At 45.3% G+C, this 72,089-nt stretch overlaps 2 protein-coding genes and 1 long non-coding RNA gene across 3 annotated transcripts in view; all 3 read right to left on the bottom strand.

The window, feature by feature from the left end:
• Positions 1-1,685: 1,685 nt before the first annotated feature.
• On the bottom strand, positions 1,686-4,912 carry LOC306939732. The gene is made up of 3 exons (XR_013791917.1): positions 4,745-4,912; positions 2,610-2,755; positions 1,686-2,507 (listed from the first exon to the last, which is right to left on the bottom strand). It is a non-coding gene; the product is annotated as an uncharacterized lncRNA (long non-coding RNA).
• An 11,334-nt stretch (positions 4,913-16,246) lies between these two features.
• vcanb (versican b) lies at positions 16,247-65,488 on the bottom strand. Its single transcript, XM_079525337.1, has 14 exons — positions 65,082-65,488; positions 57,170-57,344; positions 56,532-56,659; positions 52,351-52,644; positions 41,176-42,243; positions 36,097-36,305; positions 33,048-34,236; positions 32,292-32,405; positions 31,318-31,431; positions 24,109-24,267; positions 19,755-19,837; positions 19,018-19,162; positions 18,372-18,554; positions 16,247-16,682 (listed from the first exon to the last, which is right to left on the bottom strand). The coding sequence occupies exons 1-14, from the start codon at positions 65,443-65,445 to the stop codon at positions 16,459-16,461; spliced, it is 4,449 nt and encodes a 1,482-aa protein (XP_079381463.1). The 5' UTR covers positions 65,446-65,488; the 3' UTR covers positions 16,247-16,458.
• Positions 65,489-70,635: 5,147 nt separating this feature from the next.
• The window catches only part of LOC306939721 (DNA repair protein XRCC4-like), a 68,516-nt gene continuing 67,062 nt past the window's right edge, over positions 70,636-72,089 (bottom strand). Inside the window, exon 8 of the mRNA XM_079524408.1 lies at positions 70,636-71,991. Coding sequence (XP_079380534.1) covers positions 71,847-71,991 — 145 coding nt within the window. The 3' untranslated portion in view covers positions 70,636-71,846. The remainder of the gene's footprint in view (positions 71,992-72,089) is intronic.

Genomic DNA, 72,089 nt, shown 5'->3' with positions numbered 1-72,089 from the left:
GAAACCCCTATATTAAAAAAAAAAAGCTCAATACTGACAGCAGGTCAGCAAGTGGATTCATGAATGTATCTATATAGACAATATTTTAGGCCAATGAAAAAAAGACTATATACCAAATTTCCCACTCCCGACTTCCGGACTAAGTGGAGAGGGAAGTCTGGAGCTCTCTGGTGGAGCTGTTGCCCCCTGCGACCCGACTACGGATAAGTGGTTGAAGATGGATGGATGAAGTGGAGAGTGAGTTCTCGAGACACAAAACACATTGGGAAGGGTTATGTCAGATTTCATTCAGGCGTAAAATCAGAGTGATCATTCTGAGTGGAATCACAGACCACCTGTGGAGTGGACCCCCACGGGTGTAGGATGCACTACAGTGAAATCAAACCAATTGATGGTGGACAGCTTTACCCTGTACTCCCGAGTCCCAAGCACAACGGCACCTACAACAAACCTACCCATTGTGCCATGGTGATGAAAGACACTAACAGGGGTTCTCAACATTTTTGGCTGAGGACCCCCAGAAATGCTTTGACCATGTCTTGTCTCTTTGCTCCGTTTAAATTAAAATATTTGTTTTGCTTGCAAATGTTTTTTCTTGCTTGCCGTTTGAATTAGTTTTCATTCAAATATATAGTTTTAGCTAAACTAGTTCAGACTAAAGCATGTATATTAAACTAACTGCACATGTAAGGAGAATGAAACCCGCACACTGTATTTGCTTGCTCAATAAAGGAATACTTGTATTAAAGAAGTTAAGATATTTTGGCCAAAGACCTTCTTCAGGCATCTTCTGACAAGTGGAAACACCACACCTACACATACACATACAGAGGGGTCGACAATGACCAATCACACACATAAGGATAGGGTACACCTGGTGGTGATCACATTGAAATAATGTCCTCAATCACATCTATCAATAAAATACATTTTAATTTAAACATCATCAATCAACTCAACATAATTAGAATAAAAACAGCATTAGAAAAGCACCTCGACAATGATAAATTAAAAAGACCCAAAATTACAAAAGGTCACTAACTGCACCTAAAATCTGTCCCCCCCCCCCCTGCATGAGTCACTACTTTGACTATAGACCTTATGACATTCTGTACAGATAAAGAAGGCTTAAGGCTTTCCCCCTGTATGAGTCCCCATGTGTGCCGTCAGCCGACTACTACTAACACAGCCTTTACCACACACTTTACAAATATAGGGTTTTTCCCCTGTATGAGTCCTCATGTGTATCTTCAGCTGACTACCTTCAACACAGCCTTTACCACAAACTTTACAAGTAAAGGGTTTTTCCCCTGTATGAGTCCTCATGTGTATCGTCAGCTGATTACTCTGAGAACATCCTTTACCACAAACTGTACAAATATAGGGCTTTTCCCCTGTATGAGTCCTCATGTGTTTCATCAGCACACTCCTCTGAACACATCCTTTACCACAAACTGTACAAATATAGGGCTTTTCCCCTGTATGAGTCCTCATGTGTGTCGTCAGCCCACTACTCTGAACACATCCTTTACCACACACTTTACAAATATAGGGTTTTTCCCCTGTATGAGTCCTCATGTGTATCGTCAGCTGATTACTCTGAGAACATCCTTTACCACAAACTGTACAAGGATAGGGCTTAGCCCCTGTATGAGTCCTCTTGTGTTCGTTAAGCTGACTACTACTACTACAGCCTAACCCACACTCTGTACAAGAATATGGCCTTTCCCCTGTGTGCATCCTCATGTGAACTTTTAGTGCACCTTGCTGAACACAGCCTTTACCACACACTTTGCAAGTAAAGGGCCTTTCCCCAGTATGAGTCCTCATGTGTTTTTTTAGATCGCCCTCTTGCCTCCAGCATTTACCACAAACTGCACAACCAAAGGGTTTTTCCCCTGTATGAATCATTGTGTGCGTCTTCAGGTGTTTCTTTCGAGTAAACATTTTCCCACACTCTGTGCAACTAAAGCCTTTGTACCCTGTATGTATCATCAAGTGGTGTTTAAGCTGATCACTACTAAAACAGCCTAAGCCACAAACTGTACAAGTAAAGGGTCTTTCCCCGGTATGAATCATTGTGTGCAATGTCAACTGTCTCTTTCGAGTAAACATTTTGCCACACTCTGTACAAGTAAAACTCTTCTTTCTTGTGTGACTCCCCGTGGAGTGAGTCATCATGTGTTGTTTTAGCACAAACTTCCGAATAAAGCATTTGCCACAAACTGTACAAGTAAAGGGTCTTTCCCCGGTATGAATCATTGTGTGCCATGTCAACTGATTCTTTTGATTAAACATTTTGCCACACTCTGTACAAGTAAACATTTTCTTTCCTGTGTGACTCCTCGTGGGGTGAGTTTCTTGGGTCTCCTCCAAATCATCACTGTCCACTGAGAGGGGAGGAGAGAGGAGCTGGTCATCACAATTCAGCTGTGATGTTCCACAGTCCTCAACATCAGCTTGTTGTGCAGTGAAACCATCCTTACACACACGGAGGTGCAGCAAGTCTGAGAAGAGAGGGGGGGGAGACATTACTTACGTGTGTGTGTATATATATATATATATATATATATCAAAACTGTCACCACTGTAAATAAAACCGTACATACCTAGCCGGTACAACTTTACAACAGGTTGCATCCGTGCATCAAACTGTCCACATCCCTCGTCCATCTCTCGCTGTTCCTCTGACAACGTTGAATATCTTTTGGAGGCCTTCTCCCTTGATACTGTAGACCCCTCTCCCTGTGGTGGTCTGTGGAAATCACCAGTAGAATATGATAATATGATATAGTACTTTATTGTCAGTTCACACTGAAATTTGTCTTGCGACCCAGCAGCCATGTATGCAAAACACAAAACGATATTACATACATAAAGACATGAAGACAAGAGCATTGTCCACCACTTAGATTACCCCATGGCTACTAGTACAACTCCTGATTAAGCCTCAAAGTTGACTGGTGGACAAAGGACCTCTTTAGTCTGACCTTATTGTATGCTGGGACACCATATCTCCTTCCTGAAGGTAGCAACCTATATTCTCCATACAACACATGGCTAGTGTTTATCATACGTGGATGTATAAAGTTTCTGAAGTGGTTGTCCAACAATCTTTGAACAAATGTTCAGTTGTTGCAGCAGTTGTGACTTTAGGGCTGCAGACAAACATCCATACCAGGTGGTACTACAGTACTAACAGAAGTGAAGAACAAAAGAAGAATCCGTCTACTAGCACCGAAAGATCTTAGACGTCGTAGAAAGTAGATTCTTTGCTTTGTTTTCTTACACACCGATTCAATCTGATCTTTCCATGACAACAAATGGTCTATTACTACTCCTAGGTATTTGTACGAACATACCTGGTTGATCGGTTCAACATGAATAGTAATGGGGGATCTGTGTATCTCTGGTGGTGTACCAAAAACAAGCTCTTCTGTCTTTTGTGTTCGCTCCATTCAACCACCTTATTTACTTTGTGTTGGTGCAGTCCAGGATCACTGGAACTATCTAGCTTGTTGCAATGCTAATGCTTTGTCACTGCTTGTCCATTCCTTATTTTTTTATTCAAAAGTCAAGATGTGACTGAATTGTGGTTGAATATTTAGTTTAGTTTTATATTAACTGTACAATATGTGAAGACAATATGTGAGGGATAATAAATCTAGAACCTTGGCAGAGTACTTATGAATAGTCTGTGGAAGTGTGAGGCAAGTGGAGTTCTGGTAAGCTCGGCCCTAGCTACCAGAGCAGACAACACGTCGACCCTATTCTGATTCTTGTAGTGGGCGCTGTGCAAATATGCACGTCGCCATTCCATTTCCATAGGCTTATATAGTAGGCTGCTATGATATCACCAATGGACTTCCATCAATATAGCCTAAACTCACCAACATGTTCTTGTCTTGAGATTGCACAATGATACTGGATTCAGACGTTAACTTTAGGGGGTACACAGACAAATGTGTCCGACTGTCCGTATCAAAGACTGTGTCTGTAAAAAATGTTTACACAACATTATAAATGTTCAAATTTTGATTTGTCAAAAATGAGTCACAAATATCCCTTTATTTTTAGTTGTCAATTACTATATTTTCCATTAATTAAACCCAAATTCAATGATTTTAAAAAATTCCATAATTTAGAAAACAAATGTTTTTTCTTTCTTTAACCAGGAAGTAAAGGGAAAGTAGCCTAAGCCTACACAGCCCTACAAGAAGGAAGTCCAAGAAAGCCTATGTGGCTTGTTTCCATTGGGATCGATTGGGTATATTTGTACGTCTCTAAATGTTCTGATGAATTGAAAATGGTGGACCCTGTTGTAAACAATGTGTGTCGTCCACAGTATAAACAGTCTCTTTCATGTGAAATGTACCCACTTCAATCAATCAAACGTGCTAATGGGGGACCATTTAAAAACAAAGGCGGCTTGCTGTGGTAACGTGGTTCGCTAGCTACTAACAGACATCTGCATGCACAGGGAGTGAAGGGCTGCAAATGTTAGGCTATCTTTGTTATTTTCCTTGTTTTTTCGCCCCCGTTTTTCAGAAGCTAGACTGGGCAAGATCTCAGTTGACTGGGCCAATGCCCGAGTGGCCCAAGAATGGACCCTACGCCAGTGTGTGAATGAATCCCAACTGTTAATAACGTTAAAAACGTTATGGAACCTTAGAGTATAACCAGCTGCACTTGGCTAGCTCTTAGCTAAGCTCGTGTTCAATTCAACAAACATCTGTTTACTAACCTGCAGTGTGTGTAGATCAGTGTCCAGCAGTTTGATTTGTTCCTCGGGGAGTTTCTAGTGTCTCGACTCTCAAGTTATCTCTCTCTGGAAGACGTTGCTCGTGAACTCTAGTCTGATCTGCATGCATGCGCTCCAACAAAGCCGTTGGAAACATCAATGATATCTCATCAACTGACAGTCTGAGTCTGATGTCACGAGCACTGTTCTTTTGGCAAATCTAGTGAGCAAATATAAGACTTCCGGTGGACGATCTCTTCAAAATAAGAGTACCCTCTAGAGTATTGAAAAAAAGTTTAATTTGCACATTAAAACTACAAATGAAGCATTTAAATGATGCTATATGATGCTATAAGACACACATTATGTTTCTGTGTAAAAATAAGTAATTAAATAACGTAAAAAAGTTATCTAAATGGATAAATGCTATTCACTGGAGTGCATGGACTTTATAAAGTGGACACTGGACAAAAATCCCTGCTAGTGTGACATACGCACATGTCCGTGGAGACCTCCTCTACAACACCACACTGTCCGCTAAGCAGCAGAGGTGTAAAACAAAAATTGGCACGCCATACAGCGAGGTGAAACATAAAAAGATGTCCCATTTCCAGACTAAAGTCAACTAAAGTGGACACTGGACAAAAATCCCTGCTATGTATCGACTAGTGTGACATACGCACATGTCCGGGGAGACCTCCTCTACAACACCACACTGTCCGCTAAGCAGCAGAGGTGTAAAACAAAAATTGGCACGCCATACAGCGAGGTGAAACATAAAAAAATGTCCCATTTCCAGACTAAAGTCAACTAAAGTGGACACTGGACAAAAATCCCTGCTATGTATCGACTAGTGTGACATACGCACATGTCCGTGGAGACCTCCTCTACAACACCACACTGTCCGCTAAGCAGCAGAGGTGTAAAAAATTAATTGGCACACCATACAGCGAGGTGAAAGGTCAAAAAACATCCCATTTCCAGACTAAAGTCAACTAAAGTGGACACTGGACAAAAATCCCTGCTATGTATCGACTAGTGTGACATACGCACATGTCCGTGGAGACCTCCTCTACAACACCACACTGTCCGCTAAGCAGCAGAGGTGTAAAAAATTAATTGGCACACCATACAGCGAGGTGAAAGGTCAAAAAACATCCCATTTCCAGACTAAAGTCAACTAAAGTGGACACTGGACAAAAATCCCTGCTATGTATCGACTAGTGTGACATACGCACATGTCCGGGGAGACCTCCTCTACAACACCACACTGTCCGCTAAGCAGCAGAGGTGTTTCCAGACTAAAGTCAACTAAAGTGGACACCTGACAAAAATGGAATGGAAATGGGACATTTTCTTATGTTTCACCTCGCTGTATGGCGTGCCAATTTTTGTTTTACACCTCTGCTGCTTAGCGGACAGTGTGGTGTTGTAGAGGAGGTCTCCACGGACATGTGCGTATGTCACACTAGTCGATACATAGCAGGGATTTTTGTCCAGTGTCCACTTTAGTTGACTTTAGTCTGGAAATGGGAATTTTTTTTATGTTTCACCTCGCTGTATGGCGTGCCAATTTTTGTTTTACACCTCTGCTGCTTAGCGGACAGTGTGGTGTTGTAGAGGAGGTCTCCACGGACATGTGCGTATGTCACACTAGTCGATACATAGCAGGGATTTTTGTCCAGTGTCCACTTTAGTTGACTTTAGTCTGGAAATGGGACATTTTTTTATGTTTCACCTCGCTGTATGGCGTGCCAATTTTTGTTTTACACCTCTGCTGCTTAGCGGACAGTGTGGTGTTGTAGAGGAGGTCTCCCCAGACATGTGCGTATGTCACACTAGTCGATACATAGCAGGGATTTTTGTCCAGTGTCCACTTTAGTTGACTTTAGTCTGGAAATGGGACATTTTTTTATGTTTCACCTCGCTGTATGGCGTGCCAATTTTTGTTTTACACCTCTGCTGCTTAGCGGACAGTGTGGTGTTGTAGAGGAGGTCTCCCCGGACATGTGCGTATGTCACACTAGTCGATACATAGCAGGGATTTTTGTCCAGTGTCCACTTTAGTTGACTTTAGTCTGGAAATGGGATGTTTTTTGACCTTTCACCTCGCTGTATGGTGTGCCAATTAATTTTTTACACCTCTGCTGCTTAGCGGACAGTGTGGTGTTGTAGAGGAGGTCTCCACGGACATGTGCGTATGTCACACTAGTCGATACATAGCAGGGATTTTTGTCCAGTGTCCACTTTAGTTGACTTTAGTCTGGAAATGGGACATTTTTTTATGTTTCACCTCGCTGTATGGCGTGCCAATTTTTGTTTTACACCTCTGCTGCTTAGCGGACAGTGTGGTGTTGTAGAGGAGGTCTCCCCGGACATGTGCGTATGTCACACTAGTCGATACATAGCAGGGATTTGTGTCCAGTGTCCACTTTAGTTGACTTTAGTCTGGAAATGGGATAGTTTTTGACCTTTCACCTCGCTGTATGGCGTGCCAATTTTTGTTTTACACCTCTGCTGCTTAGCGGACAGTGTGGTGTTGTAGAGGAGATCTCCACAGACATGTGCGTATGTCACACTAGTCGATACATAGCAGGGATTTTTGTCCAGTGTCCACTTTAGTTGACTTTAGTCTGGAAATGGGATGTTTTTTGACCTTTCACCTCGCTGTATGGTGTGCCAATTAAATTTTTACACCTCTGGTGCTTAGCGGACAGTGTGGTGTTGTAGAGGAGGTCTCCCCGGACATGTGCGTATGTCACACTAGTCGATACATAGCAGGGATTTTTGTCCAGTGTCCACTTTATAAAGTCCATGCACTCCAGTGAATGGACTTGGGCACTCCAGTGCATGGACTTGGGCATTTATCCATTTAGATAACTTTTTTACGTTATTTAATTACTTATTTTTACACAGAAACATAATGTGTGTCTTCACAATAACTGTAATGTAATAACAATACTAATAATGTAATGTAATAATTATTTAATTAATCACGCTTTTATTCTGAAAGCAACCGGATGTCTTAAATTTGCTAGCTCTCTGGCAGGAAGTTCTAGATTTGCCAAAAGAACGGAGCCGATGTCACGTCACACCACGGCCACTTCTCTTTCACCAAAACGGCAAGGCTCCTCCTCTCTCGCCGACGTAGCCTCTGATTGGCCGATTTCAGCATATAGTACAGTCACTGGAAGGGGGTATCATGCACCCCCCGGAATTATACTTCTAATCAGTGTTTTCTTATTGGAAAAAATGTGCTGAAAATGATGAGCTATGATAAAAAGTTGTCAAAATGTCCCACCTACCTCAAAACCCCCTTTTTGGTATATGGCTCTGGCGAAATTGTGTAAAGGCAAATATTAATTCACTAAAATTACATAAATAGACATGGTGGTCTGAAATTGGTCATGGAGTATCTTGACACATAGGGGTAAGTAGCAGAACAGGATTTGGTTGGTTGCTACCATTATATTCTTAAATATGACCCACATCATCCTCAGAAACACCCAAAAATATGGTGTCCGCTTGACTAATAACAACAAAGATGGTTATTTTCCAACACATTATGGTGAGTATCACTGCCTCACTTGTATATAGAAAACTTCTCATATCCCCAAGCTTCAATTTGAGCCCAAGATAACCTTTCTATCTTGTAAATTACTCTTTCTGTCGCCAAAATTCTGAACTATACCTCAAATCGGTGAAAATTGTATATTCAGTCAGTTTCAGCTATACATTTGGAATGAATGATTGAATAACCGAGTTTGAACTGACTCCACATTATGGAATATTTCTTGAATAAGCCATGTTAAAAAGTTGGCAAAGTGTCCAATCTACCATTGTTATGCAAATGAGTTATGAAACAATCGATTTTCACTATATCTCAGCCAATATTGCACTTAAATGAACAAATAAGGTGTCTAGACCTATGTTTTGAGGGTCAACCGGTCAAGGATCTCAGTGAAACTATTCTTAAAATGACCACATGTGCCCGTGGCATGCTGGTGTACAAATCAGTGCTGCCATTACAATAAAGTCACATTTATACCAAGTAAGAGATACCAATATTGCATATAACTTTTACAAATAAGGTATCTAGACAGGTGCTGTGCATTTAAGCAAGCTTTATAATTTAGAATATACTGTAGCATAACATCAAAAACTAAAAACATTCTTAGTATGAACAATAGTATACGGCAGTATACACGCTATAGAATGGCCTGCAATATGCAGTACAAAATTCAAACAGTCACACAATCCTGTAACAGTATTCCATCCTATTACTATACACACTCAAAGGCAAAAATGTAAACAGTGTACAAACAGTGACCACCCTAGCCTGCACCATAAAGAACAAAATGCACAAACGTCACATTAATCAGTCATCGTGTTCATAGAACTCATCAGTCTTCTTTGTCTTCTTGTCCATGGTCTCCAATGACAAGGATTTTCAACCATCTCTGCCCTTCATATGGTTTTGTTTTTACCACAATAGCTTCATCAGCTCGCTTGTATAAGGCGATGGTTCTCTTCAGAGCAGAGTAGCATGGAGGAAGACGAGCCAGGTCAACTTTAGATTTAAGAAGTGAGTTTGTCATTTGCCCCCACCATTGTCCGCAGCAACTTGGCACGGGTGACGTCCACTGGGGCGGCGGTGGCTCAGGGGTAGAGTGGCTGGATGGTAACCGCAAGGTTGCCAGTTCAAACCCGGGCTCCCCCAGAGTTAGTGTCGAAGTATCCTTGAGCAAGACACTGAACCCCTAACAGCTCCCGATGTGCAGGTTGGTGCCTTGCATGGTTTCCGCTGCCATCAGTGTATGAATGTGTGTGTGAATGTGTGTGTCTATGTAAAGCGCCTTGGATAAAGGCGCTTTATAAATGCACCATTTACCATACTGAAGACTCGCAACTCTGTCCATACAGCAGACAGATGAATTGCTCCAACTATACTAATTAAGGATCTGTTCCATATAGTGTAGCACAAGGCACATTTGAAGGACCCCCATAACCCTTACAGGTCCATTTGGTTCCATTTGTACATTCAGAGTTGCACACCCGTAAGGGGCCCTGCATATCAACAGCTCAGTGGCCTTGTGGTCAGAGCGTTTGCCTTGAGACTGGGAGGTCGGGGTTCGATCCCCGGCCGGGTCATACCAAAGACTCCGAAAAATGGAACCCAGTACATCCCTGCTTGTCCCTGCTTGGCACTCAGCATCAAGGGTTGGATTGGGGTAAGTCCCTGATACATACTAGCGTCATGTCCAGGGGGTGTACTTGTACATCAAGCTGCCTCCTACTACAGAAACAGGAGATAGGCTCCTGCCCTATGGGCCTCATGGCTCTGCAAGGCTTACAGGTCCATTTGGTTCCATTCTGTACACACTGTAAAGTTACACACCCGTAAGAGGCCCTGGATATCATCAACAGCTCAGTGGCCTTGTAGTTAGAGCGTCCGCCCTGAGACTGGATGGTCAGGGGTTCGATCCCCAGCTGGGTAATACCAAAGGGTTGGATTGGGGTAAGTCCCTGCGACATACTAGTCATGCCAGGGAGTGTACTTGTTAGGCTCCTGCCCTATGGGCCACATGGCTTGGCTTGAGCTATAGAGCTATTTGAATTGTGAGTCTTCAGTGAAACAGTGGTGGGAGCAGATGACAAACTAATTTCTAAATCTAAAGTTGACCTGGCTCGTCTTCCTCCATGCTACTCTGCTCTGAAGAGAACCATTGTGTCTTATACAAGCGAGCTGATGAAGCTTTTTTGGAAAAACCAAAACCCTATGATGAAGGGCAGGGGGGGTTGAAACTAAAGAGTTTTTTAATCCAGTGTGTCCTGCGGTGCAGTCCTACCAACCTCACTGGTTGATCTCCTTGACACTGTCTGGAGAGCATGGACAAGAAGCCGACGAGATAGAGGAATTGATTTAATCGGCACTGATTTGTACACCAGCATGCCACGGGCACATGTGGTCACTTTAGGAATAGTTTCACTGAGATCCTCGACCCTCAAAACATAGGTCTAGACACCTTATTTGTTCATTTAAGTGCAATATTGGCTGAGATATAGTGAAAATCGATTAATTTGATAATGGAGGCACTCATTTGCATAAAAATGGTAGATGGGACACTTTGCAAACTTTTTAACATAGCTTATTCAAGTAAGAAATATTCCATGTTGTGGAGTGAGTTAAAACTCAGTCATTCATTCATTTATTCCAAATGTATAGCTGATACTGACTGAATATACAATTTTCACCGATTTGAGGTATAGTTCATAATTCTGGCGACAGAAAGAGTAATTTACAAGATAGAAAGGTTATCTTGGGCTCAAATTGAAGCTTGGGGATATGAGAAGTTTTCTATATACAAGTGAGGCAGTGATACTCACCATAATGTGTTGGAAAATAACCATCTTTGTTGTTATTAGTCAAGCGGACACCATATTTTTTGGTGTTTCTGAGGATGATGTGGGTCATATTTAAGAATATAATGGTAGCAACCAACCAAATCCTGTTCTGCTACTTACCCCTATGTGTCAAGATACTCCATGACCAATTTCAGACCACCATGTCTATTTATGTAATTTTAGTGAATTAATATTTGCCTTTACACAATTTCGCCAGAGCCATATACCAAAAAGGGGGTTTTGAGGTAGGTGGGACATTTTGACAACTTTTTATCATAGCTCATCATTTTCAGCACATTTTTTCCAATAAGAAAACACTGATTAGAAGTATAATTCCGGGGGGTGCATGATACCCCCTTCCAGTGACTAGACTAATATACACACACACACACACACACACACACACACACACACACACACACAAGGTGCTGCCACACGGTCAAAAGAGCTGCGCACGTTCTCGGCTGCGCGCTGCTTAAAGCTTGAGTTTTTAGACAGCTGGTGGATGGAAATTAAGCTCCACCTCCGCCGAATACTTGCGCGACGGCCAGATTCCCGGAAACGCTCTCCTCCGCTCAAGTCTTCCGCGGAGGTGGAGCTTCTTTTCCATCCACCAGCTGTCTAAAAACTCAGAATTTAAGCTGCGCGCAGCTTAAGAAGTGCGCAGCTTAAGACCGTTTTGCGCTATGGTGTGGAGACGGTGACAGAGGATCAGTTTGGAACCTCAATATCTACGCGTAGAGGTTCCTAGAGGTTTGTATTGAGTTTGTGCTTGAAATGTACTGTAATTCTGCAAACTGTTAATACATTTTTCAATCAATCAATCAATCCAAACGGAGCTATGGCGGAAATAAACGCACGTGATGCGACAATTATGTCTTCAGTTAATATCACACAATATACACACTACACAATAACTGTTTGTTGTTCTGAATCTGACCTCAATATAGGTCTGCATTTCCCCATGGGGAAATTCAGGTGTCAACTCATATGCACACAACAGCAGTAAGCATGACACGCAGGATATAGATTTTGTCTGGTCTAAATAAATATATAGCCATCAAATAATAATCATCTTTTTCTCTTCCTGTTATACACAGTTACACACATGACTGAGTCAGTCATGTGTGTAACTGTGTATAACAGGATTGTTAAGTAACAGGGCTGACTCCTGTAAGCCCTGTTACTTAACAATCACTGTCTCTACATAGCAACAAAAAATAATATCATATAGGCCTATAGCCTATTTCTTTTTTTCTTTTCTTTTTTTTAACAACAAAATCACCTATTACCCACATAGCCTAATGAAATCCATGTCACAGCAATACCACAAATAGGCCTACTGTTACCAGAGTCCTGTATTTAAAACCTCACTGTAAGTGTAAGTAAAAGTATCGAGTACAAAAGTAAAATATTCTCTATAGTCTAGTCTTTATGCAGAATATCTCAGGGGATGAAAAAATAATAAAGACAAACTATCTAAATGTACATGTCAAATAATTCTAGTGGAATAAAAATCCTGTACCAGCTCAGAGAAAGTAGCCTATACCTCAACATTGAACATGAGTAGTAGTTGAGTGAATGTGGTTAGATAATTTCGGTGATATGACATACACAGAGACGTATAATGGTGGTTGTATTTTTATTGCACAGACAGACAGACAGACAGACAGACAGACAGACAGACAGACAGACAGACAGACAGCTCAAAACAATAACCAGGAACAGTAGGCCTACAGTAAACATAAATAAAGAATTAAACAATGATTATGTATATAAATAAGATCCCATATTGTCCCTTTGAAACACACACAGTAGAGTAGAAACAAACACAGATATGCATACCATACACTTTCATATCACAAATACAGAGTATATAAAAATCTATACAGAACGTCATCAAAGGTACAAAACAGAATGTGTACCGAATCACAGATATTAAAAAGGGGGGGGGGGGGGGGGGGGGGTATCAAAAATTCCCAATTCAGCTGTCACTCCAAAACATCAAGCCTTGACAATGTGTAAAAAAGTTTCGATGCAGCTACTTTTCATGTATCAGAGTAGACTTTTCAAAAAGCACGTGATTCTAACGTTTAATATATAGTTTGTGGCACACCATTGTGTGCTGCTATATGCCATTGTGTGCCACACGCTGAAAACAGAGGATCTACAAGCTGAAATCTGCGTTGTGAGCTTGAGGATCTGCAATTTTCCAACACGCCACGTACGTCAGCGCGCAACTATAAGTTCAAATCAGGCTTGTGAGGCACAGCAAAAATCAACGGCCACCAACAAACAGATGCAGGGTTACTTTGCAAAAACAAATGCTTCGTTAGGCCTATTCAATGTGCGACTGACAATACACATGGTGCAGCGTGTGCTATATTCTGCATGATATATAACAACATGACATCTATACAAATGAAGAAGGCGTTATTGAAAGCATTCCGTTCTAAAAACAATTAAAAAAAAGTTTATTCCATATCACAGCTCATTCATAGTTCTACTGTATACAATATGTTACACTCGTATGGCTTCACATAACATAAATCATAGACTTTATGATTATAGTATCACTAATATAAGTTCAACATACACAACACATTCATAAAAAAGGCCAGTCCAGATAGTTCCTTCACTAAGTTTGAGTAGTAAAATCCACAATTAATTTATAAAACAAGCCAACTCCCTTTACAGTATAATTTTCTATTATGACTTATGATAACATTTTATGAGAAAACAAAACAAAGCAGCATACAAATGGTAGATGGGGCTAATTGAAATATAACGGGACAATCATTTAAAAATGATTCTACTCAACAATATAAACCCCAATGAATGCTGCAATCCCAAACTTGTTTTTTTTGTGAATGTTATTTTAACTAGTCTGTATGGTAGAGTATGTATGTTAATACCAGGAAGCTCTGCTGAATTGGAAGCCGATGGCCGAGATCAGTGGGTTCCCAATAAACCTTTCTGGTTGGAGAAATTACTTCTTCATTTGTTCTTTTTTTATTTATGAAATGTCTTACATTTGTTTGTTTTCAAATGTAGGCTATACAATTATTTAAAATGTTTTTATTTAAAAATATATTTATAATCTTTTGAAATACATATATAGCCTGTTTTAAAATGCAGGGGAATAAAAACTAGATTTTTACTCGAGTCGTGACCCATAAAAATGGGTCTCACTCCCACTAGAGAAGGTGTTGCTGTTTGATAACAATGACTGGACTTTACACTTATTATACCTAAACACGATTTCATTACGTAAACATTGTCATAAATACTTTATGCTTCCAGTCGCTAGTATAAAGTCCTTTTTCAATTATTATGATATGAATTTATTTTATTTTATTTTATTGTGGTCTCCCTGCTCTTCCATTGAGACATTTTGATCCTGTGGTCCAGGCAGGACACCTACTGGTGGACAAGAGGTATTGCATGAAGCTAAAACCATAATACCTCCCCTGCCTTTGACAAGATTTTGTAAAGATTTTTAAAAGCCTACATTCTAGTCTAATTTAGTCTTTAAAAAAAAATCTTTACAAAATCTTGTCAAAACTCTTACTCGTACTGTATGGAGCATTTAAATGGGCATTTTGATCTTTAGTTCAACGGTAGAAATCTTGGTGCTCACATGGGATCAAATACCAGGAAGGTCGGACATAAACTCCTACAGATTTCAGCTTTAATCTACATTTTCAAAAAAGAAAAAGTGTAAAGGTTAATTAAAGGGCAGATTACTGTATGTCATAAAGTATCTATATTTAAATAATATATAATATGATTCACAGAAGGCACTGCAGGGTGGACATACTGCATTCGGATATATTAACCCATTCTGGGCGGGAACCCCTTTTGGTGTTTTAAGCATTATGTTATACTTTAGCTATTGAAAAATAGCAGATCTACAAGTTCATAGCGCGCGGCACCGAGTGCCGCGCTACGAGCTTGTAGATCTGATATTTTTTTGAAAAATCATGAAATTGTGGCGCACATCTTTGAATATATATTCTTTCAGAGCGAATGTTTTTAACTCAAATCTTTGCTTCTGGGGGAGGGGGGGGGGGGGGGGGGACTGAACATGACGCAACGACGTCAACTTCATTATTGGAAGTACGGGAATGTTGATGGAAGTTTGCTGACTCGCTCTCGTGTTTTGTGAACAGCGTAGGGCAAGTTAAGATCATGTAAGGCAAGGTGTTTTGTTTTGTTTTGTTTTGTTATATTTCAAGGAACCTGCAACTTGGTATCCATTATGAACCCCCATAACTCCTGAGAGCATACAAATGAAACCATTAAATCAGGGGTGCCCAGACCTTTTGGACTTGAGAGATACTTTCAAAACGACCAGCTCAACAAGATCTACCCACCGAAAACCAAAACATTATAATACCATTTCTGAACATTTGTGCACAGCAACACTCTTGAAAACAAAGACACTATGGGTTTGAGCTGACAGGCACCTTTTTATGTCAAATCGATCAAGTCAACTTAATTCAAGTGGCAGATCCCAAAAATAGTTTTTATATTTAAATTAAATCGCGATCTACCCTTTGGGCACCCCTGCATTAAATGGACCTGTAAGCAGGGCCGGCTTAATGCAAGGGCTTTAAGGGGGCAAAAAGACGGTAGGGAGAAAGTGAAAAGAAAGTGAAAGAAGACTCAACCGTCGCCGCAAAAAGTGCAGAAATTTAGAAGCAAATTAAGGCCGATGAAGGAACGCTAAAACGGTGAAATGCGCACCGCGGCGCAAAGCGTCTATTTTCCACGCTGCGCAAATACTAACTCGTGAGTCGTGACCGAGGGGGATAGTATAGCCTCTAGCGGCAGTGATGTCAGACTTGGGTTCTCTATAATATTCATTATATTATATTATTTAGTAATAAGTTAGTGCCCAACACACTGTTTGTGAAACAGCCCTTGTGTCCATTGATAGACACAGACAGGTCAACAGTATTCATGTACCATATCTTCACTGTCGGGTGGAAACCTTGTATGTCCAAAACTATCTACAAGCACGCAAAGTGCCGCACCGTGACACGTTGTGAGCTTGTAGATCTGCTATTCTTCCTGCTTTTGTGCGACCAATCTTGTATGATGAAGTAGGGTATTAATACCTCCCACAAAAAAAAAAAAAAAAAACAGAAAATAATGAAATATGGAGATACAAGGTTTCGGTCCGACAGTGACCATAATTATGCGTAATGAGTTTCCAGCCCTTTTTGCAGTCACTTGTCTTAATACATATTGGCTCAATTGTTTTTTAGGCCTGATAATAACACTAATTTAAAAACAAAATAGGTAAATCAGTGTCTCAGCTGATCCTGGTGTTGTTGTTGTTGTTGTTGTTGTGAATGTTGTCTCTTCTCCCTCAGGAGTCTTCTCTGCTCCAGGTGCTGTTGCTTCTTCTGGCTCTGGAGGTGGTTGGTGTGAACGGCGTTGTGGTCGTAGTTCCTCGGCGTGTGCTGGTGCTCGTGGGTTTGGTTCTTATTGTGGTGCCGGTGACTGAATGCCTTATGGTAGGTAGCGGCTGCACAAGACAAACAAGAGAGAGAGAGTGTGAAAAGGACATACACGTTTTTTTTTTTTTTAAGCAACCACATTTATTTTTAAATCCAAAATGACTTAATAGCACAGGCAGACTCTTCACATACTAGAGCATGTCTGAAATAAATGTCAGAGCTGAAATCGACATGTAAATATGAAATAAATGCTTAAACATGTAGCTAGGTGTAATGTTATTAGAGACCACAGAAGTGAACCTTTCAAGCCTGTTTTCTGCAAGACATTACTCTATAAGCCATATCTCTAAAACTGGTGGGTCAAACTGAACAACCAATGTCAATTTGAAGCTATGATTCCCTCCCGCTAAATCAATGACTTAGCCTCGATCAGAAACGGTCACAAAAGATCTAGGCAAGGGGCTGTGTGCTCATACCTCGATCAGAAACGGTCACAAATGATCTAGGCAAGGGGCTGTGTGCTCATACCTCGATCAGAAACGGTCACAAATGATCTAGGCAAGGGGCTGTGTGCTCATACCTCGATCAGAAACGGTCACAAATGATCTAGGCAAGGGGCTGTGTGCTCATACCTCGATCAGAAACGGTCACAAATGGTCTAGGCAAGGGGCTGTGTGCTCATACTTAAAAGGAGAATTCCAGAGTAGCCGTTTTCTTACAGTAATCTGATGGTAATGTATCCATTAATCACTGGTGAGGCAAAAAAAAAAAGTCCTTCTCTAGCGCGCTGTAGCTCCGAGCAGGGTGGAGGGGTCCGTCGGCTGCTCGGAAGCCCATTTGGGCCAAAACTCTGTGAATGCATTTCCAACATTATGAACAACATAATAATGAATTCGGCGGCGGTGGCTCAGGGGTAGAGTGGCTGGATGGCAACCGCAAGGTTGCCAGTTCGAACCCGGGCTCCCCCAGAGTTAGTGTCGAAGTGTCCTTGAGCAAGACACTGAACCCCTAATTGCTCCTGATGTGCTGGTTGGTGCCTTGCATGGTTTCGGCTGCCATTGGTGTATGAATGTGTGTGTGAATGGGTGAATGTAATGCACAATCTATGTAAAGCGCCTTGGATAAAGGCGCTATATAAAATGCACCATTTAATTAATTCAATTAAATTGTCAAGCGATCAAAATTATTGATTTAGAGATAGACCTGGTCGGAGCGCTCGGCATGGAGTTTTCTTTCCTTCCTTTTATTTTCAGTTTTTATGGATATGGATATATTATCGGCAGATTACGGTAAGAAAACAGCTACTCCGGAATCCTCCTTTAATCGATGAATCGGCCGGTTTGGTTTTAGTCAACCCCCAATAATAGTTTGTTAGTCGACAAGTCTTTTTGTATGCCTTTTTAATTGTTTTCTCCATGCACATTTCTAGTAAACTATATGTAAGCCTTTAATTCTGCCAGTCGGATAACTTCAACCTCATCAGCCTGAAAAGGCTGCTCTCTTTATGATTGTGTGCAGCGAACACTATTTTAAACATCTGTCTTTCAAATCAAATGGTGCAACAAATTCATAATAAGACAATTAGTCGACTAAGAATGTATTTAGTCGAGCCGTATATGTGTTGCCATGCCAATGCGTAGATTTGTTTTGCAATGTCTGGGAACAGTGAATACAGTGCAAACTCACTGACTAATAGGCAAAAGAACAATAAAGAAAAGCTATCCTGTCTGACTGGTACTTGACTGGACCGTACTCACGGCTCATGCAGGTGACCTTGGGCGTGTCCCACTGGCCGTCGGCGCGGCAGCGGATGGTGGGCGGGTGTCTCTGGATGAAGCCCTGCTTGCAGTGGTAGCGCACCAGGGAGTTGATCTCGTAGCGAGGCTTCATGGAGCCGAACACGCGGGCGTCCTTCACCACAGGGGGCTGGCTGCAGGACACTGGACACAATAATACAAACATGTTATGTATATATAGAGAGAGAGCAGTGGGTTTTTAACCCTCTGCATTTGAGCCACGGACCACCATTTTGGAGATTTGGCCTCTCAGACCAAAAACGTACAATATTTTGTTGTCATTAGATAAGATATTGTCCACATACAGGAGAGATTACAGGAAAACGTTAAATCAAAATATCAATTCTTATTTCATCTACATTCTCTAATTGTGTAGACTTCTTGTAAATTAAGTAATGGAGAAGTTTAACAATAAGAGAGCGTAACATTTCATTTCACTTTCATTTTACACTCAAGAGTTAAAGATATATAAGGAAGGGTCCATTTGGTTACCAACTCTCCATTGAACCTCCTCAAGGACAGACCACTGGTTGAAAACCACTGATATAGAGAGATCAGTTGCGTGCGTGCGTGCGTGCGTGTGTACGTGTGTGTGCGTGCGTGGTACCTGTGCCCTTCTTGCAGGTGAAGGTCAGATGGTAGTTACAGGGCACGTCGTTCCACTGGCCTCCCTCGTGCCAGATCATCACCACACAGTCCTCTCCTGACTGGAAGAAGCTGTCCGGCTGGTTGGGCCTCCAGTAGTCATATTGCTGCCGTGAGGAGAAACCATTCAGCAGGAATTCTACTTATTTTCTGTTCTCAAATACACATTTTAGTATGTCTAAAAAAACAAGAACAAACAAACTGTTTGCCTGTGTTAAAAATACTGAATACAACTTCAAAACATCAGATTTGTCAAGAATAGCATGGTAAAGTTACAATACGTATATGTTACAATTCATCAATGTATTAATTTGATAGAGATTGCACGTGTAACTGCATGTGGTTTATCAGAGTAGCCAGACGGTGGTGCCATTGAGCCACCTTACAACTCTACAGTGGAGCTCTCTAATTTAGTTAAAAACATAATTATTGACACGTGCACAGCACGCGCACACGCACACGCACGCACACGCACACGCACGCACACACACACACACACACACACACACACACACACACACACACACACACACACACACACACACACACACACACACAATATGTATCACCTATTATGCACTTGTTCACAGATATATGCATGCAATACTACTTGTGGCAAAGAGATTTGGTGTAGACTGAAAAAAAAAGTTCAAGTACAGAGACAGCAGGTCCAGCTTAGTGGTTCAGAGAATGCCTCACCATGACGTTGCCATCAGTCCATCTGAAGTCTCTCTCAAACATCTTGTCGTTTAGACCGATCCACTGGTAGTCGTGACCCAGACCTGGCAACACAACACACAACACGTTTAGACCGATCCACTGGTAGTCGTGACCCAGACCTGGCAACACAACACACAACACGTTTAGACCGATCCACTGGTAGTCGTGACCCAGACCTGGCAACACAACACACAACACGTTACAATTTACAATTTACAATTTAGGCATTTAGCAGACGCTCTTAATCCAGAGCGACTTACATTAAGCAATAACAAAAAGCATGGCATACATCACATGTATAAAAAGTAGTTATCATGAATCATGCGTAAACTAAGAACGTAACAGTGGAGTATCTATGTAAACTATACATACTATACTATATAATATATTATACATGTGTACTATAAAGTGCTATGACTACATAAAGTGCAATTCTAGAGCTGTCTACATAACAAGCTATAAGTCTGTTTAAAATACTATCTAAGTCTACATAATGTGCTATCTAAGGGGCTAGGCTAGGGCAAGTGCTACGGGCCATGGTGGAGTCTGAAGAGGTGGGTTTTCAGACTACGGCGGAAGATTGGGAGTGAGGCTGCAGTTCTGACTGCAATGGGAAGTGCATTCCATAGTTTTGGAGCCAGAAGGGAGAAGAGTTTGGGACGTGTGGAGCGTTGTCCCGGCGTTTTTAGTGAAGGTACCTCCAGCTTCCCTGCGTTGGCTGATCTGAGTGAGCGGGAGGGTTTGTAGGGTACGATCATACTTGTGAGATATGGGGGGGCCATGCCTTTGGTTGCTTTGAATGCCAGCATCAGAGTTTTGTATTCTGTGCGGGCAGCGACCGGGAGCCAATGGAGCGAGCGGAGAAGGGGGGAGACGTGTGAGAATTTTGGTTGGTTGAAGACCAAGCGTGCTGCGGCATTTTGGATCAGTTGGAGGGGCTTAAGTGCACATGCCGGTAGGCCAGTAAGGAGGGAGTTGCAATAGTCAAGTTTTGACAAGACTGTTGTCTGGATTAGGAGCTGGGCTGACTCCTGGGTGAGGAACGGTCTAATTCGTCGTATGTTGTAGAGTGTAAACCTACAGGATCTAGTGACAGCTGTGATGTGTGTTTTGAACGAGAGCTGACTGTCCAGGACAACACCAAGGTTCCTGGCTGTCGGGACAGACTTTACCAGGGCGTTGTCTACGGAGATAGTTAGCTCCCGCATAGGGCAGGACTTAGACCGATCCACTGGTAGTCGTGACCCAGACCTGGCAACACAACACACAACACGTTTAGACCGATCCACTGGTAGTCGTGACCCAGACCTGGCAACACAACACACAACACGTTTAGACCGATCCACTGGTAGTCGTGACCCAGACCTGGCAACACAACACACAACACGTTTAGACTGATCCACTGGTAGTCGTGACCCAGACCTGGCAACACAACACAATACAAACACAACAACCTGTGACTTTATGCAATAACAACACACCGTATCGTGTAAAAAGAGGTTTGTTGAAATCAATTTGTTTGTGAATATAGGCTCTATGCAGAGCAGCCATGCTGGAAAGAAATTGTGTCTCTCCTTTACTTCCTTCACCGGTCTAATCAAAGCCAATACTAATGAAGGCCCTGTTCCATTCAGAATCCCCATAACCAACGTAGTACACGGACATACCATTATAATGTTCTTATTTTGATCATAACACCCACTTTACTGAATGTCAAGTCTCCAGGTTTTCTTCAGAATATGTATGGCAATTATTTAGTATGACTCTATGGCACATTAGGAGTCCAACTTGAACTAGTACTAGTGGTTCTCAAATGTTTTATTTGCAAAGACCCCCTAAACTCTGAGTTACAGACCTGTTATTCAGGGATATCTATTCATGTGTTTTTCTGGTAATATTTTTGTCCACTCATTTTGTATGTCTGTGGCAAAAAGATTATGTTGACAGAAATGTCCACCACAAGCCAACATGCCGATGACCCCTGCCCATAACTCAGTGTACAAATGTAACCAAACTGGAAGCTGGACGGGTCGTCGTGTCTATAGCGCCACGAATCTGTGTCGCAGTGCGGTGTCCAAGTGAGACACACACACACACGCACACGCACACACTTTTCCCACAAGACCAGCTCAGTGGAGTTGTGGTTAGAATGTCCGCCCTGAGACTGGGGACGGGGTTCGATCCCCAGCTGGGTCATACCAAAAAACTCTGAAAAATGTGACCCAGTGCCTCCCTGCTTGGCACTCAGCATCAAGGGTTGGATTGGGGCTAAGTCTTCCTGCGATATACTAGTGTCATGTCCAGGGGGTGTACTTGTACATCAAGCTGCCTCACGCTACAGAAACAGGAGATAGGCTCCTGTCCTATGGGCCTCATCGGCAAGGCTACTCCTGTGTTTCCCGTGCTGGGCAGGTTGTGTTGTTGTTGTTGTTGTCTCTGTGAATGTCGTGTGTCTGCCGTCCGTGTATATTCTCGGGCCAGCGCATCACGGAAAGCGAAACCACGGAGCTGGGGTTGAAAACGCAGAGCTAAAGTCGGTGACGTATCGCGGCCGCGGAACACAGGCGTAAGAGGTGCTTTACGCACGCTCGGCATGCGCCGACATCTAGGACTTGCCGAACTGAACTGCGCACGGAATGTTCGTTCACAACTTGTTACCGGCTCAAATGTATTATGTATGATGATGGGCCCGCGAGGGTCCATTTGGTTCCATTATGCTAAATGGAACAGAGCCTTCATTAGTACAATTGGTAAGACCTGTGAAGGAAGTGAGGAATAGGCCCCATTTCTTTCCAATATTGCCCATTAAGAACTTTCAATATGGTGTCACTATCTTGGGTGAAGGCAAAAACGTTAAAAAACAATTCAACATCTATTCGCCTGCCGTCTCACTATACGGCAGAGTATATAATAGGGCCTATATAGGCCTCTCGTCGCCACACCTTTTCCTCTAAAACCCCCATAAAGTCAAGCTGGCAGGCATGACCACCGAATGAAGTCAAACGTTCTCACTTCAGTGAGGCTCTGACTGAACGCACCGCCTTGGTTTGTTTTGACGCCAACATCATGACGTGGTCGTGTTCTCACCGACCTGCCAAAACGCTGAGGAAAAGGTTTGACTGTGTTCTGCACGCCAGGCTCAACCGACGGCACTATCATGGACAAGTGATTAGATGAGGTTGACGGAGAGGGCATGTATGTGAGCGTGTGACTGTGTGTGTGTGTGTGTGTGTGTGTGTGTGTGTGTGTGTGTGTGTGTGTGTGTGTGTGTGTGTGTGTGTGTGTGTGTGTGTGTGTGTGTGTGTGTGTGTGAGCGTGTGTGTGTGTGTGTGTGAGCGTGTGTGAGCGTGACGTGTGTGTGTGTGTGTGTGTGTGTGTGTGTGTGTGTGTGTGTGTGTGTGTGTGTGTGTGTGTGTGTGTGTGTGTGTGTGTGTGTGTGTGAGAGAGAGAGAGAGAGAGAGAGAGAGAGAGAGAGAGCTGTTGGATCTAAACTGTAGTTTATTTTGAACTTCCCACATCGGCGAACCCTGGATTATAGACCAGGGTCAGTTCTCGACCTTATCTAGAGGTCACGACACCACTTTAAAATCTCGAAAAGCGTTCAGAGGCCCACCCATCTGCACGCGGCCCTCCCATTTGAACCACTTCACTTTCTGTGTCTACTATTTCTTTCTCAGAAAGCCAGCCTGGGGATCCACGGTCAAGGGTTAAGTGCCTTGCTCAGGGACACGTCGACACGTCAGACTGTGGTGCATGGGCGAGCGGAGGGGTGGAACCGGTGACCCTCCTGATTGCCCGGGCCTCCTCTTCCCACCCCGGGCTAAAAATAACTAACTTTGAATGGTGCCGACTTTGAATGTTGACATAACATAATAGCATTTTAGCTAGACCTTTATCTAACCTTCCATTTTCTCTGTACTCAAAGTCGCTTTACAAACAACACTCACTTTATCAAGAGAATAACTCGTTTAAAAAGACTAAAATCTAAGCAAAACAAAAACATTAAAAGTATTCCGCGGCACCCATGTTCCCAAGTAGGGAATGAGACATTACCCCCAGGTGAAGGAGTTTAAGTATCTCGGGGTCTTGTTCACGAGTGAAGGGAGGACGGAGAAGGAGATCAGCCGAATCGGAGCAGTAGGGGGCGGTATTGCAGTCGCTGTATCACACTGTTGTGACGAAAACAGAGCTGAGCCAGAAGGCAAAGCTCTCTGTCTACCCAGCAATCTTCGTTCCTACTTTCGGACCTGCGTCACACACAGGACTCACGCACGGCACCCCAGGCTGCCCCACTTAACACACCCTGACTTAAGTTCCGACTGACGTCACTTACGGTTGACGTACTGCTGCTCCTCCAGGGACAGGATGCTGGCCAGGTGGGCGCCGTGGAGCCGACACTCCCTCTCGGCGGCGTCCCACGTCCGATGGTGGGCGAAGTATTTATAGCAGTGAGACTGGAACTTCTGCCATCCGTAGCCACACACCTCAGTGTCTGGGATGGGGGGAGGGGCGAGAGAGAGAGGGTCCCAGGGAGGGAGCGACAGACATAGAGAGAGGGGGGTGACAGAGAGAGAGAGGGGGGGGAGAGAGAGAGGGGAGACAGGGAGGGAGAGACAGGCAGAGAGAGAGAGGGGGGGGGGGCGAGGGGGGGAGATAGAGGGGAGACAGGGAGGGAGAGACAGGCAGAGAGAGAGAGGGGGGGGGGGGCGAGGGGGGGAGATAGAGGGGAGACAGGGAGGGAGAGACAGGCAGAGAGAGAGAGAGAGAGAGAGAGAGAGAGAGAGAGAGAGAAAGAGAGGCGGGAGATAAAGAGACAGAGGGAGAGTAGATGGAGAAGTGGGAGATATGGAAGGTGGGAGACAGGGACAGAGAGAGAGAGAGTGATAGAGCGAGGGAGAGGGAGGGAGAGACAGATAGTTCATAAGACCAATATCCAGTAACATGTATAAATGTGACGACACAACACATCTAAAGAGAGAGAAGAAGGAACATGATATTTCAAATCATTAATCACACAGAACACGTTATGTGCATTTTGCCAGATGACGTACTGTACCTCTAGTATAAACCCATTGTATGCTGGAGTACAGTGTTGCATTGTTTGTGATAATTAATCGGATCATAAAAGCCAAAGGGGCCCATGCACAGTCAGTCAGTCAGTCAGTCAGATAGAAAGACAGACAGACGGATGGACAGACAGACCCACTGTTACTGTACGTATGAGCTCAGCAACACAGCATGGCTTTAATTAACCTCCACAACCCTTGCTGTCTGCGTCCCAAAATAGCCGATCTACAAGCTCTGCAAGAAGAACAGGGCTTATAGGTCGGCTATTACCGATGGCGCCGTGCCGGCGCGAACAGAGTATACTGTATAATTCTGCAAGGTTTGATAACACAAATCCATGGATTAAAGCAAAAAATAAAGTCTCACGACTGAAACGGTTTGTATGACCAAGTCCTAATATCGTTGGGCATTTGTCTTTGTTACATTCTTGAATGTAACAAGTATTCTGATAGGCTGAGGCCATAGGCCAGGGGTTCCCTTTTTTTGCAACTGAATGGCTGGAAAATGGAAATTAAGATACATAGATGGAGATTAAGAGACATATAGTACACATAGTACATGCTCAAACCTTCCTTAATGATTACATCTGGTTTCACTATTTATTTATGATGTATTTTTGATGTATTATTAAGGCCATTGTAGCGGTCAATTTGTATTGGGGGTGGGGAGGGGCCACGAAAACATGGCCAAAGCATTTCTGGGGGTCCCGTGCAGCCAAAAACCGTTGAGAACCCCTGCCATAATAAGGCCGTGTTAGGAGAGGTTTCTCACGATTGCCCAATAAGAAGTCAGTCAACTATAGATGACTCTGAGGCAGAGATAGTGATTGATTTTTCATTTCTTCTTTCCTGGAAACCTAAAAAATATGAGTCACTCAGGCAACGCACCCCCCCCCCCCCCCCCCCCCCCCAACGCACATGAGGCTAACGATAAGTGATCTGTGAAAGCGTGTGAAAGGAGGCCCCCCTACCAGTGGTAAGTACTTTTACTTAAGTACTGTACTTAAGTACAATTTTGAGGTATTTGTACTAAATCTATTGAAAATAGCAGATCTACAAGCTCACAATGCGTCGCAACGCGAAGCATTGTGAGCTTGTAGATCGGCTCGACTTTTGTACACATTTTGAACTTGTGAAATGGCACATTCTGCACAATGAGTACTTTTACTTTTAGTACTTTAAGTACATTTTGATGCCGATACTTTTGTACTTTTACTCAAGTACATTTTCAATTCCGTACTTGTAACGAAGTAGTTCTAAATTGCAGTATTGGTACTTTTACTTAAGTAAAACAATTGAGTACTTTTTCCACCACTGGCCCCCACACTAGCTCTGTTTCCTAAACCAGTGGTTCCCAAACTTTTACACATCAAGGACCCCCAACTGAACTATTATTAGCCCGTGTTTGACCCCCATTTGAAAAGATATGGCCTCCATGAGAGGAGATGTTTTACAGGTCTAGGAGTGATTACTGTGATTCTCAACCATCTTCATTTCAAGGACCCCCAGTTTGACATTCATTAGGCCTCAGACCCCCATTTAATAGCATTTCTATCTCTGGGACCGCAATTTATATAGTAAAATCCCTGTACACTCTCAGAGTAAAGGTGGTTGCACACTGGACGCGTTTTTCGGAAACCCGATGGAGAAACGCCGCTAAAAATCCCGTGCAGGGACCTTTACTGACCCATAATGGTCCATTTGCTTCCTAACCAGCTATCATTTAGCTGGGGACCCCCTGGAACTCCCTCAAGGACCCCTAGGGGGTCCCCGGACCCCACTTTGAAAACCACTGTCCTAAAAAACAACGATATGTAAAGTTATTATGTTTTAGTAATACTGTTCCTGCTGTAACGTCTACATGCTGCCAACCAGGTGAAGAAATCACAGATTGAGTCTTTAACCTTTGCTTTTATATGAAATATCCGAGACTCTTAATATTTTATGGAAGATGCTTCTGAACATATTGCTAGTTTGAACCACTTCAAATGCTCTAGTCTTAAAATAATAATCAACAATAGACGATCTACTATAAGCTTCATCATAAGCAGCTCCCTTGCATTGTTGTTACAGTAGGTTTCAGGTCAACAATGTGTGGTTTGTATCAGCGTGCAGGGGTTTGAGAATAAGGTGCTTGGATGCCAAGACAATCCGTGATGGAAAGTTGTTGTTTTTTTTTCATCCCCGGAGGGCTTGCAGCTATCATCAAACCTAATAACTCAAGCACGCATACATGGCGCCCACTTTTGGAAGGTCAGCTGAGGACACTGCAAACATGCCCCCATTGATGAATGCATATACCCTTTTTAACCAATTTTGACCTGAGGACAATTCTACAAATGTCTTCTAAATCCTGACAGTTTTCTGAACAACCCATGTTTTTATGTCAGTCGTTCTCAAACATTTTCATGTCAAATTTCAAATTTATATGTATTCATATAAATGCCGCCGACACCCATCTGAAAATATGTTGTTCCAGGGACCCCCCCCCAGAAGCAAAGATTTGAGTTAAAAACTTTGGCTCTGAAAGAATATATATTCAAAGATTTGCACCACATTTTCACGATTTTTCCAAAATAGCAGATCTACAAGCTCGTAGCGCGGCACTCGGTGCCGCGCTACGAGCTTGTAGATCTGCTATTTTTCAATAATGCTTAAAACACCAAAAAGGGGTTCCCGCCGAAAATGGGTTAAGCCAAGGCAGGCTAAACGTCGCCCCCCTGACCCTATATTAAGTGCAGCTTAGATTATATGTGCTTGTCGAGAAAGAAAGCCCAAACCATGATTCTTGTTTCTCTGTCTCTCTTGGGGAACGTTAGTGAGGAGGAGAAGAAGGGAAAAAAAGCCCAGCATTGCATTAACAACACAGCTTCATCTTGAATGATGAAAGAGAAGCTTGGCTTAGTCAAAGAAAGTCAGCATTTAGCTCATTTAGACCTGAGAAGTTACTGATTCTACAAATGTCTTCAAAATCATGACAGTTTTCTGGAAAAAAGACCTAGGTTTCTATATCAGCGGTTCTCAAACTATTTCATGTCAAGGACCCCCAGAATTATATGTAATTGGCCGCCGGACCACCCCCCCCCCCATCTGAAAATATGTTGTTCCAGGGAGCCCCCAGAAGCAAGGTTATGAGTTAGAAAAACGTTTGCTGTGAAAGAATATATATTGAAAGATTCGCGCCACATTTTCACAACTTTTCAAAAATATAATATTTTTTTCCCACAGCTAAAGTTTAAAATGATGGTTAAAGTTGTTATTTAAACGCTAAAGCGACAACGATGCGTTCCCGTCCTAAATGGCTTAGTTGGGGGGTTCTTGTGTAACACACACACAGACACAGCTGCAAAAGCTTTCTCTCACACACACACACACTAAATAATGGGTCTGATTCTCTCTTTCTCCCCACTGGCAAACAGAGAATGGGAGAGTAAGTAGTGCAGCTGTGTGTCTGTCTGTCTGTCTGTGGGATAAATGCACTGTTTGGTTCCCTTTCGTACTACTGTATAATGTAACTGAATGTTGTTGTACTTTGAATGGTATATTAGTTTGCTCAGTTTCACTGTGTGACTGACTGTGTGTCGACGTTGTGTTTGTTCCCGTCCATGATACTGCATGGGTGCAAGAGACTGGCATATGTTACATTCCCCCCACGCACGCACGCACGCACGCATGCACGCACGCACGCACGCACGCACGCACGCACGCACGCACGCACGCACGCACGCACGCACACCCGCACGCACGCACGCACGCACGCACGCACGCACACACGCACGCACGCACGCACGCACGCACGCACGCACGCACGCACACGTGAAAATAGATGCTAAATAACCTCAGGAGTAGATGTTGTTGTTTTTAATTAGTTATTTATGAATTAATCACGTACTGTAGCAGCCCTGTTTATTTTTTTAATCTAAAGAAAATAGCCGATGTACAAGCTCACGATGTGTCACGATGTGACGTGTTGTGAGCTTTTTACCATGTACAAATAAATAAATAAATCAAGATGTAACAATTAAAAACCAAAATGTTGAATGTTGATAGAAGCGTGGTGATATGGACGTGTGCATAGTCATGTGCTGTGGATTAACAAACAATCAACAACACAATGCTTGGATTTTTTACAGCCAGATTCTCTGCGTCCTCCTCTAGGGAGTGACATCATGAATGTGTATGTATGTGTGTGTGTGTGTGTGTGTGTGTGTGTGTGTGTGTGTGTGTGTGTGTGTGTGTGTGTGTGTGTGTGTGTGTGTGTGTGTGTGTGTGTGTGTGTGTGTGTGTGTGTGTGTAATGTATGTACGACGTATGTGTGGTGCCAAGTCATCAGGCTAGTATGACTTGGAAAAAAGGCAATGCTGCACAGATGCGTCATTGTCACATGTAAAATGTGGTTTTAAAAATACACGTTAACTAGTCTATAGCACTATAAAAGAGGGCGTGTGTGTGTGTGTGTGTGTGCGTGTGTGCGTGTGTGCGTGTGTGTGTGTGTGTGTGTGTGTGTGTGTGTGTGTGTGTGTATACCCTACATACTGTCCAACGGGTGTAACCTCACTACTTTATGAGAATTGAGAGCATTGATGGTGTTTTAATGTCATTTGAACACATTCAGCTCATTTTCCTTGCATCAGCGTTCATCAGAATAGCCCACTAGTGCACACGGGAGACTATAGATTTATTTCACCCCTTTTGGTGTTTTAAGCATTGTGTTATACTTTAGCTATTGAAAAATAGCAGATCTACCGAGTGCCGCGCTATGAGCTTGTAGGTCTGCTATTTTTTTTTAAATTGTGAAAATGTGGCGTAAATCTTTGAATATATTCTTTCAGAGCAAACGTTTTTAACGCTTCTGGGGGAGTCCCTGAAACTACATATTTTCAGATGGGGGTGGGTGACCAAATACATATAATTTTTGGGGTCCTTGACATGAAATATTGAGAACCACTGATACAGAAACATGAGGTTTATCAGAAAATTGTCATGATTTAGATTAGAAGACCTCAATGGGTTAAACCCAGCTATATTATCCTTCTTCTACTCAAAACAAATAGCTTCGTCAGCTTGTAGATTGGCTTGTAGCGTTGTAGCTAGTCGAACAATTCTAAAAAACGAAAAGACTAGTTTGAAAACATTCGCCTGTGACATGCTCCAAAATAGGGACGCCGAGTTTAAAACGGTTCGAGAAATACTCAGAGGATCAGTGCCCAGATATACCTGTTCAAACTACATCCTGTCTGACTTCTCAGTTCTCACTTGAGAGCCAAACATGGCGGTGCATGTGCTGACATTTAGTCACCAGAGGATATCTACTTTGTTGTGACTGTTTTAAAACATCTTTTCAACACCTTAGCAGAATGATGACGGACGGTTCCTCTTCCTGCGATGCCTTTCATGTCGTTATTTTTAGGCCTAAACAACGATTTAAAACGATGTTTATTGTTTGACAGCTCTAATAGGTATGTGTGTCTGTCTGACTGAAAGAAACAGCCCAAACATGGTCATTTTCCCCAGCCAAAGAAGACATCCTGCAGGAGTTTTCATACGTTTTTTTCCAAATCACACCAGATCTGCAACTGCATACAAGGACCACGGTGGCATATTGTTTTGTCCTAAGGCTGTTGGTTCCCAAACTTGTTCATGTCAAGGACCCGCAAATTGACACTAGTTAGCCCGCGGACCCCCATTTGAATAGACATGCCAGGGACCTCCATGAGATTTCTACGGCTCTAGCAGTGATTCTCAACCCGCTTCATTTCAAGGACTCTCTTTGACATGCATTAATAGTCTACGGACCCCCCATTTAATGGCATTTCTATCTCTGGGACCCCAATTTATATTGTAAAATCAATGGTAATGTAACTCTCAGAGTTACAGACCCATAAGGGTCCTTTGGTTCCTAACTATCATTTAGCTGGGGACCCCCTGGAACTCCCTCAAGGACCGCTAGGGGTCCCCGGACCCCCCTTTGGGAACCACAGTCCTAAGGAGTATATGATGATATCTAGACCTCACATTAGGTAGTACTGGTTAGGAAATTATGAACCCCAACGGCACTTTTCAGAGTAAAATCTGCCTCATCTGCGTAGCGCCTTTATTATGAAAAATTCCCCTGCAAAAAAAAATGTTAAGCATATTTTATTTGCTTCTGGAGGTCCCCGGCACAAAATCTAATTGATATGGGTTAAATATACATCAAATAAATATCATTTTGGGGGTCCACTCGCTGCTCTAACTGTCCGGCCGCCGGGACGTTTTATGAAATCTTTAGTTATTTAGTTGCTGTTGAACATGAAGCTCACCTTGTTCACAGAGCTCACCTCGTTCACAGAGCTCACCTCGTTCACAGAGCTCACCTCGTTCACAGAGCTCACCTCGTTCACAGAGCTGTTGAACATGAAGCTCACCTCGTTCACAGAGCTCACCTCGTTCACAGAGCTCACCTCGTTCACAGAGCTGTTGAACATGAAGCTCACCTCGTTCACAGAGCTCTCCGGCGTAGCTGGGCAGACAGAGACAGCTGAAGGAGTTCACTCCATCCACGCAGGTTGCTCCGTTATGACAAGGGTTCGACTGGCATTCGTCAATGTCTGTGCGCAAACAAAACAACAAAATGCATTATTCCATAGCATGGTTGCCATCATTATTATTACTCATGCTTTATGTTGTACAGTGGTCGTGTGACGAAAATAGCTGATCTACAAGCTCGACAAGGCGACGCAGAGATATTTTCGGTTGTGACGAATCTGAGTGAATATATTTCTGTGTCTGAACAATTTACAACGTATAATGTAGGCATTTAGCAAACGCTCTTAACCAGAGCGACATACAATAACAAGGTATAAACACATACCATACATCAAATCAGAGAGAGTGTAGTGCCTCTGTAAACTAGGACCACAGCAGGTAAACCAAATAATCTAGCCAATCAGTCTAAACTCTAAACAATATAGAGTCAAATAAAAATAATAAGCTGTAAATTGAAACTATAGTATGCCAGTGGGGTTGTCCCGATCCGATAACATGATCGGAAATCGGGGCAGATCACAGCATTTTCAAGTGATCGCAAACAGAATCTCCGGTGTGCAAGAGACCCGATGTGTACTCGTTTGCCAAAGACTCGGAACTCGACTTGGACAGTCAGACTCAACCGCAAAAGACTCAGGACTTGACTCATGGGCATCTCTTGTTTGTTTTTTTTGTCTGTTTTTTAAGATTAGTTTTTGGCTTTTTGCCTTTATTGATAGTATCAAGTGAAGATACAGGAAAGAGGGAGAGAGAGAAGGGGAGAGACATGCAGCAAAGGTCGTCATGAGCGGGACTCGAACACGCAACGCGCTGTCAGGCCAGAGCCTACATGTGGCATGCACCTGGACCACTAGGCCCGCAAGGCATCTCTTGTGAATGCATGTGTGTGTGTGTGTGTTTGTGTGTGACGAGCGTAGCGTACCTGTATCACAGTAGCGTCCGGTGTAACCAGGTGCACACGCACAGATACTCGTTGCTCCGGTCTTGTAGCAGGTGGCTCCATTCTGACATACGTTGAGCGAGCATGGCAGGAGGTCTGTACCATGGACACAAAAAAAAACATTCAAATCTCTACAGTGTGAGATGTGGTTTACTTCACTGTATTGCAATGCCTATACATTGCTCGACACCCGCAAAGTGTGTTTTACAATAAGAACGATTCAAATACTGAGGGACAGAAGGACAGAAGGCCCGAGCCGAGCGAGCTCCACCGTCAATTGATGAGGTGCAGACCTCCAGGCATTGGTTTTCAACCTATTTCATATCAAGGCCCATTATTTATGGTCATTTGGTTAAGCCATTTTGGGCAGGAACCCCTTTTGGTGTTCTAAGCATTATGTTATACTTTAGCTATTGAAATAGCGGATCTACAAGCTCGTAGCGCGGCACTAGGTCTGCTATTTTTTTTAAATCGTAAAAATGTGGCGCAAATCTTTGAATATATTCTTTCAGAGTGAATGTTTTTAACTCAAATCTTTGCTTCTGGGAGGGTGGTCCCTGGAACAACATATTTTCAGATGGGGGTCAGCAGTCAATTACAGATAATCTTTGGGGTCATTGACATGAAAAAGGTTGAGCACCACTTACACAGAAACAGAGGTCTTTCTGAAAACTGTCAGGATTTAGAAGACATTTTGTAGAATCAGTTCTCAGGTCTAAATGGGTTAAGCCTGTGTACCTCGGACGTTCACAGCCGTGGCCTCCATGGAATGGATCCTGTCGGGGCTGGTGTGTGGTCGCTCTGTGCCCCGAGCCACCGCAGGCACCTGGGGAACCGACTCCACGAAGGGAGGAGGGTCCTCGTAGTCTACAAACTCCTCCTCTGGAAAAGGGGCGTGGGGAGCCGGGCGGTCGAGGGTCAGGTTCCGTAGAGGAACATGCTCAAGGGTGTATGTGGGAGACGGAGTAGAAAGAGTTTGTCGGGGTGCAGAAGAAGCACTCCCGGTAGACTGTGTGGCCTGAAGAAGCGTGGTAGAGTGTGAGGCTGGTTCTTTGCGGTGCGTGGTAGGCATGGTCGTGTATAAAGGGTCTTTGGGAGCAGTGGTGCGCTCCTTGTCGTAAGTGGCAGCGAGTGCAGGACGCGTTGTGTCTTCACGCACGGTGTGTTGTTGTTGTTGGGTTTGGTCCTTGGTCCATATGCTGACGTGCGCAGCGGGCGTGGTGGTGGTGGTGCCATCTCCGGGGGACACGGCTGGTAAAACAGTAACGGCGATTTCCGAGTCACCCGACACCTCCTGTTGCCCGGAGGTCTCTCCTCCTTCCTGGGACGGGTGGTCTCTCCCCGAGCCGTCCACAGCAGGGTCTGTGGGGGAGGGGAGTCCTCCTGGGCCCGGCCGCGCCACGGTGGAAGGGGGCAGAGAACTCGTAAGCACATTGGGGGTCTCCGGCGGATAAACAACGTCCAGTCCGGAAGCCTCGTCCTCGGCCGACGTGGACCCTTCAAAGTCCCCCGTGGTCTCGGCCCGGGGCGGCTCCTCTGCGGGGAAGCGTCCCCCCGTCTCCAGCCTCGGCGTGTCCTCCGTGAAGCCCGGAGCGTCCGTCGCCCCGAGTTCGGTTTCGTCGGTCGCCACCCCGGGCTGGACGTCGTGGTGGTCTACGGACGGAGTGGGCTGGGCATCGGAACCCTCCTCGTCCTCCCCCTCGTGATGGGTTAGGGGGGTTGTGGACTCTGGGACTGTCTCGCTCTCGGTGGGGTCTGTGTGGATTATTATGGCTTCATAGTCAAACGTATAGGGGATCTCCTCTTCTTTTGCATCCTCCTCCTCCTCCTCCTCCACCTCCTCCTCCACCTCTCCTAGCTGGACAGGAGTAGCCGTCTCAAACTGGTCTCCTCTGGCCTCCTCTGGGAGCTCTGGCTCTAGTGTCACCTGCAACAACCAAACACCAAGAAGGAACGCTTACTTTAGTTTAGCATTTCTTTTTTTAACTTTTTAACTTTTATTTTTCAATTTCAGTCTAGTTTTGATCCTTTTTAACTGCATGAACCCTAGTGACGGTGAAGAGATTTGGTGGAGAGCAAGTCTACGGCTTGGAAAAGTGGTAAAAGCGGCTTCAGATTCATAAAGTTCAGAAGAAAGAAAAAAAGTATATATATATATATATATATATATTGTGTAATCTGATTGTTATAGAAATATGATGCTAAAGACAAACATGACAAACGGAGGCATGGAGGAAGCATTCCCATGGAATAAAGCAAAAATAAAATCATGACTGAACTTAAGTCTGAGTTTTCCTGTATACTGTTTAAATAGTCCTGTGAAAAATTGCTGCTATTTGTTTCCAAAAAGCTTTATACCCTGTATAGCATGTATATAACGATGCAATGTGACATAGCTCTGTTTACAAAATGCCTGTACCTCCTCCAACTGTATATACTTTCCCCATTTTCTACTGTTTTTATTATATGTTGACACTTGCTTTGGCAATGTAAACGTATGTTTTCTCATGCCAATAAAGCTCCTTTGAATTGAATTGAATTGACGGAACCATGTTGTTAGGCCACGTTTCAATCTGTGATTTGTGAAAGAGCGCGAAAGGAACACATGATATGAAAAATAATGCTGTTCAACCCATTTAGGCATGACCTCGAAATTAAAAAAAAATCTTCTAAATCCAGTTTTTTGAAATAAATATTTTCACAATTTAAAAAAAATAGCAGACCTACAAGCTCGTAGTGCGCCACTCGGTGGCGTGCTACGAGCTTGTAGATCTGCTATTTTTCAATAGCTAAATTATAACATAATGTTTAAAACACCAAAAGGGGTTCCGGCCCAAAATGGGTTAAGTAATATCATTGTAAACATAGTGTTGCTGATGTTCTACATAGAGCCAGCCAGTTTTCTTTGATGGAATGGCTGAGACCATACAGCCGATCTACAAGCTCACAACACACTGCCTGCAGCGTGCCGTGTTGTGAGCTTGTAGATCTGCTATTCTCGGAGCATGACACGTTTCCATCACAGAATACACGCTGGCTTCTATTGAGTCCAAATTAACTTGAATCCATCATTTCCTATGGATGCCTATTATTATACCTTCAGTGAGACATGATGCGCCGCCCATTCCACAGTGACGCTATATAGCTGTTTGCTGTCTTGACTCTTACATGAGAGAGAGAGTTGTGAGTGTGCGTGAGAGAGCGAGGGTCACATGTGGGAGGGTTTGTCGTACGAAGGTGTGTAAATGATATTACGTATTTTGAAGCGTGATATAATCACTGTAAACCTATTGTAACTATCTTCTATTTTTTATATAGACAGCTATGTGTGTCCCTGGGTCTGTCCCTGGGTCTGTCCGAGCACGAAAATAGCGTTATAGCGTTTGTTCACCACCAAGTGTCACTATTGCAGCCTAACAGCCTAACACACAGACACAGACACACACAGGCCAGGGAGGAGGGCTTTTACAGTACAGTACAGTACAGTACAGTACAGTACAGTACAGTACAGTACCACTCACTTCAGATGGGTCTGACTTTTTTGTATTCTTTGCTAAATGAGCCTCAATGAGCATTATGCTTCTCACGGTCCCCTTTTCCAGCATCTTGGACTCTTCATAATGTCCAATGGACTTGACAACTTGTGCCTTGGACTTGTGATTGTGATTATGTCTTGCCCAAATTGCACTAATTGCACAATGTACGCAAACCGTTTTGTTGTCCAAAAAAAGAGCTGGAAATAAACCGAACTGAACTGAAAAAATGTCCATGAACAAACAAACGGTACCTCGTGTTTTCCATTGATGAAGCTGAGCGAGGGGGGCAGGGTGAAGGGTGCGGGCAGCACGGAGTCAAAGTCTCCTCCGCTGGCGTCGCCGGTCAGTGTGGAGAAGTCCAGGATCTGCAAGCCGCTGATGGAGCCGTCGTTTCCTCCGAGCTGAGGGAACTGACCCGTACCGAGTCCAGGCCCGCTCAGGAGCTTCAGGATCTCATCAACTAGGAAACACACACATAATGAACACTGTGGAAAAAAAGGGTGGGCGGCAGTGGCTCAGGGGTAGAGAGACCCGGATGGGAACCGCAAGGTTCCCAGTTCAAACCCAGGCTCCCCCAGAGTTAGTGCCCCGGCATTGGTGTGTGAATGTGTGGGTGAATGTACTTCGCAATCTCTGTAAAGCGCCTTGGATAAAGGCGCTATATAAATGCACCATTTACCATTTATGTATGAACGAGGATGAAATTAAACATAATATCAGTTCATAGTTCAAAACAGGGTTACAGCTCAAAAAGAGTTTGCAACGTGCTTGACAGACAAAAACAGTGCTTCAAACGCAAATTAAACATAACGAGCATGCAAGACGTTATTTAAAACGGTGTTACAGAAACACAAAAAGCAGACAATATGTGTATAAATATAGTGTATGCTCTAAAAAGAGGTTGATTTAGATGTATCGGTGTGACAGGATCTGATAGAACGTGCCTCAACAAAATGAAATTGCACAAATTAAGCACAGAGCCCTGGGGGACCCCGGTCAACTATAGATACTAGATAGTGTATAAGTGGTTAAACTAGTGAGATAACGCTGATCTTGGACTGGCTTTTGTCTCGTCTCAGCATCTTGACAAATAAGTATATCTTCTATCTATTCTATACCATACCTGGGCAATTGGCGGCCCGGGGGCCACATGTGGCCTCCACCTTAAATCAGGTTAATATCAGAATACTGATAAATTATTGATTTCAGCTGTTACAATTCCAAATATAGCAAAAAAATTGCTGATCTACAAGCTCAAAACACGTCGCAGGCGCGGCGCGTTTTGAGCTTGTAGATCGGCAATTTTTGCTACAACAATAATACGCAATATCGTGGCCCTCTGGAGTGAGTATGGAACTATAGTGGCCCTCTGGAGTGAGTGTGGAACTATAGTGGCCCTCTGGAGTGAGTGTGGAACTATAGTGGCCCTCTGGAGTGAGTGTGGAACTATAGCGGCCCTCTGGAGTGAGTGTGGAACTATAGCGGCCCTCTGGAGTGCGTGTGGAACTATAGTGGCCCTCTGGAGTGAGTGTGGAACTATAGCGGCCCTCTGGTGTGAGTGTGGAACTATAGTGGCCCTCTGGAGTGAGTGTGGAACTATAGTAGCCCTCTGGAGTGAGTGTGGAACTATAGTGGCCCTCTGGAGTGAGTGTGGAACTATAGTGGCCCTCTGGAGTGAGAATGGAACTATAGTGGCCATCTGGAGTGAGTGTGGAACTATAGTGTCCCTCTGGTGTGAGTGTGGAACTATAGTGTCCCTCTGGAGTGAGTGTGGAACTATAGTGGCCCTCTGGAGTGAGTGTTGAACTATAGTGGCCCTCTGGAGTGAGTGTGGAACTATAGTGGCCCTCTGGAGTGAGTGTTGAACTATAGTGGCCCTCTGGAGTGAGTGTGGAACTATAGTGGCCCTCTGGAGTGAGTGTGGAACTATAGTGGCCCTCTGGAGTGAGTGTGGAACTATAGTGGCCCTCTGGAGTGAGTGTGGAGATATAGTGGCCCTCTGGAGTGAGTGTGGAACTATAGTGGCCCTCTGGAGTGAGTGTGGAACTATAGTGGCCCTCTGGAGTGAGTGTGGAACTATAGTGGCCCTCTGGAGTGAGTGTGGAGATATAGTGGCCCTCTGGAGTGAGTGTGGAACTATAGTGGCCCTCTGGAGTGAGTGTGGAACTATAGTGGCCCTCTGGAGTGAGTGTTGAACTATAGTGGCCCTCTGGAGTGAGTGTGGAACTATAGTGGCCCTCTGGAGTGAGTGTGGAACTATAGTGGCCCTCTGGAGTGAGTGTGGAACTATAGTGGCCCTCTGGAGTGAGTGTGGAGATATAGTGGCCCTCTGGAGTGAGTGTGGAACTATAGTGGCCCTCTGGAGTGAGTGTGGAACTATAGTGGCCCTCTGGAGTGAGTGTGGAACTATAGTGGCCCTCTGGAGTGAGTGTGGAGATATAGTGGCCCTCTGGAGTGAGTGTGGAACTATAGTGGCCCTCTGGAGTGAGTGTGGAACTATAGTGGCCCTCTGGAGTGAGTGTGGAGATATAGTGGCCCTCTGGAGTGAGTGTGGAACTATAGTGGCCCTCTGGGAGTGAGTGTGGAACTATAGTGTCCTTCTCCTCCATCGTCAACGTTGCCCACCCCTGATCTATACAACATTGAAGTGATAACGTGCAAAGAGCAACTAGACCACCTGACAGACGGTTTAACCAAATGGTTCAGAAATGTCCACCCAACCCAAGGTCAAAGGGCAAAGGTCAGAACTGACAGTGGGTGTGTCTGGGTCAGTCGTGATGAGGGTGAGTCACGGCTGCAGCTGCAGAGCTAAAACAACGCATGCACGTCTCGTCTCTTCATGACAGTCCCAAGCAGGAGGAGGAGGAATTAATTAACAGACAAAAAAGGAGGTTAAAATAACCGACTACTCTAAATTTAGGGTAATTGTATGAAGTGTGTAAGATGTGGTTAAGACTATGGTAACTAAACATCCTTCTAAGCTATACTTTATATGAAGTGAAAAGTGTTAAAGTGTTGATGTAAGCACTAAACCTAGAGATTAGATATCTCCCAGAGGGAAACAGTATACGTACAGCGTATACATGCTGTGATTGGATTGGCAGCGGCTGAGTAGTACTCAGTAGTACTCAGTAGTACTCACTCAGTGGTACTCAGTACTCAGTAGTACTCAGTACTCAGTAGTACTCAGTGGTACTCAGTACTCAGTAGTACTCAGTACTCAGTAGTACTCAGTAGTACTCAGTAGTACTCAGTACTCAGTAGTACTCAGTACTCAGTAGTACTCAGTACTCAGTAGTACTCAGTAGTACTCAGTACTCAGTAGTACTCAGCAGTACTCAGTAGTACTCAGTAGTACTCAGTAGTACTCAGTACTCAGTAGTACTCAGTAGTACTCAGTACTCAGTAGTACTCAGTAATACTCAGTAGTACTCAGTACTCAGTAGTACTCAGTAGTACTCAGTACTCAGTAGTACTCAGTAGTACTCAGTAGTACTCAGTAATACTCAGTAGTACTCAGTAATACTCAGTAGTACTCAGTACTCAGTAGTACTCAGTAATACTCAGTAGTACTCAGTACTCAGTAGTACTCAGTAGTACTCAGTACTCAGTAGTACTCAGTAATACTCAGTAGTACTCAGTACTCAGTAGTACTCAGTAGTACTCAGTACTCAGTAGTACTCAGTAGTACTCAGTAGTACTCAGTAGTACTCAGTAGTACTCAGTACTCAGTAGTACTCCGTTATTTAAAGCACCAATCCCTTTTTTAAATCATGAATAAAATTCAAATTTAGCACAGCTGTATGGTAAAGTATGTTAATACAATATGAGTCATATTGGATTAACATACTCTACCATACAGGTGTGCTTAAAACAACTGTTTGTGAACAGTGTGGTACTTATATTGTAGTCATATTATATGACTACAATATAAGTACCACACTGTTCACAAACACAGTGTGCAACTGCACAGCACAGCATAGCGCACAAGCACGCACGCGCGCGCGCGCACGCACGCACGCACGCACGCACGCACGCACGCACGCACGCACGCACGCACACACGCACGCACACTAAAACATTCAACATGAAACAAAACACAGCACAGCACGACACACAGCATGACACGACACTTTGACAGACATGACACAGCAGAAATCGCCTGCAGTCAGTCAGAGCTCATATAGACAGATCAAATGAATAAGCCCATATACAGCAGCACAGTATGCATGGAAAAGGCCTACGCAATGCAGCACTCGCTTCACGAAAGAAGCCAGTATGTTTATATGATTTTACGTAAGGTTTTGTGCCACGCTTCGAGCTCGCTGATCTGTTCTTTTGTTGTTGTTTGTTGTTGTTGTTGTTGTATGACACTGTAGTACAGTGGTTTTCAACCCTTTTCACATCAAAGGCCCATTATTTATTCTGCATTTGAGCCACGGAACCACCATCTGATGACATTTAGCCTCTTGGACCCATAACTAAAGAATATTTTGTTGTCGTTGGATACGTTTTTGTCCACAATTCCATGCTGTATTGTCCAAGTAACAATTCTTCTACATGCTCTAATTGTGTAGACTTCTTGTAAATTAATTAAGTAATGCAGATGTTTAACAATTTAACTCTTGAGAGTGTAAAAGGAAACCAAATGGACACGTACGGGTCCATTTGGTTTCATTTTACACTCTCAAGACAAGAGTTAAAGATCTATACAGCGTCGCAGTCCCGCCCCCTTTCATGACGACCAGGAAATGGATCCCAATGCATTTTTCCCATAGACATTTCATAAAGTGTTTATTTAAAGACCTTTTAAGCGTCCTACGAAGCCAACTCGAGTCGTGACAAATCATGACAACAAACACAATATTTTGGACCAAACAAATAATTACAAAGAAGAAAAACAACAAAAAAATTGTTGTAACCTGCGTTTCTTTTCTACTTTCTAATTCTTTGTTTGGCCCAAAACATTGTGTTTATTGACTTGTCATGATTCGTCACGACAAGAGTTGGCTTTGTCCACCACGGCGTAAACGTCTTTAAATACATTTCTGAAAAGTCTATGAGGAAAATGAACGGGGATTTATTTTCCGGGTCTCGAGAGGGCGGGACTGCGACGCTCTATAAGGGTCCATTTGGTTACCAACTCTCCATCATTTAGCTGGGGACCACCTGGAACGTCCTCAAGGACCACGGTGGTCCCCGGACCACTGGTTGAAAACCACTGAAAAAGGGCATTAGTTTATGAAAAAACACAATATGGAGTTAAGAGGTTTCTGCCCGACAGCAACCATTATAGGTGATTCATACACGCCACCCAAACGCACCCTTACCTGACTGGTTAGTGTTGTGGTGCAAGTCCACGATGATGAGTTGAAAGGGCGGTTTCGAGGCCGAGACGTCCTTCCCGGCGGGAAGCCCGGCCCCCGAGAGGTCAAGCTCAAACGACCCCGCCGGTCCTCCAGGCTGGTACTCGGTCTGCGTGGGGACGGTAGGAGGCAGAGGTTCCAGCCCGGGTTCTTCTTTGTAGACCACCGCAGGCTGCTGGTGGAGGTCCGGCTCCATGAATCCCCCCAGCCCGGAGCCCGTGCTCAAGGCTTCTTCCAGCCAGGGGTCTTGCGTGGGGGTCTGATCCACTTGATCCTCCTCCTCGCCGGCGCTGGTCCTGGACGGCTCTCCGGAGGCGGAGCTCCCCTCGCCGCTGGCACTGCCCGATCCTCCCGGCTGCTGCACCGCGTTGTCGTCCTCGTCCCCGCCATGGGCGATGTCCAGGTGCGGCCGGGGCTGGGAGCGGGTGGTGGGCAGCGGGGGCAGCTCCATGGGGACCAGAGTGTCTCCTCGGATGACCGGGACAGACTCCACCCTGGACAGGTCTTTAAAGTCCTCCAGGATGTAGTCGGGGAACGGGGTGGTGGACGAGGAGGAGGAGGAGGAGGAGGAGGAGGAGGTGGTCACCTGGGAGTACTCTGTCACCGTGTGAGATACAGATGTGTAATCTGATCTCTCTGTGTGTGTTGTGTGTGGTCTCTCCGTTGGCGGCGTGCCAGCCGTGTGATGTGGCCTCCCAGCTGTCTCCTCCGGTGCTGCGTGACGTGTGCCCGCCGTGACTCTGTCTGCGGACACCGGTGTCTGCGCAGTAGGCGCGTCTGCGTGCGGAGGCCTCTGTGTTGGCGTGCGATCGTCGTCCCTGCCTGTTTGGACGGGCATTCCTTCGCGATGCTCGATGCCACGGTGGCGTGCGTCCTCCAGGGTGCTCACGGTTGTGTGTGCGTCCTCCAGGGTGCTCACGGTTGTGTGTGCGTCCTCCAGGGTGCTCTCGGGTGTGTGTGCGTCCTGCTGGGTGCTCTCGGGTGTGTGTGCGTCCGCGGGCGTTGGCGTCGGAGTCGGTTCTGGCTCCTTAGCTGTAGAGGAGAGAAGAGGACGTGGTGTGTGTTTATCTGATTTAAACGTTTGAATGTACTAAATAAATTATAAATGATGTTATACTTTAGCTGTTGAAAAATAGCAGATCTACAAACCCAAATGTTTGAATATATTCTTTCAGAGCGAACATTTTCAACTCAAATCTATGCTTCTGGGAGGGTCCCTGGAACAACATATTTTCAGATGGGACTCGGCGGGCAATTACATATATTTTTGGGGGTCCTTGACATGAAAGTGTTTGAGAACGACTGACATAGAAACATGGGTTTTTCAGAAAACTTCAAAATCCTATCATGTGGATTTCGGGCCTCTGGCCTCATGCGACCCAGCCTGTGTTATCTGTCATCTATGATGTCAGACGTCTGTGATGTATATCTATGGTGGCGTACGGTATGACTCCAAGCATTATCGACTTTGATCGACATAATTGACCTTCCATCCATTACGAAGTCTAAGTACAAAAACGTAATGTGGGAAAAGGTTGCGTAAGTAAGTGCAACTGTGGCCTATACTGGCAATGTGCTCAAGAATGTTGCACTGATCGTTTGCAAGAGGTTTGCAAGATTATGTCTGGATACACAGATATAGACAGCTAGCCTCCCACAAAGCCACGCTGAAAAGGTGTTTGCACACTGGTGTGTTTTTTCAGCCGATTGAATTACTCCAGTCTATATTAGCTGAATGAATAGTATTAAAATTGTATTGTCTCTTGTCCAATGTAATTTGTATTTAAGTTCATACAGTTAACATAAGTATAACTAAATGCATTTGAACTAAAATACTAGACGTGACTTTTCAGGATTCCAAAGCAAAAATAGCAAAAAATAATATTCAGGATTTCAATTCAATTAATAGAAAAAATTGCAGATCTACTAGCTCAAAACGCGTCGCAGTGCAACGTGTTTTGGGCTTGTAGGTCTGTTATTTTTGATACGAAAGAAATAAGCGACGTGGCCCTCTGGACTGAGTGTGGAACTATTAGTGGCCCTCTGGACTGAGTGTGGAACTATTAGTGGCCCTCTGGACTGAGTGTGGAACTATTAGTGGCCCTCTGGACTGAGTGTGGAACTATAGTGGCCCTCTGGACTGAGTGTGGAACTATAGTGGCATTCTGGAGTGAGTGTGGAACTATTATTGGCCCTCTGGAGTGAGTGTGGAACTATTAGTGGCCCTCTGGACTGAGTGTGGAACTATTAGTGGCCCTCTGGACTGAGTGTGGAACTATAGTGGCCCTCTGGACTGAGTGTGGAACTATTAGTGGCCCTCTGGACTGAGTGTGGAACTATTAGTGGCCCTCTGGAGTGAGTGTGGAACTATTAGTGGCCCTCTGGACTGAGTGTGGAACTATAGTGGCCTTCTGGACTGAGTGTGGAACTATTAGTGGCCCTCTGGAGTGAGTGTGGAACTATTAGTGGCCCTCTAGAGTGAGTGTGGAACTATTAGTGGCCCTCTGGACTGAGTGTGGAACTAATAGTGGCCCTCTGGAGTGAGTGTGGAACTATTAGTGGCCCTCTGGACTGAGTGTGGAACTAATAGTGGCCCTCTGGAGTGAGTGTGGAACTATTAGTGGCCCTATGGACTGAGTGTGGAACTAATAGTGGCCCTCTGGAGTGAGTGTGGAACTATTAGTGGCCCTCTGGACTGAGTGTGGAACTATTAGTGGCCCTCTGGACTGAGTGTGGAACTAATAGTGGCCCTCTGGAGTGAGTGTGGAACTAATAGTGGTCCTCTGGACTGAGTGTGGAACTATTAGTGGTCCTCTGGACTGAGTGTGGAACTATTAGTGGCCCTCTGGACTGAGTGTGGAACTATTAGTGGCCCTCTGGACTGAGTGTGGAACTATTAGTGGTCCTCTGGACTGAGTGTGGAACTATTAGTGGCCCTCTGGACTGAGTGTGGAACTATTAGTGGCCCTCTGGAGTGAGTGTGGAACTATAGGGGCCCTCTGGAGTGAGTGTGGAACTATTAGTGGCCCTCTGGAGTGAGTGTGGAACTATAGTGGCCCTCTGGAGTGAGTGTGGAACTAATAGTGGCCCTCTGGAGTGAGTGTGGAACTATTAGTGGCCCTCTGGACTGAGTGTGGAACTATAGTGGCCCTCTGGACTGAGTGTGGAACTATAGTGGCCCTCTGGAGTGAGTGTGGAACTATTAGTGGCCCTCTGGACTGAGTGTGGAACTATAGTGGCCCTCTGGACTGAGTGTGGAACTAATAGTGGCCCTCTGGAGTGAGTGTGGAACTAATAGTGGCCCTCTGGAGTGAGTGTGGAACTATTAGTGGCCCTCTGGACTGAGTGTGGAACTATTAGTGGCCCTCTGGACTGAGTCTCTCTCCATCTTCAAAGTTGCCCACCCCTGGTTTAACTGCTGCCCTATAAACAAACATTAAAGGTCCATCTACTTGGCTGCATGCCATATGACGTCATTTCAAAAGCCAGGCAAAAAGAAGAACTTAGTAACATAAGGACTACAGAATTGCTGTATATCAGCATTCAATGTACTTTAGCACATGACCAGTGTGTGGAGGGTACACAGTCATTTGGGGCTTGCAGGCGGTGTTCCAGCAGTGTGTGGAGGGTACACAGTCATTTGGGGCTTGCAGGCGGTGTTCCAGCAGTGTGTGGAGGGTACACAGTCATTTGGGGCTTGCAGGCGGTGTTCCAGCAGTGTGTGGAGGGTACACAGTCATTTGGGGCCAGTGTGTGGAGGGTACACAGTAATTTGGGGCCAGTGTGTGGAGGGTACACAGTCATTTGGGGCTTGCAGGCGGTGTTCCAGCAGTGTGTGGAGGGTACACAGTCATTTGGGGCTTGCAGGCGGTGTTCCAGCAGTGTGTGGAGGGTACACAGTCATTTGGGGCCAGTGTGTGGAGGGTACACAGTCATTTGGGGCTTGCAGGCGGTGTTCCAGCAGTGTGTGGAGGGTACACAGTCATTTGGGGCCAGTGTGTGGAGGGTACACAGTCATTTGGGGCCAGTGTGTGGAGGGTACACAGTAATTTGGGGCTTGCAGGCCGTGTTACAGCAGAGCCCAGACAGCTCACAGCAGTCTATAAAAGGAAATCCAGCGAGCTTTGATTTTTGAAACATGATGTCAACCTGTCGAGAATAAGCTAATTTCCTGCCTTAAGAAAGGTGCGGTGCCAGCTGGTGTCAGAGGCACAGGTTTGATGGCTGCCAGCACAGCTTTATTTATAGATTAACACAAAAAAAACAGATATCTGAGCCATGATCAAACTGTTCGTTTTTGCAACACTTCCAAAAGCATCGGTTTTCTTGTCTGACTCATAGCCAGTACCACACTCACTTTAAAGCTCGACAGACAATAATGTGTCCTGGCAGGAGACAGGATTTCTACCACTGAGCCAAGGCCATGCTGGGCGATATGTGGGGCTTATGAGCATCAGGCAGTAAGTACTACTTGTCAACCAGTATTCTACTCTATGGCAGGGGTTCTCAACCCGTGGGTCGCGACCCCTCGGGGGGTCGCCAAATTATTTTAGGGGGTCCCCAAATTATTTAAAAAAAAAAAAAAAAAAAAAAGATTTTTATTTTAAATTTTATTTGCACGATTTTTCAAAAATAGCAGACCTACAAGTTCATAGCGCGCCACTCGGTGGCGCGCTATGAGCTTGTAGATCTGCTATTTTTCAATAGCTAAATTATAACAATGCTTAAAACATCAAAAAGGGGTTCCCGCCCAAAATGGTTTAAGGTTATTGTAGCAGTCAATTTATATTGGGGGTCGGGAGGGGGCGGGGCGGGGGTCCCGAGACGTTGCCAAAGCATTTTCGGGGGTCCCCGGCCAAAAACGTTGAGAACCCCTGCTCTATGGCTCCGAGACATGGACACTTTCAAAGAAATTATAGATAAACGGCTGGATGGCACTTACACCCGCCTTCTAATCAGAGCGCAAATTCTCTCTTGGAAGAGCCACCCATCGACTTCTCTAATCTACAGCAATCTTCCCCGTGTTTCTTCACTAGTCCGATCCAGAGGAACACAGTTTGCCGACCACTGGACAGAGCTGATCATGAGGTTATATCTTCCCTTCTTCTCTGGGGTCCTGCCTCAAAGCAGACCAGAGGTAAAAAACTGTCGATCCCTGATGTCATCGCTAGTAGGGACACATGCATCAGTAAGCAGGAACTGGGGATGGCAATGAAGGACCGGGAAGTCTGGCGTGGCATTGTGAAATCCATGATCTCGACCGAGATCATGGATTCAATCATAGATGATTATTGTTGGTGGGTCCCCAGATGATGAACTCTGTAACAATGTAATGACTTTTCAATACCAAATTGCCTGAATTGTCAAATATTACTTACGTAAGAAAGAGAAACTAGGGAAACATTGTGAAACTAGACGATCTGCAAGCTCACAACGCCTCGCAGTGCTGAGGCGTTGTGAGCTTGTAGTTCGGATATTTGGTGATTTTTCATTTGCCTGATTCAAATGTTTAGACATTTGATATTAATTTGATCCATTTGAGGTCAACCCGTTCATTAGAAGGACAATATCAGTCACCAGAACCTGTTCAATAGAAGGACAATATCAGTCACCAGAACCCGTTCAATAGAAGGACAATATCAGTCACCAGAACCCGTTCATTAGAAGGACAATATCAGTCACCAGAACCCGTTCAATAGAAGGACAATATCAGTCACCAGAACCTGTTCAATAGAAGGACAATATCAGTCACCAGAACCCGTTCAATAGAAGGACAATATCAGTCACCAGAACCCGTTCATTAGAAGGACAATATCAGTCACCAGAAGCTGGTCTTGTTTTCAAAGACCCTAACAGGGGTTTGATGTTGAATGGCCTTACAGTACATGTCTGATCACATGCATATCAAATATCTAAATATTGAATCAAGCAACTTAACCCATTTAGGCCTGACGTTGAAATAAAAAAAAACGTTCGCTCTGAAAGAATATATACCTATTCAAAGATTTGTGCCGCATTTTTACGATTTTTCAAAAATAGCAGACCTACAAGTTCATAGCGCGCCACTCGGTGGCGCGCTATGAGCTTGTAGATCTGCTATTTTTCAATAGCTAAAGTATAACAGAATGCTTGAAACACCAAAAGGGGTTCCCACCTAAAATGGGTTAAGAACGGTCTGGGACAACAACAAGCCAGCGTAGACGACGTGAAAATGACCCCAGAAGTGTTTTGAAGTGAAATTCCCCCCTTTAAGTGCTTAATGTTCTTGTTGACATAATATACTCATGCTTGGAAGAATAACCCCCCAAAAGTCAAGAAAGTACAGAATGCTCATTTTGTATAATTCCAGCTGCTGAATGAGCACACACTCTTTTGCCTGCATGGGGTCCGACCGCGCAGGTTTTAATGTTACTGGCATAACACTTTAACACATTTTGGGCGGGAACCCCTTTTGGTGTTTTAAGCATTATGTTTTGCTTTAGCTGTTGAAAAATAGCAGATCTACAAGCTACGAGCTTGTAGATCTGCTATTTTTGAAAAATCATGATAATGTGGTGCAAATCTTTGAATATATATTCTTTCAGGTGGAACGTTTTTAACTCAAATACATGGGTCTGGCGGGGTCCCTGAAACAACATATTATTAGATGGGGGTCAGGCAGCCAAATACATATATTTTTGGGGGTCCTTGACATGAAAATGTTTGAGCACCACTGACATTGAAACATAGGTTTTTCAGAACACTGTCATGATTTAGAAGATATTTGTAGAATCGGTCTCGGTCGAAATGGGTTAATAAATTACATTTAAACGACCCTTTCTTTCATCATCATCATTGGCCTCGAAAGTCGTCTATGAATGGAGTTGGCTTCTCTCTCTCACTCTCACTCTCTCTCTCTCTCTCTGTCAATCACTCTCAATCTCTCTCCGTATCTCTTCTCCGAACACGCAGTCAAACCCAGATAAAGCTCAAATGGACGGTGTATTCCACCTCCTCCTCCTCCTCCTCCTCCTCCTCCTCCTCCTCCTCCTCCCTGTCTCAGCACGCATTCCAACAGGGTCCTCACGGGCTGATTAGCGCCCAGACTTAACTCGCTCCGGAGAGTCACTTATTGTGGTCACTCACACCGTGACGGGACAGACCCTCGCTGCTGCTTCTTATAGCGAGAGCAGCCCCTCCAAAAAGTCTAGCAGCTCCTCCAAAACGGGCCCTGCCCAGGGATGATGTCATGTGTTTGGCGAGGCCCGGCCATCTGGCCGAGCGCTGGGGTCTGTCCGCATACTGTCACTGACATTACCTCTCCCGTTAAGCCTCGCTTGTACTCCTTCTGCTGTCTCAACTTACTAATAAGCAAGTTGGCAAAACACATTACAGCACAAAAAAGGTTGCACGTCTCAAAAGTCCCCGTGAGTTTTCCAGGCAAGCCCTCAAGTCGTCCGCATGATCCGTCTAATCCCTTTTTTATATATATATAACTTACATTTCTTAACTGTACTGTACAGGAAATCCAAGAAATCAACTTATTCTGAAGACGTGTATAAAGTACTGTTTTGATGGATGTTCTAATGGAGGAGTGAGTATCGGGGTCTGCCTGTATCTCTCTCTCCGCTGACGCAGGCTCATGTGTGTCGCTGGGCAGGGGCCAGCTGTGATGCATTAGGGACCTGTCCTGGTTCTGGAAGTATATCTGTGTTAGAGAGAGCAGCACACATGAGTTGGGTTTTCCCCTCATAAAACACCACACCATAAACAGGGCAGTTGGGGAAGTTTTGGTCTTTGTATTTTGGGGGCCTAAATAAGCGTTTTGTGTATCTCACACTGGTACCTACTCCTGTCCTCCACTCCGCTAGCTGGTGAGGTGTGGGCAGACTAGTGGGCACAGCTCTTTGTTGAAAGTTCGTTCTTCAACAACAAAACAAAGCCTGAGTCGTACATGGTTCGCACGCCGGGTGTCGCACGTGGGAAATAGACGATCTATGCCGTGCGTTGAGAGCTTTGTAGACCGGCGATTTCCGGCACGCAACACCGACGGGGGCAACCAACACCGGCGGGGGCAACCAACACCGACGGGGGCAACCAACACCGGCGGGGGCAACCAACACCGACGGGGGCAACCAACACCGGCGGGGGCAACCAACACCGACGGGGGCAACCAACACCGGCGGGGGCAACCAACACCGACGGGGGCAACCAACACCGACGGGGGCAACCAACACCGGCGGGGGCAACCAACACCGACGGGGGCAACCAACACCGGCGGGGGCAACCAACACCGGCGGGGGCAACCAACACCGGCGGGGGCAACCAACACCGGCGGGGGCAACCAACACCGGCGGGGGCAACCAACACCGACGGGGGCAACCAACACCGGCGGGGGCAACCAACACCGGCGGGGGCAACCAACACCGGCGGGGGCAACCAACACCGGCGGGGGGCAACCAACACCGGCGGGGGCAACCAACACCGGCGGGGGCAACCAACACCGGCGGGGGCAACCAACACCGGCGGGGGCAACCAACACCGACGGGGGCAACCAACACCGGCGGGGGCAACCAACACCGGCGGGGGCAACCAACACCGGCGGGGGCAACCAACACCGACGGGGGCAACCAACACCGGCGGGGGCAACCAACACCGGCGGGGGCAACCAACACCGGCGGGGGCAACCAACACCGACGGGGGCAACCAACACCGACGGGGGCAACCAACACCGACGGGGGCAACCAACACCGACGGGGGCAACCAACACCGGCGGGGGCAACCAACTATCTGTCTTTTCAGGGTTTTTTAAGGAGACAAACAACTACAGCTTTCTTGTTTCCCTCCCTGACTGCATTGGGACAAACGACTGCAATGGTTTCCACACTGCAAACAAGCTCTCAGTCATAGAAATAAATAAATAACCCAACAGTACAAACTATGCACATCTGTGTGTGTGTTCAAGGAACGCCAGCATCTGTCTGTCTTCTTCCACTTCTTCTCTAAGCCCACACTCTCTCTCTCTTTCTGTCTCTCTCTCTCTCTCTCTCTCTCGTCTCTCTCTATCTGTCTTTCTGTCGCTTTGTCGGTTTGAAACTACCTTTAAGTGTGAGGCTGCCGCTACGTATGCCGTGTCAGCTGTCCTGGAGCTGCAGGGCGGACTGTTTTGACAACCCCCAGACCAGGACGTTAAAGCAGGGTCAGGGTTCAGATAAGCTGAGGTCATAACTCAAATAGCTGGAGGGAAACTTCATCTCGTCTCTCGGCTGCCGGAGCACAATGACGGGAGGGAGGAGGGGCGGCGGGCGTAAAGGAAGAAAGTCGTATAGAAGATTAGGAGTGGAAGTGCGCACATAAAGTCAGTGTCATCTTTTTAAATCACTGGTAAAAAACGACTTGGAGCTATCTATATCTAGGCCTTTGGCTCATTTTTATTGCCTTTTTCTTTCGCGCGCGCTTATCTCCCTTGCACACCTTTTTCATGTTTGCCTTATTCATTTTAAAATGATGATAATGTCTGTCTGTCTGACTCGGACTCTCGAACCACTGGCGCGATTAATAGAGACAATACACCATAAATAAATACTGAAACCAGATATAATCATTAGGGAAGGTGTATGCATGTACTATGTGTACTATATGTAAACTCTTCATTTCCTTTTTCCAGCCATTCAGTTGCAAAAAAAAACAAAAAACAAAAAAAAGTTTTTTCTTTTTAAATAATTTGGCGACCCCCAAAGGGGTCGCAAGTGGCGGCCCGGGGGCCACATGCGGCCGCCACCTTCACTTAATGTGGCCCTCGGGTTAATATCGGAATACTGGAATATTACTTTCAGCTGTTAGAATTCCAAACATGCAAACATGACCTGCTTTAAATTACTTCAGTAGATATATGTTGCTTAATTACTAGTATTAACATGTTATTGTATTTTTTTTTATAGACAGCATGTATTTGTATTTAGTTCATAAAGTTAACATAACTATAACCAAATGCATTTGAAATTTAAATAAAAAAAAGGTTACTTTTCGTTTTCAGGTTTCCAATTAAAAAATAGCTGATCTGTAAGCTCAAAATGCGTTGCAGTGCGACGCGTTTTGAGCTTGTAGATCGGCTATTTTTTGCTACGACTGTTTCTAGCAGGGAGGGGAGGGGAGGGGAGGAGGGGGGCGGGCTCTCAGATCGGTGAACCAATAATATACAGCGCTTGCTCCATGCGCTACACCCGCCCCACTAGACCAGAACGCACGCTGCCTGGGCCAGGCTAAATGGCCTAGTTGGTTCAATAATGCTCCATTCCGATTGGGTCAATCACGACATTGAGCAGTCTGTTTATTCCTTGATAGCAGAGCGTTGCTAGGACGTATACAGACCGTTGCTGTGCACCTGGATCATATCAATCCACAGCGGTTGGGCTTTTTGCCGCCTTATCCAACATGGCAGTCTTTCAATGTGTAACAAACAAACACACAATGCCTGTTTTTTTTACAGCTACATTACACTAAAGAATGTTTTGGGAAACATTCAAGGCGATAAATAGACAATGCAGTATAAAAAAAAATATATTTAACAATATTTGATCAACGGTTTTCCGAGACGACCGGTGATGCGTTGGAAGAACCTGGCACAATGGAATGGAAGAAATCATGACATTTCTGAGACCATTCATGTTTCTGGAAGATGCTTCTAAACTTGTATTCCATTGCTAGTTTGATCACTTAAAATACTCTTTCCTCTTAAAAAATAACTAATGATCGAAAACAGCCGATCTGCTCTTTTCGGTGCGCAGCAGCACGCTTTCACAGAACTCACGCTGTGGTTTCTATGGAATCCAAATGACCTGAAATCAGCCGTGTCGGCAAATGGTAAATGGTGCATTTATATAGCGCCTTTATCCAAGGCGCTTTACATAGATTGTGCATTACATTCACCCATTCACACACACATTCATACACCGATTGCAGCGGAAGCCATGCAAGGTACCAACCAGCACATTGGGAGCAATTTGGGGTTCAATGTCTTGCCCAAGGACACTTCGACATGTAGCCAGGAGGAGCCGGGATTCGAACCGCCGACCCATGGATCATTGGACGACCTGCTCTACCTCTTGAGCCACAGTCGCCCCACAGTCGGCGACTGGGAACTTTAAAATCCATGCTTACGCTTGAAGCAGACCGCCACAAATCTGTCCGTGGGGCTGGGGTAGCCGGTCTGGTTCACGTGGCGGTAGAGCGTGCGGACCCCCAGCAGACCGCCGCCGCACTGCGGCCGCGACACGGAGATGGGGTAGCGCGCGCTGCCGTCCGCCAGCCAGCCGTAGTCGCAGCGGTTCAGGCCCGCCCTCCAGGCGGCGAACAGGTGGCCCGGCAAGGCCAGCGTGGCCTCGTGCCTCTCACACTCCTGCCTGGCCTCCGCCAGCGTCAGCTTGTCCCGCGTAGGAGGGTAGAACACCTCGCCTATTAGGGGAGGGAGGGACAGAGTCAGGCATTACGTAATACATCAAACGTATAGAAACAGCTAGTAATCCTAATTGAACAACACAAAAAAGGCATAGAGTCCCATAGTCCGGCAGTCAAGGTGGACGGGTGGGAAATTTGGTATATAGTCTTTTTTATTGGCCAAAAATATTGTCTATATACATACATTCATGAATCCACTTGCTGACCGGCTGGCTGTCAGTATTGGGCAATTTTTATAGGGGTTTCTTGTGACCCTATCATTAACATCCTATGGCAGGCAAAAATGTCAAACTTTCCTTTTGCTTTAAGTAGCGTGTGACATGTCAAACTAGGGGGTTTTCATGATTCTGAATCCATTCCAAGCATTAGTTTTGCACAAAATACATTCCGTGGGCTAAAAACAGCCATAGCCACTTGTGCTGACCTCATCACATTTGTCATGACGTCTATGGCCGTGTGTTTTTTTGTGCAAAACTAATGCTTGGAATGAAACCCCTAGTTTGACTTGTCGCATGCTACTTAAAGCATAAGGAAAGACTGCCATAGGATGTTAATTTCTTAATTTTTTATTTTTTTTAAAGCCCAATACTGACAGCCGGTCAGCAAGTGGATTCATGAATGTATGTATATAGACCAGGGGTTCTCAACGTTTTTCGCCGGGGACCCCCGGAAATGCTTTGACAATGTCTCGGGACCCCCGCCCCGCCCCCTCCCAACCCCAAATATAAATTGACTGCTACAATAACCTTAATAATAGAGACAATACACCATAAATAAATACTGAAACCAGATATAATCATTAGGGAAGGTGTATGCATGTACTATGTAAACTCTTCATTTCCATTTTCCAGCCATTCAGTTGCAATTCTTTTTTAAATAAAATCTTTTTTTTTTTTTTTTTTTTTGAAAATAATTTGGGGACCCCCCAAAATAATTTGGCGACCCCCCGAGGGGTCGCGACCCACGGGTTGAGAACCCCTGATATAGACAATATACCAAATTTCCCACTTTAAACAAAAGAAGCCTGTCGGCTGCCGGACTACTAGGGGTTCCCAAGGAGGCAAAAATCCAATCCTGTATAATGCAAAAAATATATATTTTATAAAGCCTTCAAAAACCTTGAAGCCTTTTACAACTTTTTGTTTAGACACTTGGCTTTAAATCTTACACGTCTACTCAGCAACTCCTCTCGAGTACAAGAAGAAACCCTTCCCTCGGGCAGCGATGGTTAAGCGTGTGAAATCATGTCAAATATTTACTTTGGGGAAGGAAGGTGAAAGGGTCACGTCACACTAAAACAAACACCCCGGGAGGAGGAAGGACCTTCAGCGAAGAAGAAGAAGAATAGTGTGGCTTCAAAAGATTGATCAAAGATGCACAAAGTGGGGTCCGGGGACCCGTAGGGGTCCTTGATGGAGTTCCAGGGGGTCCCCAGCTAAATGATAGTTTGGAAACCAAATGGACCTTTATGGGTCTGTAACTCTGAGAGTGTACAAATGGAACCAAATGGACCCTTATGGTTCTGTAACTCTGAGAGTGTACAAATGGAACCAAATGGACCCTTATGGTTCTGTAACTCTGAGAGTGTACAAATGGAACCAAATGGACCCGTTCCATTTGTACACTCTCAGAGTTAAAATGAACGTTGATTTTACAATATAAATTGGGAGTCTCAGAGATAGAAATGCCATTAAATGGGGGGTCCGTAGACTAATGCATGTTAAACTGGGGGTCCTTGAAATTAAACGGGTTGAGAACCAATGCTAGAGCTGTAAAATAATCTTCTCTTATGGGGGTCCCTGGCATGTCTAGCGGGCTAATAAGTGTCAATTTGGGGGTCCTTGACATGAAAACGTTTGCAGAAAGCTGCGCTGGTACAACGCACGCTCATTGTTCTCCAACTCATAGATTCATACAGTATTTAGGAATAAATACAGCTGTAGAGGCCAAGTCTGACTTTGGAAGATTGATCAAAGATGCATCATCTAAAAGCAGAGAACTACGTATAGAGCACCGAAGTCCTGACGTCACTCGCTCGTCCCCTCAGTTCCCCTGGTTCACGGAAGTATGGAGAATAACATGGGCTCATCTTAAAATCGTTTCATATAAGCATTGTGGTCCAAAACTAAACAGGCTGTCTCGGCGTTATTGTCAGGGAGGTGTCATATATGATACAGTCTGTTTCTAGCGAAAACGTAACTAATTCAGTGGCAGTAACAATAGCGTTTTCTCTCAGTCAGTTGATTCTTCATATCCATACGAGTGAAGCGGCCTGGATGACATGTTTATTCTTCAATCGCAGTACTTATATGAGGCAATCTAAAATCCCCCCTATGGGGATTACAATGCAAATACAAAGTACCGTGGATTTGCGCCCTCTACCGATATTGACGTCAGACTTCGGTGCTCTATACGCTGGTACCTACGCACGCCTATTGTCCAACTCATAGAGTGCTGCAGTATATACAGATCTGGTGTTCTCTTCTCGTATACATAAATGTCATGTTGCTAAACAACAACACGACTCCAACATCTGTTTTGTCGTTGCTGTGTTTAGCCTACTGGTATGTTGACAGCTTGTGCATGTTGGGCCGGCACCGCTGCCAAGCGGCCATAAATCCTCACACCGTGTGGGCCATGTCACTTTGTAACGCTTTAAAGTTTAACCCATTTAGACCGGAGGACCATTCTACAAAATGCCTTCTAAAATCCTGACAGTTCTCAAACATTTTCATGTCAAGGACATGAAAAATTATATGTATTTGGCCGCCGATCCCCATCTGAAAATACGTTGTTTCAGGGACCCCCCCCAGAAGCAAAGATTTGAGTTAAAAACGCTCTGAAAGAATATATATATTCACATTTTCACTCGGTGCCGCGCTATGAGCTTGTAGATCTGCTATTTTTCAACAGCTGCTAGAGTATAACATAATGCTTAAAACACCAAAAGGGGTTCCCGTTCAGAATGGCTTAATTGCTAGCAGATCTACAAGCCCACAGCGTGTTGCATGCACGAATTGCAACAGCTATTTATAAATCAGACTGAAAGCTGCCATCATCGTATAAAAAGTGAGACTGGTAGCATTAAATTGATATTCATTACATAGAATATAATTATATAATATCGTTGCTGTCGCGGGCAGAAACCTCCTGTCTCCATATATGGTTTTTTAATGGGGTTTTTTTGCGTAAATTAATGCCCTCTACTTGATCATACTACAGCGTCACGCAAAAGTATCAAAAGTAGCAGATCTAGGGGGCACGGTGGCACAGTCGGTAGTGCTGTCGCCTCACAGCTAGAAGGTCCTGGGTTCGATTCCCGCTGGGGACACTGTGGGCGCTGGGGGCGTGTTCCCTCCTCCGCGTCATCAGTGCCCATACCCGAGGCGGGGTTGGCGAAAGGGCCTTTCTGTGTGGAGTTTGCATGTTCTCCCGTGTCTCCTAGGGTAGGTACCCTCACAAAAACATGCAGTAGTCCTGTTCTCTAAAAAACTACCTCCCCCTGGCCAGCCGGAGGGGGAGGTAGTGTAGTGCCCAGGATTACATTAGATAATTGGCACTGGGTGAAAAAACGGGGTTGCAAAATCGTGGGATAAAAAATAAAACAAAAGTAGCAGATCTGCGTGGTCAAAACGCGGTGTGAAGAAACGTGTTTAGAGCTTGGCATATATCTGCTACTTTGGCAATTTTTTAATTTTGAATCCTGAAAGGTTTTGGACATACTGTATATCAGGGGTTCTCAACGTTTTTGGCCGGGGACCCCCGGGAAATGCTTTGGCAATGTCTCACGTCATCGTAAGGTGCTGGGGCGGCGATCGATCGGTGGGCCCCCGATCATCGTGCTGATGTTTTCCATAATGTACTCCTGGTGTTGACTGACTCACCGTTCAGTTTGTCCACGTAACAATACACGTCATATTTCTCGGTCCGGTTGCGTTGGCCGTACGTTCTCACTCCTGGCTTGGCCTTCATGTCGCCGTGGCAACCAGGACGGGGCTTCGTGATTGGGTATCTAAAAATGACAAAAAGGCAAAAGTGGTGAAATTCTTCCAGGGGCCATTTGCGGCCCGTGGGCCGCCTATTGGGGAACCCTGATCTATTCACAACGCACGCACGCACGCACGCACGCACGCACGCACGCACGCACGCACGCACGCACGCACGCATGCGTAGAGTGCACAAATGATCTGATCTACACACAAGGTGATGGGTTGTGAGTTGGTAGATCTGCTACACTCATTCGTTTTTTTTCTTTAAACGTTTGAATCATTCTAAAAATTCCCTTTTACATTTTTATTCCACATACCAAAAATAGTTTCTCTGTCTGTGGCTTTTATAAATATTTAACCAATAAAATGTATTAACAAGAACCAAGTAAGAACTGTACTGGATCCATTGGGACATATTTCCAATTTCTGAAAAGTAACGACTTTGGACTGCGACCACGCATACACGCACGCACGCATGCACGCACGAGCACACGCACGAGCACACACACACACACACACACACACACACACACCTGACAGTCTGGTCAGACAGCCAGCCTGCGTCACACTGGTCGAAGCCATCCTCGAAGGCAGCGGTCAGTTGTTCCGACGTGGCGATGGTGGCGCCGGCAGACACACACGCCCCCACGGCCCCGGGGAAGTCCAGGGAGTAGCGGTCGTTACTGGTGCGATAGTGGAACACCACGCCTTGGAGAGGAACCACACACATTACACAAGATAACAGACTAGGCTTTATTCGGACGACTGCACATTTTGATTTATGTACATTTAACTAACAGTCGGACAGGCATTGATTAGTCCGACACCCTATACCCAAAACCCAAAGCCTAAACCTAACCTCACAGGAGGAAGCCACGGGTTAGTTTTAACCTACCACGGGTTAGTTATAACCTGCGACACATGTCAGGAGCCACGGGTTCGTTTTAACCTACCACGGGTTAGTTATAACCTACCACGGGTTAGTTATAACCTGCGACACATGTCAGGAGCCACGGGTTAGTTTTAACCTACCACGGGTTAGTTTTAACCTACCACGGGTTAGTTATAACCTACCACGGGTTAGTTATAAACCGCGACACATGTCGGGAGCCACGGCCAAGTTTTTTTTGTGGCTTTCGCCTTTATTTTATATTTTTTATAGAGGGACAGACAGACAGACAGACAGGCTGACAGGAAATGGGGGAGAGAGATGGGGGAAGACATGCAGTAAAGGCCGTCGGGATCGGGAGTCGAGCCCCGCTGCACACTGCCAGACTCGGGCTACCGGCCAAGGTGCCTGGACCGCTGAGCCACGGCCCAGGCCTGCCACGGGTTAGTTTTAACCTGCGACACATGTCGGGAGCCACGGGTTAGTTTTAACCTGCCACAGGTTAGTTTTAACCTGCGACACATGTCGGGAGCCACGGGTTAGTTTTAACCTGCCACAGGTTAGTTTTAACCTGCGACAGGTTAGTTTTAACCTGCGACACATGTCGGGAGCCACAGGTTAGTTTTAACCTACCACGGGTTAGTTTTAACCTGCGACACATGTCGTGAGCCACGGGTTAGTTTTAACCTACCACGGGTTAGTTTTAACCTGCCACAGGTTAGTTTTATCCGCCCACGGGTTAGTTGTAACCTGCCACGCATGTGGGGAGCGACAGTGTTGTCGGACTAATGCTTGTCGGACTGTTAGTATGTCTAACCGACGTATGCACCATATGCTACAAACATACAGGCTAGCATTCATTTTCAAAAGCCAGCGACGTTAAGATACAAAGATACAAAAAGTTGAGCTGGTTTCAACTTCAGCTACAAGCTACAATGCTACAATGTACCTCCGACAGGCAGCCTCTGTAGACATTTTTAAAGCACAGCTCAAGACCCACTTCTACACTCTTGCTTTTAATTGATCTTTTAATTTTTTTGTTATTCATGTCCTCACTGTGTTTCTTTCTTTCTCCATTGCTCTGTAAAGCACTTTGAGCTGCATTTCATGTCATGAAAGGTGCTATATAAATAAAGTTTTATTATTATTATTATTATTACAATATGCTGTGTAGCTTTGCATCTTTTGTATCTGCCAGTGTGAACGCAGCATTGCACATTGATCTTTTTGATTAAAATTCCATTTAGTTTTTGTCACATTTTAGTCATCTGAAATGTTTTAGTTTTAGTCCAGTAGTTTTTGAACCCGTGCTGCACAAACCGAGGTCGACCCGCCCCTCTTTTCCCCAACGAGTTAGAGAACGCATGTCTGGCTTCCATTGCCTGTCAGTCATGTGACACAGGAGTGGCGAGGGACTACCGGGAACACTGAAAAGTGAATAACCCATTTAGACCCGATGACGATTCTAAAAAAATGTCTTCTAAATCCTGACAGTTTTCTGAAAAAGCCATGTTTCTATGTCAGTCGTTCGCAAACTATTTCATGTCAAGGACCCGTAGAAATATATGTATTTGGCCGCCGACCCCCATCTGAAAATATGTAGTTCCAGGGACCCCCCAGAAGCAAAGATTTCAGTTAAAAACGTTCGCTCTGAAAGAATATATATATATTCAAAGATTTGCGCCACATATAGCAGACCTACGAGCTTGTAGATCTGCTATTGTTCAATAGCTAAAAAGCATAACATAATGCTTAAAACACCAAAAGGGGTTCCCGTTCAGGATGGGATAAGCGACGGGGGAGCGCGGGGGACGTGGGAATGACAACGTGCAGGCGAATGACAGATAATGGGGAGCGCGGGGGACGTGGGAATGACAACGTGCAGGCGAATGACAGATAATGGGGAGCGCGGGGGACGTGGGAATGACAACGTGCAGGCGAATGACAGATAATGGGGAGCGCGGGGGACGTGGGAATGACAACGTGCAGGCCAATGACAGATAATGACAACGTGCAGGCCAATGACAGATAATGACAACGTGCAGGCCAATGACAGATAATGTGGGCAAGACTAAATAGTTGCGCAGGGAAGCTGACGTGACGTCAAGTGACATCAAAACCGTTCTTCTCATCATGGTTCAGTTAAGCCATTTAGACCTGAGGACGATTCTATAAATACCTTCTAAATCATGTTTCTATGTCAGTGGTTCTCAAACTGTTTCAGGTCAAAGAGCCGCAGAATTATATGTATTTGGCCCCGCCGACCCCCATCTGAAAATATGTTGTTCCAGGGACCTCCCAGAAGCAATGAGTCGAGTTAAAAAACGTTCGCTCTGAAAGAATATATATTCAAAGATTTTCGCCACATTTTCACGATTTTTCAAAAATAGCGGACCTACAAGCTCATAGCGCGGCACTCGGTGCCGCGCTATGAGCTTGTAGATCTGCAATCAACAGCTAGATCTGCAATCAACAGCTAAAGCATAACATAATGCTTAAAACACCAAAAGGGGTTCCCGTTCAGGATGGATTAAGAGACTCATCTCACAGAAACATAATTCCAGTGACACAAAAGTCTCTTTCATCCGAACAATAATTCATAATTACAATAGATTACTGAAAGAGAAGTCCCATTCCAGATGGAAACCTGAATCATCCCGCAAAGAAGTCATACAAAGGAGCCCTGCTTCCTCGAGGGAGAAGTTACAATATACAGGAAAACAACAGCGTCGAGCACTTTAGTTGTCATCCAGGGCCGAGACCATAGTATGTAGCTGTCGTCTTGTGCAATTACGTGTTTTATTTTTTTCGACTGGGGATGTTGGAAAAGATTACATTCTCATCTCTGTGGGAAATATCCTGTCAGAGTTTGGAGGCTGATGTGAATAGACAACCAGGGCTGTTAAATGGATGGTTGTTTGTCACTCACAGCACCGTCTTTATCTGGGATCTGCTGAACAAAGCCATGCTGTTCAGGACGTAAATGTGGAAAACTCTACAGTTATGTCTGGGACCGACCGGGGCTTATTTGGGATTTGGCTCGGTGGCGCATGGTGGGCTCATATTCTGCATGGGGAACTGCACCCTGCAGCAATGTGTGTGTTTTCTGTTCAAAGTTGGTATCAAAGTGGGTAAAGGCAGCCCAGGCAGCACCCCTAAAACCCTCATACCTGTCAAACTATACTCCAAAGTTAACCCATTCTGGGCGGGAACCCCTTTTGGTGTTAGCATCATGTTATGCTTTAGCTATTGAAAAATAGCAGATCTACAAGCTCATAGTGTGCCACCGAGTGGCGCGCTACGAGCTTGTAGGTCTGCTATTTTTGAAAAATCGAAGAACCACTGACATAGAAACATAGCTTTTTCAGAAAACTGTCAGGATGTAGAAGACATTTTTAGAATCTGATCTCAGATAAAAATGGGTTAAATGAGTGACACAGCCACAACAACACTAGAGGGGGCGACCACGATCTTGTACCTCCAAAATGTAGAACAAACATGGGGAACAATTCTCTTCTACTACTCTGCCACCAAAATGTAGAACAAACATGGGGAACAATTCTCATTCTACTACTGCCACCAAAATGTGGAATAAAACCGGCTGTACTGTAAGTAGCAGCAGATATGAAACATATACAAACGTATTTATGTTTGATATCTGCTGCTATACTTATGGCTCTTGCACAAGAGACTGAGTCTACACATCTGTCTCTGTCTCTTCGTGCACAAACAGACTGTGATATAAAGCGAGCTAAAAGCTTTCAAAGGTTTATCCCAAGCTAACCTTTAACACGTTGTGTGCCCACGCAAAAGTGACACATGCTGGAACTTTTTACTTTTAATGTTTTATAGTTTGAGTTATTTAACTTAAACGTCCAATGCATTCTCAATGGCAATAACACAAACTTTGGCACCACGTATAACATTTTTTTTTGTTGATTTTTTTCAAAAACGTCCACAGACGTCTTTGGCACTGCACGTGCGGTAATACCAAAGACGTCCACAGACGTCTTTGGCACTGCACGTGCGGTAATACCAAAGACGTCCACAGACGTCTTGGACACAAGATGTTAATATGTGGATGTATAGCCAGTATAGGCTAACTATTTCAGTACAGTAAATGCACAGGTATGGTTTGGTAAGATAGATTTTGCTCAGTTGCAATGTAACACATGTATTCCCTTTTAATTGAATATACATTATTTTGTTTTGATTGAGCACTGAATTGAGCTTTGAATTGAATTGATATTCCATATATATCTTGTTTTAAATAATCTATGTTGACCATGCACCATGTGTATGTTTGATGTTATCTGACTTTGTTTCTTTCTCTATTCTTGTTGATGTAGTTATTTATTACATTTTAAATGCAAAAGGTTGAGAGCTTGTACAAAAACAAAAACCTCACTTTCTATTTTACACCTGCAAAACTTGTGGTTGGAGCCGGTGGTCTCCCCCTGTACTCCCCCTGTAAGTTAACAAGTAGTACTGCCTGAAGGCCATACGCCCAATATGTCCCCAAGCCCAGGTGGTGGGGAGGACTGCCTCTTGTCCCCAAGCCCAGCTAGGTGGTGGGGAGGACTGCCTCTTGTCCCCAAGCCCAGCTAGGTGGAGGGGAGGACTGCCTCTTGTCCCCAAGCCCAGGTGGTGGGGAGGACTGCCTCTCGTCCCCAAGCCCAGCTAGGTGGTGGGGAGGACTGCCTCTTGTCCCCAAGCCCAGGTGGTGGGGAGGACTGCCTCTCGTCCCCAAGCCCAGCTAGGTGGTGGGGAGGACTGCCTCTTGTCCCCAAGCCCAGGTGGTGGGGAGGACTGCCTCTTGTCCCCAAGCCCAGCTAGGTGGAGGACTGCCTCTTGTCCCCAAGCCCAGCTAGGTGGTGGGGAGGACTGCCTCTCGTCCCCAAGCCCAGCTAGGTGGTGGGGAGGACTGCCTCTTGTCCCCAAGCCCAGCTAGGTGGAGGACTGCCTCTTGTCCCCAAGCCCAGCTAGGTGGAGGACTGCCTCTTGTCCCCAAGCCCAGCTAGGTGGTGGGGAGGACTGCCTCTTGTCCCCAAGCCCAGCTAGGTGGAGGACTGCCTCTTGTCCCCAAGCCCAGGTGGTGGGGAGGACTGCCTCTTGTCCCCAAGCCCAGCTAGGTGGAGGACTGCCTCTTGTCCCCAAGCCCAGGTGGTGGGGAGGACTGCCTCTTGTCCCCAAGCCCAGCTAGGTGGTGGGGAGGACTGCCTCTTGTCCCCAAGCCCAGCTAGGTGGAGGACTGCCTCTTGCCTGTAGAAGTTTGGTCTCTCGTGTGGTGTGTGTGATCAGGGTTCAGATGCATAATAAAAGTTACTCATTGCAACTTTGGGTAAATGGCATGATGGCACAGACACACACATACACACAGGTGTGGGTCACAAAGATAAGGAAGAATATCTCACTCCTGTGTCCACAGAGGAGAGCGAGGAGATGTTGGCCATCAAAACCCTACACACACACACACACACACACACACACACACACACACACACACACACACACACACACACACACACACACACACACACACACACACACACACACACACACACACACACACACACACACACACACACACACACACACACACACACACACACACACACACACACACAGGGTTCGTGTCCCGGTCAGGGAACCAATAATGGACCAGCTCAGTGGCCTTGTTGTGGTTAGAGTGTCCACCCTGCAGACTGGGAGGTCGGGGGCCAATCCCCTGGTCGGGTCCTACCAAGAACTATACAAATGGCGCCCAGTGCCTCCATTGGCACTTAGTATCAAGGGTTGGATTGGGGGTAAGTCCCTGCAGCACACTATAGAAGCATGTCCTGGGGGTGTTTCTTGTACATCAATCTGCCTCACGCTACACTCTCTGCCTCACCAGCTCAGTGGCCTTGTGGTTAGAGTGTCCGCCCTGAAACTGGGAGGTCGGGGTTCGATCCCCGGCCGGGTCATACCAAAGACTGTAAAAATGGGACCCAATGCCGCCCTGCTTGACACTCAGCATCAAAGGGTTGGATTGGGGGTCAAATCTACTAATCAAATGATTCCCGAGCGCGGCGCACGCTGCGGCTCACCGCTCCAAGAGATGGGTCAAATGCGGAGAACAAATTTCACTGCGGTAACGTGTGTGACAAATCGTTATGACTTTGACTTACACAAACAGGAGATAGGCTCCTCCCCTATAATGACTTACACAAACAGGAGATAGGCTCCTGCCCTGTAATGATAATAGTAATAATGAATTGCATTTTTATAGCGCTTTTATAGTGCTCAAAGCGCTTTACAATGGTCCATTCATCCATACATTATTGGGAGGTGAAGCGGCGAACAGTCGACGCCAGCGTCCTCACTTCCCACATTCACACACCAATGGTGGCGAGCTCACACCGACCAACTCATTGGAGGCAATGTGGGGTTCAGTGTCTTCTTGCCCAAGGACACTTTGACATGTGGACAGGAGGAGGAGCCGGGATTCGAGCCGCCGGCCCAGGGATCATTGGACGACCTGCTCTACCTCCTGAGCCACAGCCGCCCGTGGGCCACATGGCTTCCTTTGGACGACCTGCTCTACCTCCTGAGCCACAGCCGCCCGTGGGCCACATGGCTTCCTTTGGTGTGTCCTTCCTTAGGTGGCACCTAAACCCTAACCTTTAACCCGTGTTGGACTGAGGCCGATTCTAAAAAGCCCTCTAAATCCTGACCTAAGCTTTCTGGAAAAACCCCAAGAGGGGTTCCCGTCCAGAAGTGTTAGAACACCAAAAGGGGTTCCCGCCCAGAATGTGTTATAACTTCACAAAAACTATGCCTAAAAGTAAATAACCTTAACCTAACCTCACAGAAAGAGAAACTATGCCTAAACCTAACCTAAACGCAGGGAAAAGAGAGAGTCAGTTACTTGCAAACCACAGTACAGTATGGTGTACGTACGATACTGCTGAGGAAATGTGTCTTTACCCTACAACACACAATACAATTTATTTGTAACTCACTTAAAACACCCACTGCTCTGCCTATTTATAATGCCTCTGTAATTCTTTTTGCCTTTTTGCTTTCCACTGACCTTGCTCTGTTTTATGTTGTTTGATGTTTTTAGTACTTTATATATTTTGACTGTGCCTTGACTTTTATGTTGTTTGATATGCTTACTATTGCTTAGTCTTTTTTAGTATTTTTTCCTGTAAAGCACTTTGCGCTGCACTCGTGTCATGAAAGGTGCTCTATAAATAAAGTGTATTATTATTATTATTAAAAGTACATTAACGGGGTAGTGATATTGTTGTTATTTTAGCTCTATATTCTGTTCGTACTCATTACTACAGTATATCGAGTTGTCTGTTCAGGGGGTCTCCTCCCCATCTCGCCAGCTCTTTAGTAAACAGAAAATATATTTCTGTCTGATTTTTGGTCGGGATCAATGTGAATAACGCATTGTGTGTGTGTGTGTGTGTGTGTGTGTGTGTGTGTGTGTGTGTGTGTGTGTGTGTGTGCGTGCGTGCGTGCGTGCGTGCGTGCGTGCGTGACGTCCGTTGTTTTCCACTCACCACTGACATTGAGGCTGACGGTGCCCTGGGTGTCCTCCATGCCGTGCATGACCTCGCAGCGGTAGAAGCCGGCGTCGCTGGCCCTCAGGCTGACCAGCAGCAGCGAGGCGTCCCCCGGGGGACCCCCGGCGGCGCCGGGGACCACCGACACCCTGCCCCGGTACCCGGCGCCCACCTTGACCACGCCGCCCTGGGAGACCAGCACCGTGTGCTCCCCGTCGCTGCCCTCCAGCCGTGTCCACTTGATCCTCAGCTGGTCCTCGGGGCTCTGGGTGGCGCCGCTGGACGGGTGGGTGGTGGTCCGGGCAGCGGAGGGGCGCTGGGCCTGGGTCAGCGGAGGTGGTGCGTCGGGCGGTGTGACCATGGAGAAGTGACAGGGCAGCCTCACGCTGCCGGCCAGCGAGCCGCTGGCCGTGCGGCTCCTCTCCGACGCTCCATGTTTCTGCGACGCTGCTGGAAAAAACAGAAGATTGTTATTTAGACCAGTGGTTAATTTCAATTACAACCCAAGGCCCATTATTGTCTCCACCAGGCCGAAGGCATGGGAAGAGAGTATGTTTTGCACACCGTCCGTGTGTGTGTGTGTGTGTGAGTGTATGTCCGTCTGTGTACAGCTAATCTCCGGCAACCCCTGTCGATGTCAATACACACTCCCTGGATGCCAACGATGAACCTCGTTTTGGTGCAAATTTGGTGCAAAACCTTTGACAGCACAAGCCCCTGGGGCTTGTTTCTATTGTGGTCCATCCATTGTATCCAATTAATCAGTAATACATATAATTCAACCCAGGGGTCCATCCTTTTTTTCCCACCTCTACACCACGTCTCGTTGCTGAACAAATAGCAGAACTAACTACAAGCTCACAATTATGTTGAGTTGCGACACGCTGTGAGATTGTACATCGGCTATTAGTTTTGCCAAATGTCCTGCTATTGTGCTATGCCCAGAATAGTGACGCCAAAGTATTTATGGTTAAAGTTGTTAAAATGATTGTGACGCTTATGTTATTTTGTTGCTGCAGGGGACCCCCTGAAATCCACGGTACCACCCCAAGGACCCCGCTGGGGGTCCCCACTTTGAGAACCACTGGCATAGGGTCCATGTGATTAAAGCAAACATGCACAAGAACACATCATTGACTTTTGTTATTTTAAAGTCACCATACTATATAGTTTTTCATACGACAACTAAAAGAGTAACCTGACTCCGCCAGATGGGGCAGCAGAGAGTACACTGGGTTCCGCAGGAGGGGGGAACCCAGTGTACTCTCTGCTGCCCCATCTGGCGGAGTCAGGTTACTAAAAGAGTGCTCTGTCTTCAAACAGGAGGTCTGGATCCTGGGACCCCTAGGGGGTCTTGGGACGGCGGGACCCCTATAGGGGGTCCTCAGAGTTACCGATCTTTGTGTGATAGGATCTTTTTTTTGTTACATTAACCACTTGACCCTGATTATTAGTTTAAAATAATCAAAATCTACAAAGTAACTATAAGGCTGTCAAATGATTGTGGTTGAGTAAAAAAACTGAATAATTACCAATGAAATGTAATGGAGTAGGCTAAGTCATAAGCATGCAATGGTATGCAATTACTGCTAAATGGTACTATACACCATGTGGTTCCCAAACTTTTTCATGTCAAGGACTGACACTAATCAGCCTGCGGATCCCCTTTGGAGAGATATGCCAGGGACCCCCATAAGAGAAGATTTTGACGGCTCTAGCAGTGATTTTCAACCCGTGTCATTTCTATCTCCCCCAATTTATATTGTAAAATCAATGTTATAATGTAACTCTGAGAGTGTACAAATGGAACCAAATGGACACATAAGGGTCCATTTGGTTTCAATCCAACATTTAGCTGGGGACCCCCTGGAACTCCCTCAAGGACCCCTGGGGGTCCCCGGACCCCACTTTGGGAACCACTGCTATACACTACAGTAGCCTATACTTAAAATATATACTGTAAATGTTATCAATTAAGGTGTGGTCCGGGGACCCCCGCCCAGCCCCCCGGGACCCCCGCCCAGCCAGGTGTCAAGGTGCCGCCAAGCCCCCCGGGACCCCCACCCAGCCAGGTGTCAAGGTGGGGTCCGGGGACCCCCCCACCCAGCCAGGTGTCAAGGTGGGGTCCAGGGACCCCCCCGCCAAGCCAGGTGTCAAGGTGGGGTCCAGGGACCCCCCACCCAGCCAGGTGTCAAGGTGGGGTCCAGGGACCCCCCGCCAAGCCAGGTGTCAAGGTGGGGTCCGGGGACCCCCCGCCCAGCCAGGTGTCAAGGTGGGGTCCGGGGACCCCCCACCAAGCCAGGTGTCAAGGTGGGGTCCGGGGACCCCCGCCAAGCCAGGTGTCAAGGTGGGGTCCGGGGACCCCCCGCCAAGCCAGGTGTCATTGGGGGTATTTTTAAACACTTTATGCATAATTATTGATTTGTCTATGTCGGCTATTAGCAGATATATATATCAGGTGTACAAGCTCACATTTTGATTATTTTGAGCTTGTAGATCTGCTATTTAAAAAATATATACTTTTAATTTTGGTACTTTAAATATCTGAATACTTCTTCTGCTTCTAGACCATTGGTTCTCAAAGTGGGGTCCCCATGGTGGGGTCCCCATAAGGTTAGGGTCCCCATGCAGCCAAATGATTATAGTTTGGAACCAAATGGACCTTTATGGGTCTGCAGTGTAACCATTTGGTTCCATTTGTACACACTCAGAGTTAAATTAACATTGATTTTACATTATAAATGGGGGTCCCAGAGATAGAAATGCCATTAAATGTGGGCCTGTAGACTAAATGCATGTCAAACTATATAGGCCAGGGGGTCCTTGAAATTAAAATGGTTGAATCTATAGAGCCATACAATTCTTCTCTTGGGGGTCCCTCCCTGGCATATCATTTCATTTTCATGGGTGTCAGCGGGCAAATTATAGTGTCAACATGGGGGTCCTTGACATGAAAAAGTTTGAGAACCACTGTTCTATAAATAAGACATCATGTAAGACAGTATAGGCTGCAGTAAATAGTGAAGACTGAGGACTTACATGGCTGCGCCGAGGTGGTCGTGCACACAACACAAAACACCCACAGCAGGTGTCGAATGAACACATTCATCCCAAAAGCAACCTGGGAAAGCACCAACATGATATCAACTTTATTTAATGACTAATAATCAAATGATAAAACTTACACAAAACATGAATAACTTCAATACATTGTATTAGGAGGACAACGTTAATGCGTTGTCGTGTGGAGTCGGGATTTTTTTTGTGTGCAAGAACTTCAAGCGCATTAAGTGCTCTCGGAGACTGCGCTGTGAGACTGAGGCAGCACTTTGTGAGCTTCGGCTATATTTTCTAGAATAAACCCTAAACCTATACCAATGTACACCATCCCAAAATCGCGTCATCACCGTCAATTAAGCTTTAAACGAAACGAAAACGGCCACCGAACAGCATCAACCAAAAATAGCATATACATATCTATCTTTAAGTGGACCATAAAGACCTATTGTATTGTACAGAGCATTGCAACGTTTCCATTTTGCCGAACTACATTAATTTGGAACAACCGCAGAGTGAGAGAGAGAGAGAGAGAGAGAGAGAGAGAGTGAGAGAGATTTTGTCAACAGTAATTATACTAGACATAAAGAGGGAGAAATCAATGATGTCATTCTCAATACAATACCTTGCAGATGTTATAAGTCCAGTATCCAGACGGTATATGTATAAATGAAGTCCACAGAGTCCTATAGATGGAGAGGTGTCAAGTCCAGTCAGTCAGAAGTTACATACGGTGCTTGCTTTCCTTCTCTCTCTCTCTCTGAGTCTCCCCTCCTGCTCAGAACTCTCTCTCTCTCTCTGAGGCTCCCCTCCTGCTCAGAACTCTCTCCACTCTGCGCTGCAAGTTCAAATCCATTTCACACCCACTGGGATCCGTCATAGGTAGAGAGGAGGGACCCTCTCTATCTCTCTCCCTCCCTCTCTCTCACTCTTTCCCTCCATCCTTCCTTCCCTCCCTCCCTCCCTCTCTGTCTCTCTCTCTCGCTCTCCTTTTCTAGCTCCCTCCCCCTCTCTCTCTCCCCCAGTTTCTGAGCACTCTCTCACTGGGCATCTCATTCTCTCTCTCACTCTCTCTCTGGGCATAGTCAATCTCAATCTGTCTCTCTCTCTGGGCTATTCAATTTCAATCTCTCTCCCTCTACCTCTCTCCCCCCCCCCCCCCTCACATGGGCTCATTCTAAGTCTCTCTGCAAGAAGACAGACACACATATGATTGCAATATACTGTAACTGTATACAACGAGGAATTTATTGTTTAAATGCAAATTAGTTTTCATCGTCATTGTCTCTTTATTCTATTTGTCCCCCCCCCAACACACACACACACACACACACACACACACACACACACACACACACACACACACACACACACACACACACACACACACACAGTGTGACTGTCCAACGTCGTCAGGCTGCTGTGCTGAACAAGCGGGGCTTAGCGGAAACAAACGCAGCACTTTGTCTTGTTGTTTCACATGTTTTTCTTATTTACATTTGTCTCGCTTGATTACAGTTGTTGAGATGTTCTGTAGATAGCGCGCTGTTTAGACAGACATTTTCATGTTTACCACGGTAGGCTATACAGTATCTTTGAAGCGCCGCTTTCCCCTTTCACTCTAGTGCAATGTTGATTTTGAGGGCAAATTTAGATTTAGTTGTTTAATAGCGTTCATGTAAATAATAATGAATTTACATTTTTAGTGCCTTTCCAAGTGCTTTACAATGGTTCATTCATTCATACATTGGGAGGTGAAGCGGCGAACAGTCGACCCCAGCGTTCTCACTTCCCACATTCACACACCGATGGTGGCGAGCTCACACCGACCAACTGTGTAGGGTTCAGTGTCTTGGTAAATAAAACTAACGCCTTTATCCAAGGTGCTTTACATAGATTGTGCATTACATTCACCCATTCACTTGCACATTCATACACCGATGGCGGCGGAAACCATGCAAAGCACCAACCAGCACATCATGAGCAATTAGGGGTTCAGGGCAGTATTATGCGTGACTTAAGTACCAGGTCTTATGACTTAACTTAAGACCTGGAGGCGTGGTCAATGCTGTTTGGCCACTCAGAATAGCCAAATGGCATTGATCACGCCTCCAGGTCTTAAGTTAAGCAATAAGACCTGGTACTTAAGATACGCATAATACTGCCCACAGTGTCTTGCTCAAGGACACTTCGACACTAACTCTGAGGGAGCCCACAGGGATCGAACTGGCAACCTTGCGGTTACCATCCAGCCACTCTACCCTGGCCTGAGCCACCGTCTTGCCCAGGGACACTTCGACATGTAGACAGGAGGAGCCGGGATTCGAACCGCCGACCCAGGGATCATTTCTGCCCTGTAAATGTAAATGACTGATATGATATCACACATATAAGTCACTCTGCCTGGACATAAAGAGTGTTTGGCAAATGCCTAAATCGTACATTGTCGTTACACCAAAAGAGGAACAAGAACAAATGCATTTAAAAAGTCCTCTTTTATTTATTTACATGCAACATAGTGGGCTACACAACACGATTAGCCTGGAAACCCACGAATCTGCCACAGGGAGAAAGAAAATGGCCTGGCACAGATTGGGTCTGACTGGCACTCCTCAGTTTGGATTACATTTCACTCACCCCAGTGTTGTGAGTGACCAATCAGAGCACACTATTCAAACTCAAAGTGAGACTATTTGTTTTGCTGGGTGACGTTGGAATCTGTTCGTAACCTAACCACCCCCTTGGAAATACATCTTCACCACCGAAGTTCCAGATGTACACAGCCAGTGATATTGGTCTGGCCGTGCCAGGGTGCAACATGATAGCTGGCACCATGGTGCCTGTTTGAGTGAGAGTCCAAATAAGCCAATACACACCCGTTACACAGCCAATACCATCTTTTACCATCAGGGCGATGGTACATGGTACCTTCTCTGCAGGCTAGGGCCTCAAGACCGTTTGTTCCCATAAGTATAGGACTTATGAACAAGCAGGCCGCGTCTCAGTTCCCTGCATAAAGTGTGATGTGATGCCTCTTGGAACTATGACTGGTGGCCTTCTGTTGGCATTGTTTCTTTATTGTCAATGTACTGTGTGATATGTTTGTGTTATGTTTTCTGTATCCTGATGACTGCTTGGCACAAACAAAATTCCGAAAGGACAAATAAAGTATCTATCTATCTAAGCCCTCTAAAATCCTGGATATCTTCTATTAGGACGGAGCGCTACACATTTCAAATGACAACTAGAAAATCACTAGAAAATACACTGGAACTACATATTTAAAACATTTATATGAAACATAATCATTAGGTACTTAGTGTCTTATATTGTTTTTTTTTTCTCTAAATGAAATCTACTAAAAGTCATGATCCATAGCTACTCTGTAAGTCACCTCTCACACTGAATGAACCCAAGGCAATAACAAAACAAAACAACAACATGATGACACTGTAACCGTTCACAAATGTCCTATTATATGACTGATGGCTCTCTGTAGGGGATTGGCAAACAGTGAAACCAAACTCAAATCAAAAAGGGTAATTATTACAGCCGATTATTTGAGCTTCACGCAACGTAGCCGACTTACAAACTCACAGCGCGTTGCACTGAGACACGCTGTGAGCTTGTAGATCGACTGAAGCGTAGAGTAAAAGGAGTGTCAGAAGGGTGACGACAGAGCAGTGAAGGAAGCAGAGCGCTGCGTCAGAACTCATCAAACAGGTCGTCTGCACAGGGGGCGGGGCTTGGTGATGCTACCAGTGGCACTGTGTCGGGAAGCTGGGGGGCTCGCTGCTGCTGATTGGCTGCTGCTGATTGGCTGCTGACAACCTGGGGGGAGCCCTTCCTGCTAGAGGGAGAGAGAGAGCGAGAGAGATGGAGAGAGAGAGAGGGAGGGACAGAGAGAGAGAGGAAGATATGGAGAGAGAGAGAGGGACAGAGAAGAAG

Source organism: Electrona antarctica, assembly GCF_951216825.1.
Source record: "Electrona antarctica genome assembly, chromosome: 16".
NCBI classification, from domain to species: domain Eukaryota; kingdom Metazoa; phylum Chordata; class Actinopteri; order Myctophiformes; family Myctophidae; genus Electrona; species Electrona antarctica.
This window is presented reverse-complemented; position numbering and strand designations above follow the sequence as displayed.

Coding starts and splice junctions, on each gene's coding strand:
- vcanb (XM_079525337.1), bottom strand. CDS start 65,445: ATGGTCACACCGCCCGACGCACCACCTCCGCTGACCCAGGCCCAGCGC. Junction 42,244..52,350: donor TGTGGCGGTCTGCTTCAAGC/GTAAGCATGGAT, acceptor TCTCCTCTACAG/CTAAGGAGCCAGAACCGACT. Junction 16,683..18,371: donor CAAGGTCACCTGCATGAGCC/GTGAGTACGGTC, acceptor TGTCTTGTGCAG/CCGCTACCTACCATAAGGCA.